Below are 72,089 nucleotides of genomic sequence, written 5' to 3'. Positions count from 1 at the left end.
CCGTACTGTACAAACACCACATGTCTGAGTAGCACTGCAGCTCCAACACCAGATTAGCCTCTCTGCAAACTGCTGGGCAGATAATGAAGACATCAGAATGGCTACTGATTATAAACCTTGTTAGATTAGTTTTATTCATACTGTGAATGTTAATGTCGGCTCAAATGGTTCAATAAATTATGAGTTATGCTGAGAGGGAACACTGATTCTGAATTATATCTCCATGCATAATTTGATTCACAAAAAACAGCTGCTCAAAGTAATGTAGATTTTATGAAGAGGTTTGATGGAGCTGGCTCTGCAGAACCAAACCAAAAGGGCAGTATCCAGAAGGTGGCCTCCATCGTCAGAGGAATTTCTTGGAAAATAGACAGAATTTATTATTTTGTATATTGTATTGAATTTGATCTGGGGTTTATATCAGGGTATTTTCTACAACCTTTAATATCTATCATTCTGTAAGAAGACTGTCAAAAATACTTAAAACCATTATAAACTTTCCTGGAGCAAATCAAGCAAGGTCAAATTGTCCAATTTGCTGAGAAATTGTCAAGAACCCAAGATCTTCATCTTATATGCCAAAGGCATCACTTCTAATGTTAGATAATGACAATAGAACTAGAAAAAAATACCAAAGAAGAAAGCAATGTTTGAGCTCCCAATAAAGACCCATTTGAATGGCAAACAACTGGAGTTTCTGTGTCCTCCATCTATCTTTTAAACATGTTAGAGTTTAGGTTAATAGCCAAAATCCTGCATTTTAATTTTGCATTGGGGGCATTAATCAACATAGAAATGAGCTAGACTTTTGCAGGCTTACGTCTGTATCAACTGGTTCAGTATTACTGGATTCAATTTGAAAAAAAAAAAAAAAAAAGATCCACAGAGGAAATTGTACTTTTGTGCCATAGGCCCATTTCCTCGTCCATGAAGGCAGGTGAAGTGAATACATATATTTTAAATCAGATTTATTCAATTTTTCTTGGGAAATAATAATACTGTGGTGCATGTGTCTCGGAGGGTTTGTGATGTTTCATGAAATTACATATAGATACAATATTGTGATATTATGAAATGATGGGAATATGTTGAAAACATTATAACGATGATGGCCAACTTACTCTGTAGGAATGGTTTAGTGGTACTGTACTGTAGTTCTGAGTAAAATTAAACAGAGAGATCATATTTCTCCTATGCTAGCTTCTCTTCATTGGCTTCCTGTTAAATCCAGAAAAGAATTTAAAATCTTCCTTCTCACATATAAAGCCTTAAATGGACAAGCTTATATCAGAGATCTTATTATTCCTTTTGTTCCTAACAGAGCACTTTGCTCTCAATCTACAGGTGTACTAGTAGTTCCTAGAAATTCTAAAAGTAGAATGGGAAGCAGATCTTTTAGTTATCAGGCTCCCTTTCCTGTGGAACCAACTACCAGTTTCAGACACCTTGTCTACTTTCAACAGTTAGCTTGAAACTTTCCTTTTTGATAAAGCTCATTGTTAGAGTGGCTTAGGTTATCCCAAGCTATCTCTATAGTTATGCTGCTATGGACTTATACTGCTGGAGGACCTAGGGATGCCTTTTCATCATGCTGCTTCAATCTATCTCTATTCTCCCGCTCAGCTGTATTTGTTAGGTTAACCCCTAACTTTGTGTTTTCTCTGCTTCTTCTCATCTTTGTATCTTTATCTGGTCTTTTTCCGTTTGGCAGTGAGACCATCCTGTAGGGAAATATCAGCTGTGCTGCAGCCATCACCATCTAATAAATGAGTTGGGTCTATTTTTACAGTGCTTAGTCCTGTTTCTCATAGATGTGGGCTCAGCTTTTAGTGTGACTGTTTATGCTCTCTTTTACTCCTTTTGGCATGAAAATCTGGTTCAGAGCTTGTCTGGTTAATAGCTTCTTACCTACACAGTGCATAAGGAATTGCATTACCATTAACTTTTCTAACTTAGAGTATTTGTTGGTAGGCCGCTCACACTGATTCTGGTTCTGGTGGAAGTTTCTTCCTGTTAAAAAGAATTTTCCTCTCCACTGTTGCAGCTAGCATGCTCGGTGTGAGAGATTCCTGTATAGTTTATGACTAAATCCTAGTGAATATCTGGTGTTACTGGTGCCACATGCTCATCCAGGAGTAAATTCAGATAAGTCACCCACCCTATGCAATCAACTGGATTTCTTTGGATAAAAAAAACATTTAACCAGTCTGTGAGATTTGATTTTATTCTGTTACTGTAAGTGCCTTGAGATGACATGTGTTGTGAATTGGTGCTGTATAAAACAAACTGAATTGAAACTTGATTGATTTGTTTAGCTAAAAAATATTGAATATTTACCGCTATGGCATGACATTTATATGACAATTATACAACAAATCTGTTACGTTAATTAAAAATTTGCTCTATATGCTATTAAATCATGGGTCGTGCATTAATTACCACAAATTTCTAGTTATCACCAACCTAAAAAATACTTTTCTCCAGCACTCTGGCTCCTGCTGCACTGCTTTGATTAATTTCTGCACCCTCACACTCTTTTATTTCTCAAACTCCATGAAGCCGCTTTCCTCATTACCTGCAAAGTATTTGCTGTGAGGCATGGTGGCCCTGAGATGCCAAAACAAAATATCTTGGAAGAATTTACTTCACAAAAATCTATGTGTTGCTTTATAGGCTGCAGTAAAGGAACTAAGAACCATACGTTAGATGGGTCAACAAGTTTAATAGACGATTATGGTCTTGCAGACCTTTAGATACTGGTTTTGTTTTCTATGTCATAAAATGGGATACTGTAGATGGACCCAGTATTCAAGGTGAGACAGCCAGTAGAAAAGTTCCAAGCGTTTATTAAATACAACCAAACAAAACTAAAGTGGAGCTGCGGCTCACGAATGCAGCAGAAGGGGGGGTCGGGACACAGCCCAATGTCTGGCACTCAAACACAGGTAAGTTACCACAATCATCTGACAGAAGATGATCTCAGTGAGTCACTTACCTGGTTCAACAGTCCAGTCCATCTCCCTGGAAAGGAACACGATCCAGCCACTGGACTGAAGGCTGACGTGGCATGCGTAACCCAGAATGCTCCGGAGGATTAGCAGGAAGCCAATCCTCTTCAGGGATGCAGAACAGGCAGGAACAGACAGAACAGGTAGGGTACAGGCTCCATGGCGTCCTAGGGCTCCCAGGCATGTTCAGAGTCCAACAGAGTCTGGAAGCGTGACCAAGCGGACACAAGCAGACACATGCAGGAGCAGACAGAATCAGGTGGAGAAGGGCAAGCTCAGTGGAAGAGGGCAGCCAAGACAGGACATGGAACCAGAACTTGAGCAGGACCTTTAAACTGGCCTCCACCTTGGAGCCAGGCTTACTGGAATGAAAACTGATCCTCCCAGCGTAAAGAGCCAAAAACCCAGGATACTCAGCAGGGGAGGAACAGTGGACGAGCAGCAGACGAGACAAACACACTGGCCGCCGGGATCCAGAACATGAACGTTGGAAATAAACAGAACTAAACAGAAAACAACATCTAATGAACTGGCCATGATACCTGGAACTGAGTCCAATATAAGGGAAACTGGTAGGTGGATGAGATGAATGATAATTAAGACCTGGAAAGAGTAAAGCAGGTGAAAGGCATGAGTAATTAATGCCAGCTACCACAGCAGATCTTGACATTCTATTTGAGCCTGGTGAGGTGAGCTTTATTGAATCATCCCTCCAGATATTGGAGCAGCATCGAATTCAACACTTTAAAGGGGTCTATATTGGTCCACATGAGATCACTTTAAAATATCCCTTTTAATAATGTTAAAGTTAAGAATGTAAAAAAGTCAGTATGGTCAGTCCATTGTAGTTTTGTTTTACTCAAGAAATAGTTTTAATAATTGGGCCTTTTTTTTTTTGGTCAGCCTGATTTTGTCCCATTTTAGTCCAATAATCGACGTTGAAAAGACATTGAAAACACAGTTTAAAACACATTAAATCATGTCATCTTTTCAATGTCTTTTAAACAAATTTTTGTTTGGTGGGTAATGTCAAAAACACACTGGTATTATTCATTAGCTCTTTTATGGAAGGGTAGGTCAGCCATATTGCACACTGAAAGGAGCAAGGCTGCTGTACTTGGGCACCACAAGCTCCCTGAACACCATTAGTAGGCGACGCAGTTGAAGTGCCTTGTCCAAGGACACACGATTAAGCTGGGAACCAGAGGGTTGCCGGACAAACCTTTGCATCCTATGCCACAACTCCAAAGTTTGTTATTATTGTCATTAACACATGCATTTTAAGAGGGTAGAGTTCACAGATTGGTTGGAATTTAAAATAAGACATTTACAAATCCATGTAGAGTTGTTTGGATAGGATTTTAATGCCATTTCCAAGTCTGTGAGTGAGTATTTAAACTTATTTCAGGATACTTCTAACCCTAACAAAATAGATTAGTAAACATCTGCTTTGCTAGTGACCTGAAGGAACAACCAAACAAAAATAAAAATCCTTCAATATGGGAGTACACTAAATAAACTTAGAATCTAGATTATAGCCTGGAATGAGGCATAAAGTAAGAGGTTGGAGGGCAAGCCAAGGCTGAACAGTATGAGAACTGTCTGGTGATTAAGAACATCACAAGCCTCAAGTAGAAGAGGTATCAAGTATATATAGAAGTCTAGACAGAGCCAATGAACCAAATGCATTCTTCAAAATTTTCAATTAAGGAACATGTTCTGTCCACAGCCAAATCAACTTCCCAACCTTATTGATTGAAAGTTTTTTTTTTCTTACACATCAAATATCCTACCCTCTACCTTGGTCATGGACCCCTCTGCTCATGCATGTTTGTCTTGTACAATACTCAAAATGTGGAATGTCAGGGCAACATGTCTATAGTCACCAAGGACTGATGGGTAACTTATATTTAGTTCCAGAACAAGGCACAATGTCTTCCCCAATACTGGACTGCTCTGGAGATGATTGTACAAAGAATAAATCTTTATAAAATGAGGGGGATCAGGGACACCTCTTCTCTTCATGAGACTATGATAAAACAGAAAGGTGTCTTTAGGTAGAGACAGTCAGATCTCCTGTGAAGTTGGCTGCTACAGAATATTCTTCCTGCCCAAAGCCATCAGCATCTATAACAAACCTTTGAAGAAACTTCTAAGATATGAGCTATAATAGCATTTAATTTCTCTTTGGGGTTTTTAAATGTGTTAACATCTAAATGTGATACAGTATTTTATTTGTGTATTTTTTTAACTCTTTTACTTATTGTGTTATTTCTATAAACTTTTTAAGTGTTCACATTTGTGTGACCACGTTTACTATTATCTTTTGCTGCCGTAACACCATAATTTCCCCATTGTGGAACAATAAATGCATTTTCTATTCTATTGTATTTACCACAAAGACAAAGTAGAAAAATATGCATGCAATAATTGTGCAGTGAAAAAAATGCAAAAACTGTACAAATAATAGGAAAGAAAGAACTAAATAATTGTGACTATTACTGGGAGAAAATATCTGCTGTAACACTTCTTAATGCTCCAAAGTTCTGGAAGATTTTATCTGTCTCCCTTTTAACTGCACTGGGTGCAGAATGCATCCCAGAACAAAACTGGCCTTCCTGATAAGATTCAGGTTAGTCAACTGTGACTTTTTTATTGCTCCTGATTTCATCCCCCTCCTCACATGGAAAAATGACCAGTATAACATTTTTCATAAACCGTGATTTAGATTTAAACCATATTAGTGCAAGGGGATGCTTAGATGTTGTCAATAGCTACATTGTATGAGCAAAACATACTTTACATTCAGTCAGAAAATTAGATACAATACAATTTATTTTGTGCAGGGAAATAACTTTATGAATTCACCCTGGTGAATGCAAGTAGTGCTATTCTTTAAGCTCAATGGGACATATATCTGTTTTGGTTATTCAGGGGCTTATTTAGGTTTAATATTAACAAGCATTATTTCCAATTTAAACACTTTAAAATAACATTTACAAAGCTGGCCTATGGATTAAAGTCACTTTTAAGGATAATGAGACATTATAGCTTTTTGAAAAGAGAATAAAAAGAAATAACACTTGGTTTAAGACATTTTCAAACCACTATCTGTAAATTCAGTAATCCTTTGTCTTTGTGCTCATCATAAAAAAATAAATAAATAACAAGCATTTATCACTGATTTTGACTTTTCCATTTTCACATTCAGATGTAAAACTTAATCAGAAAAAACAAAACAAAAAAAGTAAAGAAAAGACATCTCTTTTTTTTGTGTTTCCTAAAATAGAAATTCTTCAGGCAGTTTTGGGTGTTAATGATAGCAGCTATTTAAAACACATTTATGTCCTCAAAGCTAATGCATTCATTGGTTTTTCAAATGATCTCTGTGCATAAGGCTGTTACATTCACTTCTACTTCTCACCAAATCCATTTTTTTCATTGTTTTTGATAGCCCCAAATTGTGTGGAGAAGAGATATAATACATTTCAGACTATGTTGCATATCAGTACATCAGTTGTATCATTAATAGCATTGCAGATGTTATAAATTGAAAAAGGGAACACAGATGGGTTTTGGCACAGTTCATTACTTCGGCTGAAAAAATAGTTTGTTTACGTGTGCACACATTGATGAGTCTCGCTCTGAGTGGGTTAAACCTTCTGCTGTGTCTTTAGAGACGCAATAGAAGGTTGCTCCTGCAGATGGACTGCTGTGAGGAACACAGGCAGTGGTTTAATATCAGCAGAGACTCTGTCCCATGGTGTTCACTAATAAATGATGTGTGCTCTGTGAAGTCGTTGGATTGACTGGATGTCCTATTGGTTCTAACATTTCACAAAGAGAATTAATCAATAGAGACAGGGATTTGAAAATGTATTTGCTCCCTTGCAGATGTCTGCGGATTTAATTTTTTTTTTTTGTCACACTGAATGTTTCAAACCACAGAAATAGCAATATCAGACTAAGATTTCCTTAATGAATACAACAGTTTTAAATATGTGGAGAAGAAATGTATTCAAAGCATCCAGGCACTGTATAAAAAGATAATTACCTTTTTATACCTAATGTGGTTGTGCCACTAAGTTTAGGCACTATAATTTAGTCAGCATCATTACAGTGTGTTGTAAGTCATGTCACAGCCTTTAAATCAGAGTTTGACTAGGCCAATCCAAAACCTACATTTTGTCATATTGAAGTGGACTCACTGCCATGCTGTTCTGTGTCATTTTGCAAAATTGAGGTGAATTTAAGCATATATTTGTAAAAACATGACCTGGTATTTTGGGTTTCTGCTGGTGAAAAAAGTTAAATTACAACAAGTTCAGATCCTGAAATTCAAAGTGTTTAACTATCACAGCACGACCACAGTGTTTGACTGTTTTATCCTAAGTAAAATTAATCTAAAACTTTTCTCAGGTTTAATATACAGACTGTGCCATCCCCTTTTCTATTTCCACCCTAGGACTGCTCCCTTGACTCATATAAAAAACTGCAACTGAGTACATGGAGCAAATATTAAATAGGCCATTTGTATATGTCCTAAATTTCTCATATCGTTTGTGTTTAAAGACTCTATTTAAGTTCCATGTTTGGAATTTAATTTCTGATTTCTAATTCCAAATGTTAAAGACATCAATCAGATGTAGATTTAGCCTGGGAAAAGATGCTCAGCGTTTTCAGTTATTGCTTTAGAAACCTTGGCAGAGGATAGTTGTTCGACAGATACACAACAAGATGTGTAGCTTGTGCAACAGCACAACCAATACATCCAGGAGGGGAATTTCTCTTCTTTTTTTTTTTAATCTTAGAAAATGTTCATTAAACATGACTGTGGTGGATTTCAGGTAAGCTTAAAGTGCGGGATGATCATTTTTGTGTTATTTGGATGAGTGGTTTAAAATATCTTTCTGGCCTTAGAAGACAGAAGATCAGTCTTCTTGCAGTGATTTGTCATTTTGTTCTGTAATATGTGTGTATATATCATTACTCTGTTTGAAATAGTACATATATTCACCTGTCTTTTTCTCCTGCTATGTGTCTCTAGCCCTGAGTTAAAGTCTGTTTAACATTTATTCTCCCTCTGTGTTGCAGCTGAAAACGTCTTCCCTTTGTCTAAATTAGGATGAAGCAGCCTATAAGCACTAAACAGAAGGTTGGGGATTTAAATCTTACTGATCAAGGCATTCAGCCAGCTCAGATTTACGACTACATACAAGTGTCTGGTTCCATGTGGCAAACATTCATTTCAATTCCTGCTTTTAAGAAATTTATTGCATTGATTTTAAAGTAGCCATTCAATCGTTTTCCCCGTGTTGCCCAACGGTCATATGTTCGGTGCAACATGGTTCAAATCCCCTGATTTTTTTTCTGAAGAAAGCTTACTCTGTGTAGGTGGCACAAACTGCTTGTGCTCTTCGTCTTCTCCATTTCACTGGAGAGAGAGAGAAAAAAGAAAAACATGAAAAGAAAGCCTCCCCCTCAGTGTGCAGGAGATTTTTTTTCTCCACGGGAAAGATCAACCCATCAGCCAATATGACAGCTTTCATGTGTCACCTGTGGAAGACAACAACTGTCCAGAGATTTCTTGGTATAAATATGAAAAATATAACTTTGGAAGGTTGGTAAGGAGCTAATCTTTTTAATAACAACCCATTAGACATTCACACAATAATGCCTTGGAAAAAATATTGTATCTCTTCATCTTTTTAATACTTTGTACTGTGACAGCCAAAAGCATTTGTTAGGTAATTGGAAAATAAATAAACTTATGATAATTCCTTCCAGTTTATCCCCTATTGAGCAGTAGCCATTAAAAGTCACAAAACACGTGATTGGTCAAACTCCAAAGCAACCTCAGGCCCCCTGTGGAAGGTGTAAAAAAGGTCCAATGTTCCACAGCCAGGAGAAATACCGCACTGCTTCTCCTGAATCGGAGGTTCGACCATCAGCCAGACTCGTCTCTCTATTACCCTGGCATAGGCCTTCTTAGGTTAGTTGAGAAGTACAACCCCCCTATAGTTGGAAAACAGGATCCCCCCCCCCCCTTTCTTAAGGAGGGGAACCAACCAACCAGAGCGGGGTGCTCTGCCAGTCCAGGAGCACTGTTCCCGACCACCATGCGATGTTGAAACCCGTGTCAGCCAAGACAGTACTCAAGTGGGATCTTATCCACCCCCAAGCTTTGCCACCAAGGAGTTTTTGCTAACAACCTTGGTGACTTCAGCCTGTTTAATGAACATGTCGGTCTCTGAGCAGGCTTATATGAAAAATTAAATATGGTGAGTTAAAAAAAAAAATACTTTAGTGTTTTTCTCAGCTGTTAAAAAGAACCAACCGATTTCATAGAAACAAAGACTCAAATATATGAGCCTGTGCCTGTTTAATTTAGACAATATACACCGCTCAAAAAATAAAGGGGACACTCAAATAACACATCCTAGATCTGAATGAATGAAATATTCTCATTGAATATTTTGTTCTGTACAAAGATGAATGTGCTAACAACAAATCACAAAAAAATCATCAATAGAAATCAAATGTATTAAACAATAGAGGGCTGGATTTGAAATCACACTCAAAAATAAAATGAAAAAACACACTACAGGCTGCTCCAACCCGATTCGATGTAATGTCCTTACAACAGGTCAAAATCAGGCTCAATATTGAGTGTGGTCTCCATATGCCTCTACGACCTCCCCACAATGCCCGGGCATGCCCTTGATGAGGTGGCAAATCATGTTCTGAGGGATCTCCTTCCAGTCCTGGACAGTCTGTGGTGCAGCATAACGTTGGTGGATGGATCAAGACATCATGTCCCAGATGTGCTCATTCTGATTAAGGTCTGGGGAACAGAGAGGCCAGACCATAACTTCAATGCCTTTATCCTGCAGGAATTGCAGACTTAAAACGTACTTCTGTAGAACAATGGAAAAGGAAAAGTGAACTTTTTAAGTTAAAGGGCTCATAGAATGATTATATAGAGTATTTAGTGCTGTCCTTAAAGGGATAGTTCGTATTTTTGACATGAATCTGTATGGCATCCCCATCACCAGCGGCATGCAATCACACTGACTTACCCCTGGCAGCGTCCTGTGAGCAGAGTTATCGTCCAGTTTTGGTCAAGCCGAAAGTAGTCCGGCAGGTTTTTAGGAACAGCGAAATAAAACTTTTCTCTTCCCAAAACATTATGTGTTCAAAACAACAACAGCCATGTCTCCCTCCGCCCAGCTAGGCGGAGGGAGACATGGCTGTTGTCAGGTTCTCGCTGTCTGAATGACGGCGCGCACTGATACGAACAGAGAGAAAATAGGACCAATTGATAACGACGTGTGACTTTTTCCACTACAATGTTTTTGGGATGCAAAAATATCGCTCTTTTGAACACATAATGTTTTGGGAAGAGAAAAGTTTTATTTCGCTGTTCCTAAAAACCTGCCGGACTACTTTCGGCTTGACCAAAACTGGACGATAACTCTGCTCACAGGACGCTGCCAGGGGTAAGTCAGTGTGATTGCATGCAGCTGGTGATGGGGATGCCATACAGATTCATGTCAAAAATACCGAACTATCCCTTTAAGGTCTGTGAATGAGGTGTGTAATATTGGTTGGGCTTAAAATGGCATATTTGCTGTTCTATGAGCCCTAATGCAAGCCTGTCTAAAAGCCCTAGAATGAAGTGACAGGTTTTCTTCCTTTTATAGTATGCTCATGAATATTTAGATGAGCTGTGAGCTGATTTGTTGGTTTACAATGAGCGAAGCTGTTGAGCAAACATGTATCATAGAAACAAGCACTCACTTACTGAAACATCGAAATTGTTGATATGATAGGGTGACCAGACATCCTCTTTTTCCCCGGTTTGTCCTACTTTTAATACCTTAAAAAATGTCTGCCGGGATTTCAAAATTGTCCGGGATTTTGGTCGACAACAGTGCAGCATGTAGTCGAAACACACCGGGCATTCAAGCTGAGCATTTGAACCGAGCATATGACCACCACCCGGGTTCGGTCGCTCCATCTCCCGCTGCCTCCCTGCCCACGTCTGCCAGGGTTCCTAGACCACCCCCGAAGCTGACAGCTCGGTTCAAGTGCCTGAGTGCCCGCTTACAGCCTTCGGTTGTGTTGGCCTTACGGTCGGTAGATCACTTCGTTGCAATAAAAGAAGTTTAGCAAATCCTTCTTTGAACTGTCCAAGATTTTGAAATCTGCCTGGGTTAAATGCTTAGAGCAAATTAACAGCTGAGCATCAAACTTTGCAGGGATCCTCTGATAGACAAAAATAATCCATGCCTGTCAAGTCTTCGGATCCTAGGAAAGACTGTGAAAAATTTCCATTTTCTCCATGCAGCCTGGAACACTGCATTTACACCTGTGGCCCTGGCTTATTTTTAATAGAGAAACTGCTTGCTTTGTAATTCTTGTAAGTGTAAACCCAACTGTAGGCTAAACAGCTAAACTGGTGTCTTACATCTACCTAAGGAGTTCTTGATTGGGTTTAAACTTCTCTGTACGTCCATTTCACCCACTGAACTATCGTTATCCATCTATGACAATGTAAGCTTGGTTTTACATTCTATGACCCCTTTAAAACTCTGAGCTCTGTGAGCACTCCCATTGAAACTGTTGCATCCAAAATACTGGGACAGCTGTCGATAATATATAGGTCTGCTCTGATGCATGCTTGGTAAAGAGGGTAGGGCAAGAACAACATCAGGGGACTTGACTAATTTTCAGTCATGTGTTCTTTTCAATTGGAATGGTGCTTAGACTGAGGCTGAAAATGTTTCCCGAAGACATGAACACATGAGAAAGTACAAGTACGAATATTGAGAAACAGCCTGTATCACGTCTGTCACGTGCTCAGTGTGAACCTGCTTTCATTTCATTCATGAGGAGCACAGGGCCACAATGGTGAATTTGCCGATCCTTTTGTTCTCTGGGAATTGCCAAGCATCTTGCACAGTGTTGGGCTGTGAGAGCAGCCCGCATCTGTGGATTTCGGGCCCTCATACCATCCTCATGGAGTCTGTTTGTAACCGTTTGTGCAGACACATGCACATTTATGGTCTGCCGGAGGTCATTTTGCAGGGCTCCGGCAGTGCTCCTTCTCTTCTTCCTTGCACAAAGGTGGAGGTAGCAGTCCTGCTGCTGGGTCGTTGTCCTCCTACGGCCTTCTCCACGTCTCCTTGTGTAATGGCAGGTCTCCTGGTAGCTTGCATTGATGTGCCATCCTGGATGAGCTGCACTACCTGAGCCACATGAGTAGGTTGTATAGTAGCTACTGAGAAGTGGTCTGTGTTCTAACTATTATCTATTCCATTTGCACAGCACCATATGATATTGATTGTCAATCAGTGTTGCTTCCAAAGTGGACAGTTTGATTTCAAAGAAGTTTGATTTAATTGCATTTATATTGTGTTGTTTACATGCATGTTTCATTTATTTTTTTTTAGCAGTGTATATTTTACTATTTAACTGCATTCCTTAAATTACTAATCTTTTCAGTAATACTAAAATAAATCTTCATGGATCTATATGGTATTTTTACCCGTGAACCAAAATCTATTTTAAAATGCTTTCAAGCTTTTTAAAGATCAAAAGATCTCATTTAGATTTTTATATTTTTAGACTCACATACATTGGAAGTTTGTTACCACCAAAACTGTTTTTAATTAACATTTTTTTTGACAGGGACAGTGTACATTAAAAAGCATTCCTGCAAATGCACCAGAATTAGCCAAAAGGCTATTTTTCATCTGTTGTCCCTGGACAGATCTTAAAATTGTCTACCTAAAAAAAAAAAAAAAATTCATGATAATTTTTCAGATTTAAACTATTCTTTTAGCATTTCTGTCAGTTTGCCAGCCCTCGACATTTAGAGACAGCCAGAAATGTTTTTAGAAAGCCAAATTCTTAGTGAATGACACTTTACAAAGGAGGAAGGGATAAACAGATGTACTTTGTTCATCCATCTGACAGGTGTAGCAAGGAGCTCTCCTCTCTCTCTATGTGCTCTGAGAAGCAAAGCACGCTCTCCTGTTCTCTCTACACATCTCCCTTGAGCTGTACTCCCCCTCTACCCATCTTCTTTGCGATTCCCTCTGCCGCAGACCAGGCCCTGTTACCTGCAGGTTGGGACCTCACCTGAGACTCCAGCATTGTGTCTTGGCTCCTATTTGAAGAAAAAAAAACACACACACACACACAATATTGTGTGCCATCTTTTCTCAAGTGTAAAGCCTATTTCATACCCAGCCAAACAGCTTGCAGTGACTTGATGCTCTACTGGTTCGGTGCAGATGGAAAATAGAGCTGCAAAAGCTTGGGATTGTTTGTTAAGGTATTTGATTGTTATCGAGATACTGTTTGCGGCGTGTAAAGACTTGGCTGAGAGCCAGTAGTTTCAGCTGCTAATGGTAATTTAAAAATTTTGGATAATCTAATCAAATTGTAAGTGTAGTGTGAACTTTAGCTATATGATTTCTGAGGATTTAAAAGGTTTATATCTGACTGACTCTCAAAATCAGTTATCCTTAGAGTTTGTTTCTTTTTTTTTTTTTTTTTTTTTACACCTGGTTCTGAAATACCACATTTAATGCATTTAACAAGCATTTATTTAATGATGGAGATAATGCTAAACATTTCCAGTTTGTAAGTGTTTTACCTGAAATCTCCAATAAGATTTACACTGGGTTTGAGCAGAGTATTTTTGTGCTTTTCTCAAGTATCATAATCATTTTGTAATATTCTCTTGTGTTTTTTATTTCTTCAGGTTTAGAAAGAATCAAGTCAATTCTTAATGAAAGTATAAATATAAAATAGTATAAAAAAATATATAAAATATAACAGAGTGCATAAATTACAGCATGAAAATTGTAATTGAGTATTGCTTTAAACATCTTTTGATTTGGAAATTAACTGCTTTAAAATGTATTGATAAGACTTTAATAATAAGAGGAAATGTTTACACTAGCTGTAGTAATGACACTAATATTTCCTGATTGTGCACAAAAAAACAAGAAATGCAACACAACTAGGTGCTACAGTAACTAGTATGGTGAACTGTTTTAAACTCTTTGACATTCTCTGTTTTTGTAGCATTTTTTAACTACTTAAACCTATAGTTTTGTAGTGAGTTGCACCCTGTTTATTGTTATATCCTTTGTCTATCCAGGTGAAGCTCCCATTATGGTTTAAATGTCATTTTTTTATGCGAGACTAGTAACCAACCTAGTTAAGCATTCAGTCTAATAAGAAAATAATGCTTCAACTTAAATTAATTGCTTCACTTGGTAACAAGTCGGGAAGCAACTATGATCAGTTTGATAATCACTTAATCTGTCCATTATTTTTTTTATTAATAATCAGATAGCAAAAGCTTCCCTAAAGAAGAAAGTGAATGTTCCTAAAATAACTTAAAAAGGTGAAACTAAAACTTTTTCACTTTGGGAGTTATGGGTAGAGCATATTGACAGAAGAAAAAAGGTTTTTTAACTTAAATGCAAAATTTATTTAACAATTTTGGTATAATTACTGCTCTAAGTGGGTTGCTCTGTCAGCTAAAGGCATGGTTTAGAGTGTCTATACTCAAGTAAATGATTAATCGATTATTCATTTTTTATTATAGAATTTCCTTCCTTGTGTGGACATCTGCGGAATATTGCAAAAATTAGAAATATCCTGTCCAGGAGTGATGCTGAGAAACTAGTCCATGCATTCGTTACTTCAAGGCTGGACTTTTGTAATTCTTTACTATCAGGAAGTCCACAAACTGTAGTTAAAAGCCTTCAGCCGATCCAAAATGTTGCAGCCAGAGTTCTGATGAAAATTCAAAAGAGAGATCGTATCTCTCCTATTCTAGCTTCTCTTCATTGGCTTCATGTTAAATCCAGAATAGAATTTAAAATCCTCCTTCTCATAAAGCCTTAAATGGCAAAGCTCCACCTTATATCAGAGATCTGATTGTTCCTTATGTTCCTAACAGAGCACTTCGCTCTCAATCTGCAGGTTTACTAGTGGTTCCTAGAATTTCTAAAAATAGAATGGGAGGCAGATCTTTTAGTTATCAGGCTCCTCTCCTGTGGAACCAACTACCAGTTTTAGTCCGTGAGGCAGACACCCTGTCTACTTTTAAGGCTAGGCTTAAAACTTTCCTTTTTGATAAAGCTTATAGTTAGAGTGGTTTAGGTTATCCTGATTTCTATAGTTATGCTGCTATAGGGTTAGACTTCTGGAGGACATAGGGAACCCTGTTTCATTATTCTGTTTAATTCTATCTCTATTCTCCCACTCTGCAGAATCTGCTAGTTCAATCTCTAACCTTCTGCTCTCTCTGCTTTTTCTCATAGTAGCTTCATCTGGTCTGTTCCTGTTTGGCTGTGACACCATCCTGGAGAGAAATGTCAGCTGTGCTGCTGCCATCAACACCTTTGTTTATATATTTTCAAGATCAGCTGTTTTTCAATGTAGTCCTATTTCTCTCACTGTGACTGGCTGGATGTTCTCTCTTCATCCTCTGAAATGGGAGTTTGCTCTGAGCTCGTCTGCCTGGCTGTGTGTTTCCTGGACCGGGTTGCCTTTTACAGTTGCTTTTTGTATCTCTGCTTATGTCTCCTTGAACCCCAGTCGGCCTCTACAGATGGCCGCTCACACTGAGCCTGGTTCTGCTTGAGGTTTCTTCCTGTTAAAAGGGAGTTTTTCCTCTCCACTGTCGCCACAAGCAATGTTAGTGTGAGGGATTGCATTCGAGTCAATTAGTCGATGCAATCAACTGGTTTTCCTCAGATAGAACACTTTGAATCAATTTGACTGAATGATCTGGTTGAACTGTAAAGTGCCTTTTAATGACATGTGTTGTGAATTGCTGCGATATAAATAAACTGAATTGATTTAAAGTAGTTGACGATTATTAATAATTGATTGATCACAATTAATCGATTGATTTTTTCAGACTTAGTAACAAGTAATTTAATCAAGTTGATCTAACTTAATTTGTTATATTTATAAGTTCTCATAAGATTATGTTTTGTCATATCACATTTGTTAAGACATTTTAACAAGAAATGTAAGTATGCTAGAAAAATCACACTTGCTCTAAATTAGATTTATAATTTTCCTTGGTTTAAGGTGCTTTTTATGAACGTTCCCATGAATTAAATTCTAACTTTAAGCTACCTCGAAAAGAGAGTGAGACATCTCTCCATGAGTTAAAGAGGGAAACTTTAATCACAATTTAAATCTTGGCTATCTAACAAGTTGGCAAATGGCCTTTAAAGACATTAAAGGGAGATTAAAAGCCACTAAGTAGACTGGTGCATTTGGAGAGGAAAATAAATATTAATGAATTCCCTTTTTGGTGCACCATAATGAGGTTTTCTAGCTTTAATACATTTTACCATTCTCTATTAGTCATAACTGTAATATATGTCTGTCTTATGTTTTGACCTTTTAACGGTCAAAACTGTTTTATATTCAGAAAACGTTTAGCTATTTTAGTAGCTCATTGTTTGCTAAGACTAACTATCACCCGCTTTGCTTATGACATAATATAATATTTTTACATACATTTGATCATTAAGGGAAATGCTATATCTCTCTCTCATTGAATGTTATAACAAATTATTTATTTTCATAAGGTTCCTGATAAAAAATATGTCACAATATAAACACTGAAAAATAGAATATTTATTAGGGCCACAAGGAAAAGATTTAAAGGTTAAGCTGCATTTTCATTAACACTGACAAGATTCTGGCAAACAGTGATACCGCTGCCTCTTATATCATAACCGTTGTCAGTGATGAGCAAAACAGGATCATGTGGAAGCTGAGCAAGCCAGACAGACAAATAAGTCAGATGGCTAGAGAATACTGACAGATAACCAGCACCAAGAAAAGAAGGATGAGCTTAAGACTAATGGGAGGGTAAGGGAGAAAGGCTTGGAAAGGACCAGAAAGTCATGAGAAAAAAAGGACACCTGGGAAAGCGTTAGGCAACATGCAGGAGCGAGAGGGTGAGTAGGCGATTTGGGTATTAGTGGAACATATTGAGCTTTAGGCAGGTAGGATGATCTTCAGACCAATAAAGGGGAAAGGTAGAAGGGAGGTAATTCATGGTGCTGAAGTTCAGCGAATCTTCTGGTAATTTCAAGATATGATGCTTTGTTAAAGTTTTTTCCTAGCTTCTACAAGGATGCATTAAGGGAGGCTAACTTTATCTTAAAATACCACTGCAATTACTTGAACAGGAACTTTATGTTCTCTTTTCTTTTTCTCATTACTGTAGCTTCATCAGGTCTGTTCCTCTTTGACTGTGACACCAGTCTGGAGGGAAATATCAGCTGGGCTGCAGCCATCAACAACTTCTATTCTAGATTATAGTTGGGCCTGTTTTTCAGTGCTTAGTCCTGTTTCTCTCCTAGACATTAACCTGGCATAAGCCAGATGAACACTGTAAAGAATTGAAACTAAGTCACACATTTCGATCTGGAAATCCTCCTGTTAAAAGTGTTCACAAAAGGGAGGGACATTCAATGCAATTCTTCAAGCTGATTGTGCAAATCCAGTGTCAGGCTTTTCGCCAATCACAGCAGCAGTATTAGCTGTGTATCAAATTATTGATTTGATTTGCAACAAGCAGAGTTAATTTATAAATCAAATTCTTTCCAAATCTGCTTGGGAGGAATGTGTAAACATCTTTCCAAACCACAAAGAAAAAAAATACAACCTTCTCTTTTTTACAAAAAGAAATAGAGGGTATTCCAACTAAACCTGGTGCAGCCCTGTTTGTTTAGTTTCAGCTTTATGGCCCTGGTTGCAGCATTGGTTTCATTCAAATCACTGCATTTCATTTATATGCTCTCTTTCCTTACTATTGGCATGAGAAAAGGCTCAGAGCTCACCTGCTTAACTCTTTCATCTTTAGTCAAAGCCACATGGAGAGCAAGTTAACCTTTACCTTTTCTAAAATGAAAAGTATTTATGGATCAGAGTTTCTACGTTACTTTTGCATGTGTCAGGATCCGGGACTTTGCCCACCAGAGGGCGCCGTGGATCCAAGCCTGGGGAGTTTGGACGCAGCTTGATCAGGTGTTTCCAGTCTGCTGATTGCGGAAGTTTCCTATATAAGCTGTGTGTGAATATCTCTCTGTGCTGGATCGTGTGTCTTACCTGTGCCATCATGCCTGTCTGAGCTTTGAACCTGTAGATTCCTCCGTGTTCCAATAAATATTGGACTTTTATTCCTCCCTCCGTGTTTGTGAGTCTGCATATGGGCTAGTAAAACCAACGCATCATGACAGAACGATCCAGCCAACAGACTAGCCCCGCAGACTCCTTCTACGCGCTCTGTGCCGTCTGGAAAACCCTGAGTTCGCTCTGTGCCGTCTAGGAGACCCCTGAGCCCGCTCTGCGTCGTCTGGGAGACCCTTGAGCCCGCTCTGTGCCGTCTGAGAGACCCCTGAGCCTGTTCTGCGCCTTCCAGAGCCTTCGGAGGTGGAGCCACAATCGGTGGATCCCTCGGTTCCTTGAGGTGGAGCCACGGTCGGTGGATCCCTCGGTTCCTTGAGGTGGAGCCACATTCGGTGGATTCCTCTGTTCCTGAGGCGGAGCCGTGTTGGGCGGACCTGTTGCAGAGCTGCGGGAGCGGAGACGGCGTCCTTCCCGGGGCTTCATGCGGAAGCGGAGACAGAGTTTCTCCCGGTGCTTCCTGCTGAAGCGGAGTTGACGCCCTCTTCCAAGGCCCTGCAGCTTTTGAGACTCTGCTCTGCTGCCGGTTTCATGGCCGGCCACCTGAGACTTTTTCTGGCATCCCTGGTTCGCCCTTCGCCCTCCATGGGCGAGTTGTTTTTTTTGTTTTCTTTGGGGCGTCTGGAATCCGCCCTTGAGGGGGGGGTACTGTCAGGATCCGGGACTTTGCCCATTAGAGGGCGCCGTGGATCCAAGCCTGGGGAGTTTGGACGCAGCTTGATCAGCTGTTTCCAGTCTGCTGATTGCGGAAGTTTCCTATATATGCTGTGTGTGAATATCTCTCTGTGCTGGATCGTGTGTCTTACCTGTGCCATCATGCCTGTCTGAGCTTTGAACCTGTAGATTCCTCCGTGTTCCAATAAATATTGGACTTTTATTCCTCCCTCCGTGTTTGTGAGTCTGCATATGGGCTAGTAAAACCAATGCATCATGACAGCATGTCTGTTTCTGTCTCCCCCAGTTGACTTCAGTACCAGGCTGCTCACACTGAGCCTGGTTCTGGTTCTTCTGGAAGTTTCTTCCTGTTGAAAGGGATTTTTTTTCTTTCCACTGTCGATGCATGCATGCTCAGTGTGAGGGATTGCTGTTGAGTCAATGACACAATGGAAGCAAAAATATCTACTGTTGCCACTTGCTCATCCAAGTGGAGCTAATTCAGCAAAATTGATTTGATGTAATCAGCTTCTTTTCCTTAGATTAAACCAGTCTGACTGTATGATCTGATTCAATTGTCTATGTAAAGTGCCTTGAGATGATATGTACTGTGATTTTATGCTATACAAATAAACTTAATTGAATTATAGTATCAGCCATTCTAATCCCAAAAAAACATTTAAGCCCTCATGCCTACTAAATATTATACATTTCTTTTTATATAAAAAGAAAAAAAGACATCCTACAAAATCTGTTCATTTTAGGGATGAATTAACCACATTACTATTAATTTTATATTTTACTGAAAACGTATTGCAAAGGTAAAAGAACTTGTAGTTTGCCACCTATGGGCAAATAATATGAATGAAGCAAAAACTATGACTTGCACCATCTGTATCATTCTTTTGTGAAACTTCTAAGCACATATTGCACTAAAACACCTCAATAACTTTTAAAACCAGACTTTTAAAAACTGGTTTCATGTTTAAAATAATTTTAAAGTTAAATATTTTTAATATTTTTTATCATCTACAGTATGAAGGGTCTTAAGGAAATAATTTGCAGAATCTTGATCTGTGGGCTTATGGTGACAATCGGAAGCCAACCTGAGAAAGACTAACTCTTACTGGTTTATTTGTGGAAAAAAGTGAAGGAGATTGAAATTCAAAGAGTAGAAAAAGGGTAAAGCACGTATAAAAAAAAATTAAATAAAAAAAAACTGTTCAATAGGAACAATGCACTCAATGCATGATAACAACACCAAAGGTCATGTCACTTGCAAATACATAAAAATAGCATGTTATTTTTACTTGCAAAGAATTCATTTAATGGATTTCTGCATAGAAAACATAGAGAACCTTTACAATAAATGATTGCTATATTTATGCAACAGAGTTCTTATTATATTATGCAGGCAGGCATGATACAGTGATATGAAGGCATCGTCAGGTAGCTGATCTTCATTAGCATTAGCAATGCAGAATCTGTTCATAAAACCTTGTGTTGTTGGTGTCTTTTTTATGTTTGTGTTTACAACTTTGCTTTCCTTATCTCCTTTTTCCAGTTGAGCTAAAAAGCAGCTTCCTACTCTACGTGATCGTTTACTTCCAAATTGCTCGGGAAATTAACCTATTATTTTTCTAAAATGTTTTTTTTTTCTCAATATACCTGCTAAATACATTTGAATTTGACAGGACATGTTAGGCTAAACCAATTAAAACATATCTAAACAATATAACTGTAAGATTTTACAGTATATTTTTATTAAGTTACTACATCGTAAAAAAAAAGTTATAAACATTTGAAAATAAAGCTTGTATTTGTTGTGACACCCTCTGCATCTAAAAGGGCTGCGAAAAAGCTCATCTTCACAGCAGCCAACACCCATAAATGTGCTCTGTATGTTCCTCTCTCTGGCACAAACAGACACATTGATTCTCAGTTCCCTCACATGGAGGAGTGCAGATGCTGTAACCTTATGCTGTTGGTCCCATCAGAGTGAAAAACAGAGCTGAGTGGAGGGAGCGTCTCTCTGCAAATGTGCCTCCGGATTCTCATTGGAATTCAGAGAGCCAAACACTTGTTTCTTTCTCGATCTCTGTGCCCAAAACAAACACACAGGCCCACCTTTTAGCTCCTCACTCTGCATATTGATAGTTTTGCACAGCACCATCTTGTGGATTTTAATAACTCAGTTAGCCTTCAAAAGGGCTTTCTTTATCAGTTCTTGTTTTGAGTTTTTTTTGTTTTGTTTTTTTGCAGCTGTTATTATTCCCTAATGCAGCATTTTCTAAAAACCAGTAAATCACTGCTGCTGCCTGTGTACTAAGCTGTTTTTCTATAAATACTGCCTTTCTTAAATCTTATAGTCTAATAATGGTCTCTACATGTCCCATACATTATTTTATCAATACCATGCGCATTTGATAAAATTTTGTTTTTTTGTCTAAAACTGCATAAATGGTGCCCTCTTCAGGTTAAAAAGGCATTTAGGCATATGCTTTTTTTTTCTATCACCTTATCTTAGGACCAAATGTAGTTTAGGAGAACTGATCTCAGCAGCACCAAGCTGGGCAGCTGTGGTTCGCTTAGGGACTGATGATAAATTAAAGGATTTTTTTATAAAAGAAAAAGAAAATAAATAATGTTTTTTTTTTTTTTCAAAGGTTAATAGAAAATAGTGCATGCATTCCAATTGAATGAAAAACATGTCTGCATAATCTATTTAATCTAATTTGACAGTTTGTTTCAGTCAATCATTGGTAAAAAATAAAAATAAAAATAAAAAAAATGCTGTTAAAAAACATTAACTGTGAAAAGAAATAAAAAAATAATACAAAATGCATCACCTATTATTCCTTTTTACATATATTGATTTATGAGTGCTAAATTTCATTCATTCAGACTTCAGAGCTGCAAGGCTACAAAGTGAGAGGAGTTGTTTGGAAAAATAAATACTATCCCCATAAAAAGCCAGATTCTTACTCAACGTTATTCTTCAACATGTTAATGTTCAACCAAAGTGTCTGTAATCTGTTTTGACTGACAAATTTCACAGCTTTTCCACTATTGTCTGTAAGTGAGACAAACACCATCTAGATCAGAGAAGGGCAGAGCATCATGCTATGAGGGCTGTTATGAATTTCTTGTTCTCTTTTTGCTTTGCAAAGTAAAATAAAGTGCAGACTGAGTGAAATCCACCGATCTCCAATTATTTTACTGGAGTGAATAGTTGAATAATTTTTTTCACGACAGACTGTAGTGTGCTGAGTCTTTCTTGTCTCAAGTGAGTATTTTGCTTTCATTTTGTATCATTGGGTCGCAAGCCATGAATGTCATTAACTTTTGTTTATCAAGAGTGTTCAGTGCAGATATTTATTGACAGTCCCCAGAAGAAAGGTGGGACGGAGAAACACAAAATCTAGCTTGTTTCCGATTCCTCAGATTGTAGCTCCTACCACCTATTCCTAGCATAGGGACCTCAGTGTGTCCCTATGCTAGGAATAGGAGCCAGAGAGCATAATGTTTCCTAGTTGTACCTCCTTCCTGACAGCCAGCACTATTTGTATAGCACTTAGTATAGCAATCACTGACACATTTCCTCCATGGCTTAAGTATCCTTACTGATTTAAAGTATTCGGCTCGGTTGCAACTAATCTTTCGCAAAACAGTCATCACTGGAATTGCTCTGCTCACCATTATTGTGTCAATGTGTGTAAGTGTGTCACCATCAATCACAGCTGAGATCCTGCCCAGCCATCAACCCCCTGCACGTACCACTGTCCTCCAGGCACGGCTTTTTTAAGGGGACTCAAATATCATATGTGTCAGAAAGTGAGACTCTGGAGCGACATAACTTGTACTTTAAAGGTTGAAAGTGGGATCAAAGGAAGGAAAATATTTTAACCAGTTAAACTTTTGTTTTGTTTTTTGCAATACTTGGAGCAATAAGTGACTAAGCAACAATCATCGGGCATGACGAACACACCTTTATAGTCCAGTTAAATAAAAATTGAGCAACCCCCTTCCTTTTTGCTCATGTAGATTTAAAATCCAATCTGATGTGAGCGTGCTCTGGCATGAAACCTGCTTCCCTGGGGTCTGGAAGTGGTGCATGCCCTTTGTTTGTGTTCTGATGCAGCCATCTGGATCCTAATGGGAAGCATCGGCTTAAACAAGTCTCCAGATGACCCTATCGACAATCATTCCATTTTGGTGTTTTCTCTATATGTGCCAAATATTTCAGCCAAACTATTTCAAACCAAATATTGCAGCAATTTAATCTATCTCCTTAAATCCCATTAAATTCAGAGGTAAATTTCTCCAATGTGAGATCAATAAAGTTCTTTTTTTTTTATTAAAGCTATTGTATTAGTATTAAAAAATTGTGATACAGCAGGAAAATTCAGTTTAAATGTTCATTTAACTTAGCAGGACCACTCTTCAACCACACGTCTAATTATCTATCAGTCCAATCATACTGAGTCACCCAGAAGCATTGAAAGAGATGATTAGTCCACTAAGTTCATCCATCCTTCACAGTTGATGTATTTTTCAACAGAGTGCGCCTTGGTTTCTGTCAGTCCTAAAATCAGTTAATGTTTCTATTCATAATGGATTATGATCTTACTATTCAGCTCAGTCCCAACAATTTAGAGGATAACCTGCTCAGCTGTCTATTTTGAAACTTCCGTGATTTGGAGACAACTGTTCATATCTTTCTGCACTCTGTGAAAAACACATCTAACAGCCTCAATCAAAGGCTTTCCATCGTCCTTCATCAAGTTGCTAGATCTGTGTCCATCAATCTCTAGAAGGTGGAAGCTAAACCATCCAGCAGCATTGCCACTACACACCATCAACGCACCCATGCCAAAGCATCCTTAAATTCAAACATCCTCTGACATCACCTTTACTTTGCTGCACATTTACTGCAAATTCTCTAATGCTTTCAGACAAACCATACTAAGAAGGTGATTGACTACTATCTACAGAACAGATATCTTATAATGGTATCCTTTTTTTAATTAAGATTCATTCTAGCAACAAACTTTGCAGGTCACACTGTAACCATTCAGATTGTTTGTGTGTCGATATGTGGCTGTATTTGTGTGTGTTGGTTGTTGTGTGAATGAGTAGAGTTGTAAAACTGGGGTGAATGGTAGAAATCCTACAACACACAGCATCCAAGATCAGCAAAGGACAGGTGGCTACTAAGAGATGCCAAAGGTGACACTTCAATGAAGTACAGGAGCAGCAGCACCTAGGACAAGAATGTAAGGGAGGAGCCAAAGGGCCCTGAGCCCTGTTAGAATGGGGGAGTTAAATTCCAAACCTAAACTTTATTTCCACCTGGAATCTACTTTTAGGTCTAGGCTGCTTTTTAAAAAGTATGGAAAACCTGGAAAGACAGTTCAACTGAATATTAGGATAAAACCTAAATAGCCAATTTAACAAAAGGAAATTATATTATTTTTGTATCCAATTTTTTTACTTATGTAAATGTTATAATTGAAAGGATGTTGTTGGAAGATTGTTTTCCCTATACCTCAATGTGCTACCACTTATAAGCCACATATGCTGATTGAATGCATAGAAATTGCCATTCAACAAAGATGCAAGGTTTTACTTAAGTGTCTAGAGGTTTCCAGTTTGAATAGACTCAGCTTCTTAAAATGTTCAGTATCATAAATATAAATCAGTAACGAGGTTTGCATCATTACTTTTTAACTGATCAGAATGTATAAAAAAAAGAATGTTTTTGTCTTAAATTTTGCAATCTAATTCATTGCTTTACAGCCTATACCTTTTGCATAAGACTAATTCCAAATAAATTGACCAGCCGGACTCTGTCAGAGGTCGCCATGGAGACAAGCAATCAGCAGGACGTTCCTGCACAGATGACCTCAGATGTCAACTTACTCCAGAAGTATGCAGCAGCAGAATACTGATAGCAGCTCTGAGGCTCAGTGGTGGAGGTGAAAAAAAAATCTATGCTTCACCTTCAGATGCCCTCTTGGTGGAAACGATGGCATGAAATCCAGGAAACCCTTTTATTTATATATATATATATATATATATATATATATATATATATATATATATATATATATATATATATATATATATATATATATATATATATATACATAAATATTTGATATTAGCACATAAGAACGGGGGCAAGGACATGGTTAATTGAACAATGCTGTTCAGGTATAGAACAGAATATTACATATAAATTACAACTGGAATTGGGGGTTTTTTTCAGGGCTGTTTTTTCCATATTCTGTCATTTGTCAAAAACTACATCTAGTTTATTACAAATTACTTAAGATAAAACATCTGAAAGTAATACACTATTTTTAGGCAGAAGAAATTGAAAGATGGTGTTCACCTATAAGCTTTCATGTTTTAACCACAAGATATCTAAAAAGTTTGGTTTAGGCTACAATTACTTTTGGTGTCTAAAAAAGTTCATAATTTTTTACAGGAATTTGATTTATTATACTATCAGTAAAATCAGTATTCAGGTCTTGCTATAGATTCTCAGTTAGATTTATATTGTGTGTCCTTTTATTGAACTGTCCTGTTTAACAGTCTAATTGTAGCTCTGTTTTTTGCTTTGTTTAATTCTACTTTTGGAAGGTAAATTTCTCAGACTAGTCCTAAGCATTTAGCAGCTTTTAATAAGTCATTTCCTGCATTGAGCTCCCTACATCTTCCTATTGACTGATTGGATTTTCTTGTCCCTGCAGAAAAGCAACCTTGCTGTCATCTCATTGTTTCACTTCAGACATGATCTGTTCAGTTTGCATATAGGTCAAGATGCTTAACTTGTGTCCCCCATATAAAATTTGGGAAACTGCAAACATAATTTCTTAACTTTTTTTTTTTTTTTTTTTTTAACCTTAATCCTATCAAGGCCAGATTTGGAGATTACAAAACGTCCTTGTGAGCAGATAGATCTCTGCAAATACTTCAGAGTTACCGTTGGGATTCTCGCTTCAGTCCTGATTAACAGGCCTACTTTCCTTGTCTGGGTCTGCATAGTTTGGGATCATGGCCATTGGGATGAGCCATAAACAAAAGGACCTGGAGAAAAGTGAGCATAACAAGAACTCCAATAAAAACACGTTAAATAATAAAACAGGGAAGGTGCAGCTGCTCCAGAGGAAATTAAATTCCATCCTTGCTTTGTCCCATTTGAACTTTTAAAGTTGTATTAGTTATAAGCAAACATTTTAGTTCAGAAAATGTATTTGTTTTATCTTTTTTTTTTCTTTTCAGACAAATTTAACAAACTTGTGAGCGACTTCAGAACACATTTTCAAAAACATAACCCTGTGAAAATGACAAAAATAAATAAATGATGTATGTATCAGGACACTCATACTCATTATAGGGGCTACAGTGTCAGCAGGGACTCCCATACTTCCCCGTCCCGAGAAATCTCATTTGCTGAACCGCAACAAACCATTGGAACTTACATTTGAAAGCACGCATTTCCTCTAATATTAGGATACCGTTACATGTGCTGCCAAGTTCCAGGGAGCCTCCATTAATGCAGACTCACTATTTAAGGGCTGAATGGTCCACTCGCCCTACCCACTACGAGGTTTGGGACGGCTTCAATGAGGCAGACCCTCCACAGGAGCGTGCAAACAAAGGGCTAGTGCCCAGGGGAAGTGTTTAGGGGACGTATAGGATCGGGCCCCTCAGCTCCTCCTGGGGAGCCCCAAGAGGTCAGGGTCATCTGAGAGATATAAGTCCCTTATACCCTGAAAGCCTCAGGATTTTAAAGCCCCAGGATTTTTAGTACCCAAGTAATAGGAAAGTCAGGTCATTCATCACCGTGTTTGCCATTACACAACATACTCAGCTTGAGAAACTGTGTCCGTGTTACAAGCTAACACGTTACTCTAAGGATATTACTTTTTTGGGTAACGAAGTAGGGTAACGTGTTATTGGGAACAAAATCACTTTACCAGACCATAGTAACAACCTTTCCTGAATTAACTAAGCCGTTTGCCAGTGTATAAAGTACTGATACAGAGGTTGTGATCTGTGCGGCTGCATGCACTCAGGCTGCCTTGGTGATTTCCAGGACACGTTACCATAGAGACCAGGGTTTGTATTCAGGTGATGTCACTACATGTGTAACGTTGCATGGAGACAGTATGATAGGCTATGTTTATTATTTTTTGTCCACAATAATATAGGAAATGGTGAAGTAAAAATAATGATGCAAGTTTTCAAATACTCTGACAAGTAATTTCGCAATTACACACACATAGTGAACACATGCAGGTGCCTACTTTGCAGATTCTCATTTGGAAAAAATTAAGCATGCTGACCGCTAGGTGGTGGCAAAGCGATAAATATTGCAATACCCTGCATCAATGACAGTCTAATCTATAGTCATTTTTTGTATAGTTTTTTTGGTTTAAAAGCTTCACTAATTTTAAGACTTTGGTGTACTAATTTTAAAATAGTCTTGATGATCTGTAATCCTTTAAAGTCGAAGATATATCTAAAGATATATCTAAAAAATATTTTAAAATAATGGGTGCTAATATTTAAACAATTGTTTTGATCTTTATTGCAAACTACATTTAATTTGGTTCCTGGCAGAGATCTGGCATCTCTGTCATAACATTTTTATTTTAAAGTCTGTTTTCCTGGCAAGACACCTATTTTTTTTTTCAAATTGGATCAAATTTGGACCCGAAATTACCCCAATTACCATATTACCCTACAACAAATATCAATATTCATAAAAATATAAGAACATATCTTAAAAGATGTCTTCTTTAATAAAAGCAGGAAATATAAGGTTGTTTGATTTAAAAAAAAAATAACCGACCTTGTTTTTGCAGTTTATCGTTCAATTTTTATTCTGTGCAAAATGAAAAAATGAATCAAGAACAAATTAAGACAACAATCTTCCTCTATACTGAAAGTGTACAAACTTCATCAGCTACAGCCAAGATTTTAACATCTTTATACTAAAATAATTTCTGTAGTCCTTGTTTGGACATTTAATGATGAATTCGCCATCAGCACCAATCCATTAAAGCTGAGAGAAGAGCTGAGCAGCGCTGTCAACATTTGCCGGTTCCTTTGGTGGCTCTTTAGGAACCTAAAAAGGAACAAAACATATTTTGTTATCTGTGTCATAAGATTAAAAGTATCTACATCATTAAATGTCCACAGCTTCTCCCCTACCTGTGTTTGTTTCTTTGTTTGAGGAGCAACAGCCTTTGAAATGCTTTGCACATCCCTCTGGATCTCTGTAAATATCTGGTTTAGGTTCTCCACCTTCTCGTTTTTCACTGCATTGATCTGTCAAAACACAACAGATGCTGAATCAGGTGTAAAATATACACTTAATTCAATATAAAATATGTGGAGAGGGGTTTATATGTGTGGATAACTGAAGGAGGAAACAAAATAAGACCTCACGTTTTTCAGAGCCGTTGTGACAGGTTTCGCTTTCTTCTTCATCCTCAGATGCCTGTTTGCCACTTCGAAGACGTTCTGCTGTTTTTTTCCTTTCTGTTTGTTCTTCCCCATATTACCTAAGGGAGATGGAAAAATGTCACCAGAGAAATGTTAAAAAAAAAAAAAAAAAAGAAAAGAAAAAAAAACACATTTTGTCTCAACAAAAGTCTTTTTAGTGCTGATAGGAGTAAAAAAATAAAATACAAAAAGATTTTTCCCACTCTTAGATAGTAAGCATTAGGGATGCACAACTTAATCGGCATGTTATCTCAGTACCAGTCGGTACTAGCTTTAAAACTAAATATTTAACCTCACCAATATAAATAAAATGCACTGTTTTTGTGACAAACAAGTGTGAACTATATCTCCAGCCTCGGAGAGTACGGTAGGTAAAAAACCTCTCTGCATCTTTGCATTATTCTAGTAGTGTACTCCTGCAGCTAAACAGTGTTATTTTGTCCCCAATCCTTTCTGTGGTGAGATCTGCAAGGCTGGATTGTTCATTTAATCAGAATAACTAGCTGTAAATCTAAAACTGTTTATCTAGTCATAACCTCCCTGGTTTGTCCACTAAAAAGACTCAAAGAGCACAGTGACCAGCCACAAACCCGTACGTTAAGCACTGCAAATCTCCCTTGCTTTAGTTAAGATAGTGTTCATGGATCAACAGCATAAGGGGCTGGGGGAAAAAGAGCATAGTCTGACGACATGTAAAAACAATATAAAAACTTACCAGATATTATCACTATGCTGTATTTTCAGAATGTGATGTTGGTCACTTAACTGTAACTATTGCCATTCACAATATTTTGCAGCTTAACCGCCTCTTTGATCACTTATAATGCAACGTACCAAGCAAAAATAATACAATGTGAAATTGTTTTGTTGAACATAATTAATATTTCTTGCGCAGAGTAATGAAAAGGAAATAGTAAATGACAAGATGGCAGCTCTTCGGATAAATTATGTAATATATATCTTGTCTGAAATACTAGTATGTTTGCTGTCATATTCAATTGACATTTATTACTGAGTCAATATCTTATAAACAACAGATAAGCTTCTCAGTAGTTTGATAATTCAGACGATTCTTTAGAACGATTTTGTTTCCCTGCTTAGAGTGCTTGTTCATCTGGAAGATCCCATATTTTAATATGTTGAATGATGCTGCCACTTCTGTACTTTACAGTGGGCAGATTTTTTCAGGGTTGCAGGCTTCCCCTTTACCACCGAATGCTGAAATGGTTACGACCAATGAAAGCTCTGGATTTAGTTTCTGCAAACCCCTGGACACATTGGTAATTGAGCTTTAACACCTTCTCTGAAAGGACTTTAAGCCAATTGATGGGCAAGATCGGTTTCATTTGCAGACAGGAGATGCATTGGCTGGTCCACCTGGAGCTAAACCTGCTAAAAATGGATGATTTTCAGACATTCCTGTCCAGAACTGCCTCACCTCAGTATCCTGAACAAAACTGCTTTAACTGAACCCCTTCCTGTTCATACAGCAGTCATTCAAGAATAGCAACCTTCCACATATTTTACCCTGGCTTCATTCTGTCTGGGTTGAGCACATCTATCACAGTGTGGTTGAGCCATGAAACAGGACAGATTCAAACTATAAGAGTTAGGCCTGCAGAGAGACTGATCAAGGCTGACCTCCATCCATGACAGGCCAGAAAAGGGTCTTAATGCATCCTGGTCAGAAGCTGTCTGAACCTCTGCCCTTCAGGTTCACACAACACAGAACAAATAAACTTCTGACTTTAAAGAGAGTGTTAAAATATGCAAATAACTTAAAGCTTTGTTTAATTCAATCAGACTTATTAATGGGATACAAAAAATAAATAAATAAATCAGCTTCTCTAATATTTGGATTTAATAACCCAATACTCATTTTTTTTTCATTAGGTGTTGAAAAACATCCGCAGAATATTTCACTGTAGCCTGAAATTAGTGATTTAATGATAAAATAACATGATACAAATGTCTTAAAAGCTCTATTGAATTATGCTGAACCGCTTGTTTGTTGTTGATGTTTTATTTTGTGTTAAGCAGCATTGATAAAAGGACCAGCTCACATTCTTTAGGAAATATTGTTTCCTCCAATGTTGTTATTAAGGATAACTACATGCTCCTCCAGAATAAAAAAATCTAAAACTTTTAAACCGTACCCTTTAACAGATAAGGAACTCGTCAGCTGTCCGGTGTTAATCTGGTAAACAAACACGATATGACGACAGGCTCTATAGACAGAAGCTAACAGAACACGTAATAAACAGAAGCCTAAAGTAACGCTGTAAATAATCCAATAAACACATCAAATAAAAGCCCACTTACGTTATTTCTGGAGTGATGTTTGTGAATTCATGCGCTACAAACGTGCCATGCCTGTCACGTCAATTGCATGCGACGACTAGAAGATTTTACTTCCGGTGATAACAAAGCCCGTACAGGAGCCGCCATCTTTGTCAGGGCAAAACTTTTGTCTCCGACTTGACTCATACAGTGGTATACTGTATATATATATATATATATATATATAGTTTTGTGGTTTTTGTGCATCAAGAGCAGGTAGGGCAGTCAATGTTCTCCAGCAATGGAGCGTTAAGGCCGGTTTGGTATTGGTGCAACATAAAAAAAACTCTGTTGAAAACAGAATTGAGGTCAAAATTGACCTATGGTTTCAAATTTGTGATTCCAATTCAACATATCGTGCTGTTCCATTTTATTTCTATCTAAGACGTGGCTGTCTTGTTAAACTGACAGTGCTTGCAAGGAGACAATTAATCTCTCTTTATTTTATGCTTTTGTTTTCCTGTGAAATATTTGATTCTTATATATAGATTTTCTTTAGGTGAAGGTTCACCTTGCACATGGCAATTACCCCAAACTAACAGCTACTGATTGAATGAAATGGTTTAAATAAATGCATACATATGTTACAATGTACCAGGTTAATAACAGGTTATCATCTAATTTATAAAATATTTAAAATCAAGAGGGATGCTCTTAGATGAGTTTGATCTTTCTAAGTATGCTAAGTATGTAAAAAAAAAAATAATGATCTGCATATCCCCAGCAGGTATAAACACACAAAAGAAAATACTACAAGCTATAGATGCAGGTGGTTCCACTAAGAAAGAAATATAAATAGATTGATCTCACAATGGAGAAATTAACTCTCTGCATTTAAACCATTGCTTTGGAGAGCAGTGGACTGCCACTGTGCAGCACCCGGGGAGCAGTTTGGAGTTAAGGATGTTGCTCAGAAACCCAGAGTGGAGGCTGTGGGGATCAAACCGGATACTTGCAACCTTCTCAGAGCATTTAAATGCACTAAAAAAAGAAAATCCCACTCACTCTTAAGATTTTTAATTGTGTAAACTATTCCAAAAGCTATTTTGCGTCGAATTCAGAATGATAGAGTAGTTTGTTTTGGTCTATGACATCCAATGTCAATAAAATACATTTGATTTGGTGGCTATAGTTACCCAAACTAAAGACTGCATCTGCCATCTGCTGCACCACCAGTAGATAGAGCCATTATAACACAACGTTCATCCTCCCAGCAGCCTACAGAACCTTAACAAAACAAGGCGATTCTCTCCTCTGTATCTCATGCTGCACTGAGCGGTAGTTCCCACTGGGTTACAAATAATAATCCAGTCTGAGAAAATTTAAATGAAGCTGAATATTAAAAAGTAATTATCCATTAGAGAATTAATATTTTATCCAAAGTGTTTTTACTGTGTTGTCACTCTATTACGGGGCCAATAATAAAGTTTTAAAATGTATGGAATGAGATATATGATTTCTTTCAAAATGTATAATATATTACAACTGTATTATTTAATGATTTGAATGTTTAAAACATAAGATAATTGATTAAATTCAACGTGAACGCATAGTTCCCAATATGACATATTATTTATTTAACTGGTTTTGTTTGTCTTCTTTTTTTTTTTTTTAAGGTATAATTTAGGTCTGTGTGCACCACCATCCCGCGCTGCGTCACATAATGGCGTAATACCGCGCATAATCGGGTATAGATGAAGAACAAGATCAATCTGCATATATCTCTAACATTAATTGAGGAATTAGGGGCATTGCATTGACCCGTAGCGTCGCATCTGCGCATCTTAACTCCTCCCGTGGTCACTGTACGCGGACATTTGGCCAAAGGCAGCCTGAGACGCGCTGCGCACAGGCTGCTATATAAACCGTGCGGCTGTCAGGTGGGGGACACTGGCAGCTCTGCACTACTCTGCTCTGCTCTGCGCTGGGAGATTACAGCTCTGCAGATTACATTACAATGTCTCACGCCTGGGGATACGCAGCGAGTAACGGTGAGGCGCTCTTTGTCTAATGCATTAGTGAAAATAATATTAATCATTAAATTGCACTGAATAAATAAAAGCATTAAAGCGCATCCATAATATTCATAATAGGAGTATTTTTACGCGTTTGTAGATTTTTACGCACGATCACCAAAATGCAGATTATGTGTGCAAAAACTCGATCTTGAAATAAATCTGATGATTATATATATTTTTTTTATTATGCATGATATTCAGGACCCGACAAATGGGCCGACAGCTTCCCAATCGCGAACGGACCCCGTCAGTCTCCCATCGACATCGTTCCTGGCGAAGCATCCTACGACTCGAAGCTGAAGCCGCTCGTCCTGAAGTACGACCCGTCCACCTGCCAGGAGATCCTCAACAACGGCCATTCCTTCCAAGTGACCTTCGTAGACGACTCCGACAGCTCCAGTTAGTATCCAAAGAATAATGCATGACATTTCATTTATTCAGCGCGGCCCCAGTTAAGATCTGCATGTCTGGGCCTAATTTATATTCATTAAATCGGTTCAGTTTTGATGATTTATGCAGTTTCAATTCACAAGGTCGTCCCAAGATGCTTTCCAAAACAAGCTGGTGCATTTTAAATCCAGTAATATGAAATGATCCCAGATCAATCCGATCCAAAACAAAATTATAATACAAAAGATAAAGATGAGATAGATAGAAGGCACATAGCTCTTTGTTTGGTTCTATTTAGATTTTGGTCCTTCCAGCATTTTAATGCTTTTAATGCAGGATTTATAAAGACTGATTCCTTCACTGGGTTTTGTTTAACAATTCATAAACATTTTTAAGATTTTTGTTTTGTTTCTTTTATCAAAGCGATATATCTTACAGCACATAGATTTAAAATAATTTCTGATGCTATGAATCCATGGTTTTCTAATGAAAGCCAGTCTAAATTGATCCTATGCCACATGGCAGAAATTCAATAAAAGAAAAAAAAAACGGATCCATATTTGAATATCTATCATAACCCAACTTTATGCACACTTTCAAAATAGTTTTTCTATTTGATGTTTAATAATGTTGTATTTTGGTTTATTGGCTCATATGTTCTAGTTGTAAAGCTGCTTTTTAAACTTTTTTTTTTCTTTTTTTACCATTATTTCTTGAATTTGTAACAGCATTGAGGGTCCATGTAGCCACCCTGGACTTAAATTTAATTAAATACTGTAGCTATTCTTGTAAGTATCAAATGTGCAGAGGTCTTAGAAATATGAAAATTTCAAATTTAGAAGCTTGCAGTTTTTCTTTTGTGGTTTTAAACAAATGGATATGCTGATTATGTAAATTTTAATGTATCCAGGCCAGGGTTTTCATCCATGATAAACTGATCTTGCTGATTTTATTATTATTATTATTGTTATTTTGTCTTAAAACATGCCTTATTGTGAGATTTTGCTGTTATTGACATGCAGTTGAAAATAACGCAGAAAGGTTTTAACCCCCATCCACATTGGAAATGCAGCCCTTGGTAACCGTTTCCCACAGCAACTCTTCATGCAGGAGCGAGGTCAAACGCGCAAAAGTGAAAAAGAAGTGGGGGATGGGTGGGTGTTGTTCTGCACAAAGAACCTTTTCTAAGGTCGCTCTGTTCTCTTAAACTTTAACAGGCGTGCAACTTTATCCTATGGACTAATGCACGTATTTTAACATTACATTAGAAATGAATTCCTGTGTTGTTTAGCCTGAACGGTTTATCTCCTGTTATCTAATAGAGGAAGCCACTTGCTTATTTCTAACCCTTTCTTCTTTAAAAGAGGTATCCGCTTTTCTGCAGGATATGGTCATGCATCACATAGGATCTGTGGAAAGCATGAATGCATCTGCTTTATATATTCATTTGTTAAACAAATAGTCACTAATGTGAAATGTTTTTGTGTGTCTCAGTTATTTCCACCGCTTTGTATTGTCAGACTAAATATAGATTATGGAAGGAAGGTAGCAACAATCGGATTGTATTTTTGGGGTTTAGTTTGCTGTGTTCTTACACAACAGCCACTGAGGCTGTTTCATCAGGTTGGGTGTGTGTATCTTATCTTGTTGAAGTTTCTCTATTTATTCTTTGTTTGAGGATGTATGTCCTTTAGAATGTTCCTTTTGTCTCACGTCCCAAAAGAAGAAATATTCAAACCGTCAGTTTCTGACTCATGCTGAGCTGACTGAAGAGTGTTCCATTTTTTTTTTTTCCTTTTCACAGCTCTGAAAGATGGACCAATCTCAGGGACCTACAGGCTGAAGCAGTTTCATTTTCACTGGGGGGCTTCAGATGACAAGGGATCTGAACACACTGTGGCCGGGACCAAATACCCAGCTGAAGTAAGGATGCTTATTTTTAGGGATATGATCAATGAAAGATTGAAGCTAAAATAAGCCCCATTTACACTACCTTCTGAAAACTGATCTGTGCTGAGTTCGGACTGAGCTTGGATCCTTACAACCGTTTACACATTGCGCTAGCACGGTTCCTGCCTCCTAGTGGCGATCTACGGTACTACTGCTCTCTAGTAGGGAAACTTTGTGATTATGTTTTGTTCCATCCAAAATCGCCTGGATAGCGTCCTCCGCTCATATTGCAGTAAGAGCCCCAGTCTCAGAAGATTTTGATTGTTGTTTACAGTTCGTCTTCTGTTTTGTGGAGGTTAGCCAGCAACATATGATGTGCATTAACGCCATCTACTGGAGGCTGACTGTTAATAGGAGATGATGTGGTCTGCTCATGCACTCTTTGATATCAGCAACAACTGAACCACACCGAGCCATACTGTTGAACTAGTACTAGTTTAGCGTGGTTTAATTGTGCCTGACATGGTCCAGTTCATTTTGTGTTCCATTTGCACTCAAAGGTTATCTCGGTTACTGTGCTCGGATGGTTCTCGGCACGGTTACAAAGGCTAGTGTAAATGGGGCTATAGAGGGATAATTAAAGGTTTTGGAAGTTAGCCTCTTTTAAGGGTTCTCAGTAAATGTAAGCAAAAATATAAGCAATATCTTACTTACAGTTACAAAGTATTTGTTAGGTATAAATTCAGATTAGTTGTTCCTGGAGGCAAAGCTTAAAGCTAGTATAAAAGAGCCAAGAGCAAATATGACTTCTACTGTCTTTAAAAAGTTTTTAACTCAAGACATCAATTCAATTCAGTTTATTTATATAGCACCACATTCACAACACATGTCATCTCAAGGCACTTTACAGTTCAACCAGATCATACAGTCAACATCACACAGGCTGTTTTATACATCTTTAAAAAAAGCCAAGAAACAAATGAAAGGAAATGCTGTAACATCAGCAATCTTCCTGTGTGAAACTTGAAGTATGTTTATATCAGACACTGGGGAGAGTAACATGCTCTCTTTTAAGTTCATGTTCCGCACAGGAAGATCCTTAGACACCTCCAACCTCTGTTTCCTGTGTAATTAATAAACAGTATCTGCAATGAATAGTTTGCCTATGCAAGCCTGATGACAGTTTAAAGGTTCACGAAATAGTTTATTGTGTATTTGCATTAGGTTTTTTTGGATTGACATTTTAGATTGTTGCAATTAGTGCATGGAAACCGATTCTGGATGCCATCATTAGAATGCTACTTTTACAACAGTGAGATTTAATTGAAATGGAAATACTAATATTTCAGCAAAAAGCTCAGAAGAATTTCCAAAAAGACCAACATGATAAAAATAAGAAAACAATTTCATTACAATATGATCCAGTGGGAAATTGGTCCAATGTGGTCAAATTCATTTACCATCGAAGATAGCTCTATCCGGTCCTGTTAAGGTCTTTTTTTTCCTCCAAAAGAAATTGTTCATTTTTTTTTAATACAAGCAAACAGTCTAAACACAATTTCATTTATTCTTGGGTACAGAAATCAGATTAAAATTTGGTTTTTAGGATTTGTACATCAACCTTTATGATGTACCCTCTTATATTACTTCCAGCTCCACCTGGTGCACTGGAACACCAAATATCCAAGCTTTGGGGAAGCTGCAAGTCAGCCTGATGGGCTTGCTGTTGTTGGAGTCTTCTTAAAGGTGAGCAGTTGTCTGTTCGAGTCATTTAATATAACCTCAGCCCCTCAAATATATTTTCACTGGTAATATAAATAATTTTTGTTTTTCAGATTGGTGCTGAAAATGCAAATCTCCAGAAACTTATTGATGCATTTGACTCAATCAAGACCAAAGTATGTTTCTATAGAAATATTTTTGTGTATGTTCTGTGTCAATAAATAAAAAAATGTAAGACCCTGTCTTTCATGCACTTTTAGGGAAAGCAAAGTTCCTTTGCTAACTTCAACCCTGCAACATTGCTACCTGGCTGCCTAGACTACTGGACTTATGATGGCTCTCTAACCACGCCCCCTCTCCTGGAAAGCGTTACCTGGATAGTCTGCAAAGAGCCAATCAGCGTCAGCTCTGCACAGGTAGGTCTACTTAGAAAGCCCATTCATTGCAGGGAGATTGGCTGTGTTCCCACACTACAGCAGGCTTGTGTTCAAATTCTGTCCTTTTTTGTTTTGAATCAAGGACCCAATTGTTTGAGGTAAGAGCATGCCGTAATATAGAAGAAGAAACCTTTTGTAGAGAGAGGAAAGGCAATACAGTCCCACCATTTTACCTTCATATGAGAAAGAAGTGAAACTGCTAACAGAGAGAAAAAGGGCAACTGAGAGTTCATGCAGACTCTACTGGCTTACCACAATGTGTTATGAGTACACGGAGAGTTAGCAGGAAATATTCAACCCACACAGTACATCAAAGTCTGACACTGAGGTAACTTAGAGTCAGCAGAATTCTGTAGCTTTTAGCATAAATATATATTGCGTTTTTGTTTATGCATAGAAAAACCCAAAGCACTGCCGTTAGAGCCGTCATTTGACTCGGCTGGATTGGTTTGTCATTGTTGCCAAATTCTTTTGGGCATGTGAAAAATAACACTGCATACACAAATTCTCTGTCCTGCTTTTTAGTGGGTTTATCAAGAGTGAATACATCAAAGGTTAAGATAACCTTTAAACATAGTGCCCTTTCAGGCCTGGCTCATTAGTTACAGGCAAACAAGTAATTACCTATCATTTATCTATCAGCTAATTTACAAGCTATTTTGATCCATCATCCACATTATTTGTCCAAAGCTGTAAAACATGATTAGCTGACCATTTACACCCTCCTCAGTTTTTGGAGGCTTTCCTAAGGGCTGTAAATTATTAACTCATTATCCAGCTTTAATGGAAAATCCTCTAAATAGGTCATCTGACACAATCATGTGGCAACTGATTAGCTAGATTTTAGCTGCTTTGCTTGAACAAAAATCGCTCAATACCTTAGGAAACTGCAGTTTGTAAGATATATTGGCACTTCTTTACAGTAATAATAAAGATGCTGTAGCTAGCATCTAATTAAGCTAAATCTTCTAGATTTTTTTTGTGATGTTTGAAAGTTGATCTAACATTCACATTCTTGTTTGTTTTTGTTTTGTTTTTGTTGGGTTTGGTTTAATAAGTTAGCAAACATCATTTAACATTGATATTCTAATTAGGCTTAGAAAGCAAGGGGGCTAACCACTAACCTGAAGTTAGCATTCGAGGAGGAGGGGATTTAATTGAAAAGATTTAGTGTTATTATCATTATTGCACTTTGCTTTAATGTGAGTTCAGCTTTCTACTGACAGTAAACTACATTAGGAAAAAAAAATGAGGCCAACTGCATATCTAGTAAACAGCTCCGTATAGGGGTCGTTTCCAAATTATTTCCTACCCATATGGAAACATGGTTTGGCCAGCTAACAGTCTGCATTTGGCTCATTTGCCATTTGGCAAAATAGCCTGGTCTGACGCCCCGCTAGAAGCTGTCTGACCTCCACCCCCAACTTTGTGAGTCTTGTTGACGCCTTCGCTCTTTGTTTGCATCATTGATGTCATCAGTATGACAGAAATCAGGAAAGTAAACAATGGAGGGCAATAGGGAAGGGAGACAGGGCATAATCAGTGTGCTTTATTGTTTGTCTCTTTTGTTCATCCGAACCTCTTTCACCAGTGCAGTTCCATGTTTATCGAATGCAAGCAGAGTTTTGGCCTGTTAGATCAGACACGACGGACATGATGTTGTGACGCACATATGTTGCACCTGAGGGTATCACGTAAATTAGACAGTGGAAACAGGTCTGCTGTTCCCGCTAAAGACGTTTTAACCCTGGATTGCTCGCTGAGTCGTTTGATGCGGGTCAGTGAGTTGTTCCCAAAAGCTGAATGTTTGCAGGTTTAAACAGTTTTTTTTTTTTTTTGGACTGTGGGCAAGGGGTGTAATTTATATTCCTTTGTTTTTGTTTTCCTTTGATGATAATATAGAAGATTTGTTATTTGTGTGACTGGGTTTTAAGATAAACTTGCAAGCTAACGGTTAAACTCAACAGAGCATAAAAAGATGAAGAGTACTTCAATTTATCCACTTAAACCCGGCCTTTTCCCACATCACTTGTTGACTTAACTTCAAAACACTGCCCAAGTCAACAGTTTACAGTGTATCTGGATTATAATCAGTGAAGGTATGCTTTTGTTCTATCAAAACCACAGAAGGACTGCATTGACTACTTGCCTCTTCTCTCTGTTTCACAGATGGGCAAATTCCGCAGCCTTCTCTTCTCTGCTGAGGGTGAATCTGAATGCTGCATGGTGGACAACTACCGCCCTCCCCAGCCCCTCAAGGGTCGCCCTGTCCGTGCTTCCTTCAAGTAGTTGCCATCCCCCTCTTTTACCCTTTTACCCTACTTGCCCTTTATCCATCCTATCCCTGCTTTCATAAGTACCTATTTTGCAGTAAACCCTAGAAAGAACACATATCTTTTTCCGTCCAGTTTTAAAGCTTGAATTCCAGTAACACCATTGCATCCAGGAGGAAACACTGAATCCACAAATTTCTTGTATGTAAGGGATGTAAGGAAATGGGATTTACATTTATTTTATGTAATATACCAGCAAGCAAGGCCTGTTATATTTCATTTCTTACAAACAAACTCTTCATAGTGGCTGAAATAATTTCACCAGAATGGTGCTCTGGAACTATCAGGAGGCACAAGCTGTATAGCTCCAGTATGGGAGATGATAATGCCATATCACCATCTGTGAGGGGGGTGGGGGGTAAGGTGCCAAAGTGAACAAACCAACATGTAGGACAATCCGGCTGTCAATCTTGCTGTAATCTCTGACTGCCTTGCCGTCCTCCACAGCACAGCAGCTTACTGAAATGATGTAACCTCCTCCTTTGCAAGTGATTGACGTAGAAAATCCCCCTCTGGCTCACAGACACACACACCATCACACGTGCAGTCCCATGCAAACATGCTGCCTGAAGGCAATGACCTCCTTATTGACACAAATCGTACGGCAGTATACGGCATAAGGGCTGAAAGTTGCACGACAATAGCTAAAAACTTTTTACATCCTGTCTTTTTTATTTTTATGATGGATTGTCTCTTAGATCCTCCCAGTTCATGCATATTAGGCCTTAAGCAATTCCTAAATAATGCATTATGACAAAAAAAAGCTTTTTTCTCAAACCCATATATAGTTATAGCAGTAAAGATAAATCAAATATATTGTAGAGTCCTGAGGTGGTATAAGCGCACAGTAGACCTATGTTACATTGCCAATGAAGAAACCTTCCTGAGAGGCCAAGCAACTTGCCAAAAGAGAAGATTATCCTGTCAGCCTGGTGTCCTCTTGAGAGGAATGATCAACAAGAGGCCATTTAAGAACTCTGAGTGTAGCGTTTCTAAAGAGGGATGTTTCATCAGAAAGATTTGAATAAACTATATAATGATAATAAAATATCTAACTGGAAATCAGTAATGAGGCTGTCCCAGGTGTGTGATGTGACTTTTTTGGGTATGGTCCTTTCCTAGTTGAATAAATATATTTTATGATTAATTTGTGTCATTTCTCTTTTGTGTGTCTTTGATTTCTTTGTTCAATAATCTACAAAATGAATAGTCATATTTTAATAAAATATATATATTTATTGAATATACTAACTCCTTTTGTAGGGTGATGATGCAGACAGATTACATTTAAGAAAAAGCTAAAATATTATCCCATTGTCAAACTAATACAGACTCACCGAGACATTTGGAAGCATGTTAAAAGCCTGTGGGTCCAGGATTAAGGTGGCTGATTATACATAAAGTGGTTCCCCAAAAAATGGAAAATATCCAATTGTTTGAACTAAAATGTTTTTGTGATGCCAGAATCCAGATGAGAATGATCAAACTGGTTCAAGATAATGCAAAGGTAGCTCAAATAAACACTCATTAAAACCAAGTGTACTGAAAGCAATCTCTGAATTATTACATGTGAAATCTACAAAAAAAAAAGGTACAGAACTAGAAGAGCAAACCAGGTACCTTTGTCGCCAACATGAAACCTTGGCAACAGTTCAAACAATGCAAGATAAAAGAAATAAAGATGATGACTACATTGTAAAAACGCGGCCTGGTTAATTAAGTCAGAATTTCTGCTTCAATATTAATGTAATTAACATTTGATGTAAACATCATGAATGTTTGGGCATGGGTGGATCTAGACAGAGGCTAGTGTCCCTGTAGTATTAGTCCAGACCTGGCCCCTTTTGTGGCCTCTGTGCCAAAGCAAAATGCAAGATAAATGTATGATACATAAATAATGATATGTGCTGATTCATTTCATTTTTTATATTTAGAATTTATTTTTGTTGATTTAAAGCTGAATTTATTGTAGTTTTAGCATCAATCATTGAGATGGGATCGCAGTTTTCATTTGGTAGATCTGAGGTTTCCAGGTTAGAAAATGGCTCTTTGGTTTGCTTAATATATCAAACAGTGAACTCTTGCCCAGTTTTCTGTTTCATTATTTTTTTCTGTGCCCTCATGTAAAAATAATGGGCCCACCCTGGTCCCCTGGTAAATATGGTCAAGAACCACCATGGGGTTCAGGAGATTTTTGGATACCTACTAAAAACTACACCAGAATCTTTCAGAGTATTGTTACTGACCACGTCCATCTATTTATGACCACATATTATTGCTTTATATCATTATGAAGTGTTTTTGTTTTGGCAGTGAGTTCCTCTGCAATCAGCTGTCCTTAATCCAATAGAGCATATTTGGTTTATTGCAGAAGGAGAAATTTAGTAATGTTAAAATATTTAGTAAGATTTTAACATTACTCGATCTATTTATTGGGTAATAGTGAATTCAAAAAGATTATTATTTATTAAAGAATGTGCTTGATTTTTTTTTTTGTGTGTGTGTGTGTTGCAACTTAAAAAAATTGTATCTGATAACCAAAATCTATCACACAAAGAAGACTCACCCAAACTTTGGGAGGTTTAATTGGAGTTCATATATATAATATTGTCTCTACAATATTTCAGTAACATTACTGGCCACATAGCGCCCCCAAAAAGAAAAAACATCAGACAACAGTTGTCGATTATATTGACTTTATATCGAGACTTCAAAAACACAGATTGGTGGAGCTCTTGTACAATACCCTATTTAAACTGACCCAAATAAGGTTTAAGGCTTCCTTGGGAAAATAATACCTAAAAGGGAACCTAATAATGAATTGCAGAAACAGGATTTTGGTGAACTATTTTTTATCCATTCCAACAGTTTTTATAGACTATAGGCTAATTTTAGTCATCTATGTATACATATGAACTATGAACTCATGGTGACTGTAAGGTTAGACTAACTAGCTAACATTTTTTTATTTTTCTGTTATAAACATTAATATCACTTTATGATTGTCCCAGTAAGTATGCAGGGGAATACTTAAGAAAAAAGAAAATAGATATTGTTAAATGTTAATATGTGACGCTCTTATTTTTCACAGGGAATGTTGTGTAGGTTCAGCCAATCAATCACTTGTATGTGATAAGACGTGTGATGTAAGCACGCAAGACGTGCAGTTCGGCTCAGGCAATGATAGAGAGATGCCATGTTTAAGTTCAACTCCGTGATATGAATAAAAGAAGAAAACTGTGAAACTCCGCTCCGCTCATCTTTGTCACGTAGATTAAATCTGCTGCTACCGGATAAAAACCCTCAACAGGTTATGGGCCCAGGGCCGAAGACAGCGGGCGTGAGTAGTCTTAGTTAAACGCGACGTATTACGCGGTAACGTTCAGTTTTTAGAGCTGAGGAAAAGTTTTGGCGGACTCGTGGTGACGATGGCCAGCCGAGCCACTGGAGATCCAGCACCACAGTTGCTGTTCGACGGGTCAGAAGAAAAATACGACCTGTGGGAAACAAGGTTTTTGAGCTGCCTTCACATCCTGAAGCTAAAAGGGACAATTTTAGGAGATGAACCAGAACAACCGAGCGACGACGACCGTCGAAAGAATGCCGACTGCTACGCCGAGCTGGTAAGGCTAATCGACGACAAGAGCCTGTCGCTAATCAGGCATGAGGCGGCTGATGATGGCAGAAAGGCACTGAAGATACTGCGGGAACATTACGCCGGTAAAAGCAAGCCTAGAATTATAAACATGTATACGTCGCTGACAAGATTGCAAATGAATGGAAAAGAGACTGTTACTGATTATCTGATAAGGGCAGAGAGCATTATCACATCGTTAAGTGAAGCAGGGGAAACTCTCAGTGATGGACTGATCGTGGCCATGGTGCTAGGCGGGCTACCAGAGACGTTCAAGCCGTTAGCGGTGCATGTGACACAGAATGAGAACAATGTCACGTTCGCCGACTTCAAGCGAAGGCTGCGCGTTTACGAAGAGTCTGAGAAAATGAAAATGACAGAACAAAATACAGACAATGTGATGAAGACCCATGCGAGATCGGGCAAAGGGCAAAGCAGAACAGAAAATAGCAGAAAAAGTGACGATGGAGACATGACGTGCTACAAGTGTGGAATAAAGGGACACAGAGCGCGAAAATGCTACAAGCGAGTCTGGTGCGGCCATTGCAGAAACGCCACGCACGCGGAGTCCATCTGCAAAAAGAAGCAGGAACGAGATGGCGCCAGAAAATTCACGGAGAAGCAAGATGGAGCTGACGATTCCCTCTTCATGGCCAACAACGTTCAGCGAGAGAGACCACCGGGTAACGTGAACAGGAAGGGGATCATGGTGGACGCGGGGGCGACTTCCCACATCATCAACGATATTAGCAAGTTCGAGAGCTTCGACCATTCATTCCAGCCTAGTACCCATTCGGTGGAATTGGCGGATGGAAGCAAGTGCAACGGGATGGCGCAACGCAGAGGAACGGCGGTGATCCATCTGCTGGACAGCAGAGGACAACAAAGCAGAGCGCAGCTACGGGATGCGCTCTACATGCCAACATATCCACAAGACATCTTTTCGGTGTCGAGAGCAGTCAACGGAGGTGCGACGGTGGTCTTCGAAAAGGGGGACAGTCGAATAATCGACAGTGACGGTAAAAGTTTCGACATACATGAGAACGGTAACCTGTATTACTTACCTACTGTTGAAAAGGATGCTGACCAGCTAAAAGTGTGTCATGATGTGCAAACCTGGCATCAGATACTGGGTCACTGTAATTATGAAGATGTGAAAAATTTACAAGGTGTGGTGAAAGGCATGGAGATTAAGGGAGGTTCTTCTGGGGTGGATGTGTCATGTGAGGTGTGCACACAGGGAAAATTTACACAGACAAGAAACAGGGAACCAGATAGAAAAGCAAAAAGGCCCCTAGAGCTAGTACACACTGATTTGGCAGGCCCCATGCGTACTCCGAGCATAGAAGAACATTGTTACGTGCAGTCATTTACAGATGATTATTCAGGCATTATGTTTGTGTATTTTCTCAAGTCTAAGAGTGACACAGTTACGGCCACAGAAAAATTCTTGGCGGACATAGCCCCCTACGGGCATGTCAAGTGTATCCGTTCAGATAACGGTACTGAATTTACAGGTCATGAGTTCCAGACACTGTTAAGGAGAAACAGGATTAGACACGAGACGTCTGCGCCTTACTCGCCCCACCAAAACGGCACTGCAGAAAGAGGTTGGAGGACACTCTATGAGATGAGCAGATGCCTACTGATCGAAAGCGGGTTACCTAATAACTTATGGAACTATGCTGTTCAGACCTCAGCTTATGTAAGGAACAGGTGTTACAATAGGCGCACAAAGAAGACAGCATACGAGCTGTTCACAGGCAATGTACCTAACCTGTCCAAATTGCAAAAGTTTGGATCTGCATGTTTTGCTTACAAGCAAGAGAAGGGCAAAATGGAATCGCGCTGTGATGAAGGCGTTTTCCTAGGCTATGACAAAAACAGCCCAGCATATCTAGTATATTACCCAGACACAGAGAGGGTGCAGAAACATAGGTTGGTGAAATTCACAACTAGGACGACAAACGAAAAAGGTATACAAACAGAGCAGTCACATACAGGTTATGGGGACATACATACCATGGTTGACAACACTGATGATGAGAGGGTTGATGAGAAACCGAAAAATGCAGGTCAGAGTGTTGAAAGTGGTGGTGTTCGTGCTTCACCTGAAAAGACTGATCGTACCCAGCCAGGTGAAGTCACACAGACTGTTCACAGAAAGAACCCACCAAGAGCTAAGAGGAGGCCGGTTCATCTGCAGGACTATGAAACAGGTGACACAGAGGACAATCTTAACACTTGCATGGACTGTTGTTACAGGGCAGTGTGTGATATACCTCATACTTACCAGGACGCCATTACCTCATCTAAAGCAAGGCAGTGGAAAGCTGCAATGAAAGAAAAGATGCAATCTCTCGAGGAGAACAAAGCGTTCACCCTGACCCAGCTGCCACCGGGCAAACAGACAGTGGGGGGTAGATGGGTCTATGCGTTGAAAAACGAAATTGATGGGTCTGAAAAGTACAAAGCAAGGTACGTAGCAAAAGGCTATAATCAGAAACCAGGTACAGATTACGACGAAACCTTCTCACCCACTGCTGACATGACTAGTGTAAGGGTTGTGATGCAAAAAGTGGTGCAGGAAAATTTAGTCTTACATCAGATGGATGTTAAGACAGCTTATTTACATGCACCAATTGATTGCGAAATCTACATGGAGCAACCTGAGGGGTTTGAGATGAAATCAGACAGAGGTGAGAAGTTAGTGTGCAAGCTACAGAAATCCATTTACGGGTTAAAACAATCGGGAAGAAATTGGAATGCAATGCTACACAGATGCCTAGTTGAAAATGGTTTCGTCCAAAATGCTGCAGATACATGTGTTTACACATTAGAGAGAAACAACGAGAAGGTGATCATTATAGCTTGGGTTGATGATCTCATCATTGCTGCAAACAATGAGAATGTGGTGAAAAAGGTGAAACGGATGCTCACTGAAAGGTTCAAAATGAAAGATATGGGTGAACTGAAACATTTCCTGGGGATAGATTTTGAACAGGCAGATGGCGTAGTAACAATGTCACAGGAGAAGTTTGTGAATAAAGTTTTAGACAGATTTGGCATGCAGGACTGCAAGCCCAGAGAAACACCATGTGAACCCAAATTAGAATATACAGAGGATGCAGAGAAAATGCAAGAACCGAGAAAGTACAGGGAGGCCGTAGGAAGTTTGATTTACCTATCCACATGCACTAGGCCTGACATTAGCTTTGTGGTTAGTAAACTCTCCCAGCACTTTACTGAACCAACTCTGGAGCACTGGAACAAAGCTAAACACGTGTTCAGATACCTCAAAGGTACAAAAGAGAAGAAATTGTACTTCAGGAGAAGTGAGGCAGAAAAACTAGGCCTAAGAGTCTACAGTGATGCTGACTGGGCATCAGATTCGGTTGATAGGCGAAGTACATCAGGGTATTGTACTAGTTTAAATGAGGGAAGCGCTCTGATTTCATGGAAAACAAGAAAACAACCAACAGTGGCTTTATCGTCGTGTGAGGCAGAGTATATGGCCTTAGCATCAGCCATACAGGAAGGCCTTTACTTAGAGCAACTGTTAAGTGGTGTTGACAATCATCAATATGCACAGACAAAGGTGTACGAAGATAACCAAGGTGCCATAGCATTGGCCAAGAATCCAGTGAATAGACAGAGAAGTAAGCATATTGACATTAAGTACCACTTCATCAGGGAAAATGTAAACAATGGAAGGTTTATTTTGGAGTATTGTCCTACAGAGCAAATGATTGCTGATGTTATGACCAAGCCAGCTACTAAGCTGAAGTTGAGAAACTTTGCAACATACATGTTTGGTAATGGCATGTAATGAGTTCTATTTTCAGATCTAATGAGTTGTTTTATATGTAATTTTGTTTTCTATGTTATGCAATGGAATAAGAGCGAGTGAGGGTGTTAAATGTTAATATGTGACGCTCTTATTTTGACAGGGAATGTTGTGTAGGTTCAGCCAATCAATCACTTGTATGTGATAAGACGTGTGATGTAAGCACGCAAGACGTGCAGTTCGGCTCAGGCAATGATAGAGAGATGCCATGTTTAAGTTCAACTCCGTGATATGAATTAGTATATTAAACAAACCTTCAAAGTGCAGTATTAAAGGACTTACCAAGAAGTGAATAGAAAGCAGGTTGATTTTAAGATTATGAGGTCAATTGATGCAGTTTTGTTTTGATAATTTTTGATATATTACATTACATCATATCATAAATGATACGACAAGGATCAAAATGTTGTGGATTTTACTACCTCTTCTAAATACCTGGTTAACTGATCTGATAGTACTGAATAATTAAAATTTAACATTTATTTTCTCAATTCTTTAGTTATCTTGTTTACTAAATCTAACACGTTTAGATTGAGAGACAGTAAAAAGAATGAAACATGTCTGTTAAGATGATTCTGCTTTAGCACCGATCTAACATTTGATTTATCAGTGATACTTACTCTGTCTGCTGGTGTTTGGTAACACCTCTGTGTCGAATTACGGAAGATGCAATCAGCAAATACTCCTTAGATTCTTTTAGCTGATGAGTTATCATTTTTCTTGCAACTATAGGAAGTTGAGCTCAGACCTGTTTTTTCTTTTTCCCCTTATACCTTGTGTGCATTAACTGAAAATATTGGGCTTGCTGCACCAAGCTCAAAATAGAATTGAACTTTGTACTCACTAGGACACAAAACATGTGTCCTCCTGAAACATCATTATAAATAGCTGCTATCGAGTGGTGAAGCCTCAGTCTCATTAACACAGTCTAGTCAATATGGAGCTCTAGAATGACAGAAAACAGAGAGGGAAGTTTGCTTGGGGCCACACGGCATTAGTAGTGGTGCAATGCATGAAGTTCAATATATTTTCAGACATGCAGTGACCCAAAACAGTGAGGATTCACTCATTGATTTCTGAGAAAAATCAGTTCAGCTAGACACAATGGGGATTTTGGAATGAGGATCATCGTATATTAGTCACCTTTTAAGACAAACGTTTGTCAAAGTTTCCAGGAACCAACCGGTTCAACTTTGCTCCGTTTTGTCTTAATAATCCTACAGTGGTATTTTGTCTGATGACTAAACAGGAATTATTGCAAAAGTAAAAGAGAACATGCAATTGGTTTTCCCACATTATGCAAACAACGATCTGAAAAGTGTGGAATATATTTCTATTCGGCACCACTGAGCCCGTCATGATTCTGCCCTATGGGAACTTCGGTTTAGGTTTATTTTGAAGTTTTCCATTGCACTTTGATCTATGTCATTCTGTGTCATTGATTTATTTTCCATTGTGTGTTACAGTTTAGCAGTTTTGCATTTGTTCAGTTACTCTCTGGTCCCCCCTTGTGTCAGCCTTTCTTTAGCTCCTTCTAGTTACTTATATTTACACCTGCTCCCTATCAGCTAATCTGCTTTTGGATCCACAGCTACATCCACCAACCCTGACGGAGCCCATACATTGCAGAGGCTTCTTTTTTTTTGTAATGATGGATACAAAATCTCTACCAGTTTAGCAACTTTAAAGAGGAAAACGTCTCAGAAGGACATATACTTGCATATCAATCTGAGCAAGATTCTGAGTCTTATTCTGGTCTAGATTTGGCAACATCTAAAACATCAACATTCTTGGATCCTAACCCTTTGGCATAACCATATGGCTGTCAGTTTCAGGTCATTGCCCAAATGGAGGGTGAACCTCTGTCCCAATCTTTACTCTTATATATTTCAAGGGAAATTTAGAACAATGAAGGCCAATGGAATTATGTCATTTTAACGCTGCCTGGTTACCACCAGACCTACCGGTAATCACATGTGTCTTTCAGATCAGAATGATTGTGTAAGGCAACTACGATAACTGTGTAAGGATGGGACTTCCCATGCTAATGGCTTGGATTCGTTAGCAGACATTGTCCCCGGTTGTTCTTGTATGTTACTATCACAAGTTGTTGAGGACTGCCCAGAAACATTGTTGGTTCTGATTATAATCCCGGCCTTTATTCGAGTCCGGTCACTATTTACCTCCGCCGACAGCGAGACCGCCCATTGTTAAAGTCCCGGCCGTCAATGGAATACAGGCCAATATTAGAGGATTTACGGTATATATCGTAAACTATAGGAAACAGAATATGTCGTAACCCCGACAAGTGTATAGACCCTATTTGAAGAGGTGAAATGTCGAGTGACCAGCATTAGGCAAACCATGAGCACAATTCACCGCTTTCATGTTCAGTGTAATGTATCTTTATAAAGGCGTTTTATCCTGTTGAATGCCAGAAATTTAGTTTGGTGCTACTCACTGTTGAAGTAAGACTAAACATCATTAGGATTTTAGTAGCTTATGAGGCCGGTAAGTTATTTGAAAAGGCCTAAGAGGAGTTTAAAATTATTTATTTGCTACTTGTCTTGTATTAAAATAACTGCCAAAAAGATCAGGTCTGGACATCTGCAAAAATGCCTGAATGTTGTCAAAGGTTTTAGCTGCAATCAATGGGAAACTCAGACACAGACTACACAAGTCTTAGCCTGGGTGCCATTCCGAACTTAGTCCCGCCCACAAAGTTTGAGGTCGGGGAAGTTTGGTCTGGCTCTGCTCCATAGTAGTGCGAGTATTATCGCCCACTGTCAGGCGATCCAATCAAATTGTCAGGGCGGGCTTTTTACGATGATGGACAGATGACCAACAGTAACGTAATCAACCACGTGACCAAAGCGCGCTTGGGCGACAACAACAATGGCTGCCGCTGGAGAGTTTAGGTGAGTAGATTCTGCTATTAGGTCTGTTCTAGAAGATATCGACAGCAAATTAATTTTAAAAGAGGAACAGAGAAACGCGATCAAGGCTAATCTTCTTATTCTAGGCGTGCAACTGCACGCTTTGATTTTTGTGGACAACAACTATGCCTCGCTTAACATACGTCACGCACTCCGTTGCTCTTATTGGTTGTAGGTCTATCCAATTGAGTGCAGAGGCATTTTTTTCCCTGGTTCGTTCGAAACACGCCCCATAATCACAGCTCTATGGAGCAGTATCAGACTCATATTCTGCCTAGAATTGAGTCGGACTACGTCAGGCTACACAAGTCTAACTTCCAAGAACAAATCCTTGTCTCGCTAATAAAACATTATCTATAGTCTTTCGTGCCAGAGTAATATAGATAACAGATAGGGCTTTAAAAAGGCTTCACCAGGTAGTGTCTTTCCTTCTTTTGTCTTGTCATTTTTTGTGATGATATATTTGTTTTGATTTTCATGAAGGAAAAGGATTACTTTAAACAAATCTTTTCTTTAAAAGGGATTTTTTTTTCAGTTATGTTAGCAAAATAAACAAAAGCATATTTTTCTTTATTTCCCTCAGTGTTTGAATCATCTTAGTAACTAGCATTGCTCATAATTAACCCTTGTTGCTACTTTGGTGCCGTTTCCTGCCTCTTTGTTGGTTCACTTGGTCTGCCCTCCGTGATGCCTCTTTTAATCTCCTTTGTTGTTGTGACAGCTGGGTGAGAGGAAAAGGTCCCACTGGATCCCATCATGTTGCACAGATGTGCATATTATACCTTCCCCTGGAAAAGGCTTAACATACAAATGAAAAATAATAACCAGTCAGGTTTTTTGGTCTACAAGCAATGGGAGAAAAGGTTTTATAAAAGGGATTAAAAAAAGAAAACACAAGAAATGATGGATGCACGTTGGTTATACATTTATTTAATATACTATAGTGAAGGCAAATAAACCAGAGTCAAGTCTGTCTGTCCAACACATGCCTTAGATTTGACACTTGCCATTTCTCCACAGGCTTCTGTCCAGCAGCTCACCATGAAGGAAGGGACTGTTTATTCATCTAATTACTGAAAGAAGAGAAGGCGAGAATAAAACACAGACGTTTGGTGAGAAAATAGTCATTTACATCCACAAAGGCTGTAAATTACTCTTTGAGACACCTTTTAAGATAAATGTTCACAAGAGAGTCATTTACCTGACATTAAAAACTTTTAAGAACAAAAATAATCTGCATTAAATTTCTCCCCTTCTGTCTTTCTGACTCATCTTCTGAGCTTCATGGTCTTCATGGTGGTCTTTGTTCACTAAGCTTCTCTCAGAAACCTAAAGGGGCCTCAAAGAATGCTGGATATATTCTGACATTAAATACCAACCTCTGGGCTTGATTCCCTGATTGAATGACTTCCAAATGTGCCTTGTGTATTAGATTTTATTTTAGGGTCAAAAAGGTTTAAACTATTAAATACATGTATACTTCTCCAAATCTACAGAAAGCCATAATTTATTTCCCTTTCTTACAACTACAAAATAATCAATTAATGTTCATCTATCAAGTAAACCTCATTCAAAATGGCCAGATGTTTTTGGCCCAATATGATCAAATGTGAAAAAGTTTGGGGGATTAAAAGATTTAAAAAACACAATTTATCATAAATTCATCAATATACTTTGAAACAGCAGCAGTACATGGTATTGCCTGAAGCGTCAGATCATACAGTCAATTAATCTGGATGTTATGGCTATGTTTAAAGTTAAACATAGGCAAACTTGACTGACCAGCAGTGAGTGCTGAATTGAAGGGGGATCAATGTCATAAGTTCGTATACGTAGGACCCAGAATTCAGGCGAGACAGACAGTGATTACTTAAAGGTGTTTATTGAGACAACAGACGCTGAGCTGAGGATCAGCAGCGGCTGCAAACCGCCCATTGCCCATAGGAGAAAAATACAGATAAGTGACCACCATAATCTCACAGAGGATGCTTATCCATGTGAGTCACTTACTTGGTTTGACAGTTCAGTCCATATCAAAAGAGAATCCAGCCAGAGGGCTGCCATTTAGATGCGGCAGGTGCCAGATATTGCACTCCGAGAAGCCAAGTATGAGTCTGAGCACGGTCAAGGAAACAGATCAGAACAGGAAGGCTCAGAGATCCAGAAGTCCGTAGCCAGGTCAGGGATTCTGATCAGAACTAAAAGTGCTGGTTCAGGGTTCCATAAGTACAACAGAGAGTTCAGGCTGAAGGTATTGATGGGAACAGGCAAGCTCAGTGGTTGAGAGGTAGAACAAGGCAGGATATCAGGAACAGTACAGTACGCTAAAATCTCTCTCCACTGAGACAAGACAGGAACAGGGCACGCTCAGTGGATAAGTGACAGAACATGATAAGGAAAACAGGAACACTACGAAACACTAAAAAACCTTCTCACCACTCGACACCAAGAAACAGCATCAACAATGATCTCCAATTCAAACTCAATTATCTGTCCCCTATAGCCGGGACAGAGCCGTGACTAAAGAAGCAGAAGCAGGTGGATTAGATGAATGGTAATTGGAAAGCGGGCAGAGTTAGGCAGGTGAATGAAATGAGGAATAAGGTCAGCTCTAAGACTCATGATCATGATAATCAGTTACTATTGCTGGGAATAGGAATTCAAACTGGACCTCATAGACTAAGGTTAGGGTGTCGTCTGGGCTTACTTACATGAAAAAACAGAAAAACACTTTAGGCAGTGTAGAGTACCTTCCTGGATCATTTGTCTTTGTCACGGCTCAGAACAGAGGACCCACTATTTGAGGCAAGACAGACAGTGCGATTACTCAAAAAACGTTCTGTGAATAAAACACAGCAAGTTTTAATTAAAGGTTGTTTCCTTGTTTTTACTCTTGCAGCTTTGTTGCTTAATAAATGGGAAAGTCATTTCATTTCCATGTCTACATGTGAGGCCTTGGGCTTCCAGCAGTCCGAGATAGAGACCAGGAAGCTCCCAATGCTTCACAAAGTACTTGGAAACTGAAAAAGAATGGCACAGTGTAAATATTTCAGTGGCACATTTCCTCTGTAATTTCCTTCCCTCAGTCTTAAACACAGCCTAAAGTAAATACACATTTTAAAATTTGTGTTTTTCCAGTAAGTTTTTATGTATCTTGTTTTGATTGCGTCCCTAGTGTAATTTTTCTTTTAACAATTTGCTTAAATCAAGAAGTGTCTCTCCTCAGGCAATACAATGAGTGAGACTTATTTGAACAGCAATGTGACTTTTTAAGATTTGAACATGTGTATGTCTTTGATCACCAAAACCACACTGCTGATGGAGAACTATCCATCAACAGCAGAGGTGTCCAAACTGTTTGCCACTAGGGAAAAAATCAATTTACCTAGAAAGTAGTCACGGCCTCAAAGGTCAATTTTTTGTTTAATAAAAATAAAAATAAAATGTTTTAAAGTCACATTTCTTTATTTATTTCTGCTTCATAAGTTAAATAATCAACATTTTAAGAAAACAAATAAAGAAGTTTAAATTCTATGAAAGTGGGATCTGTGAATTACCAAAATGTTTTAGCTTATATTATCTTAACATATTTTTAAAAAAGCAGAACAAAAATATCAGTTTATCTCCATTCTTTTTCTTCATCTGTATTATTATTGGTTTATTTTCAGTAACCAGTGGAGAATATGGTTCACATTTCTTTATAACTCTTGTTTTATTAAGCCAAGTTTAATGTGTGTGTGTGTGCTGGAATCTATGAAGTAAAAGTCTGTAAAAGTAAAAATAGCCTGCTTTCCATTTTGGGAAGATTTTTATTGTCTGCATCCTTTTTCTTAAAATGCCTGACCTCACTGAAAATGTCAATGTATCTTTTTTATTTTTCATTTGCATCTACTGCCTAGGTTGTTGAACCAAACTTCTGTACTTCTCAAAATGAGGTCTAGAGGGTTTCAAAAGATATTATGCAGATGGGTTCTAGATTATCATATCTCCCTAATTATTTTTCTTATATTATATAAATAATTGATATGACTAACCAACAAAAAATTGTTTGCCATAATGTCAGCCAATTGGCAATTTTCCATGCTAGCAAAGCACAAGCATTAGATACATTTCCAAATTGTATGTAAAAGCCAAAAATATGGAGTTCACAAATTATAAACATAATCTTACACTTTGAATTTGACACCTGAGCTTTGGGTATCTGCAGAACCTCCATCTTGCCTCTTTTATGTTTTTTTTTTGTTGTTGTTGTATTTCCTATGAAGCATTGTGGGGCTCTTGTATTTAAATGTGCTATGTTAATAGTATTTACTAACTTTACCCATTCAGTACTGAAGCAGAGAAAGAGACACTAAGAGACACTAAATTTGAGATTGCCTCCCATCTCAAATGTTTACAACACCAGTGTCGAACACAGTGCAGCTTGCATCATAAGCCTCTCCACCCTTTTCAACTGTTTTGCTGTTGTCGACTAGCGTCTTCCCCATTGAAGTCAGATTAATAAATAGCTTGAAAATGCCACACTAAAACCTTTATTATGCAATTTACTGGGGTGGTGCCTATCTTTAGCAGTAATAAGGCAGGACTGACGTTTACCTCAGAAAGCTCACCAGTACCTTAGAAGGAACACAGAGACAACTAGCCATGCAGACACATGCTCATAGCAAAGCACTATCAAGAGTAACCCTGTTCACCTTACATTCCATGTTTAAATGTGGTAGGAAGTACTGTTAGAGAACCCAGTGATGCATATGCAGAACATGCAGAATTTCCATGCAGTACCGTAATTACCCAGACTGAGTTTCAAACCTTGGATCATGATGGTAGAAGGCACCTACTGCTCCAACCACTTTTTTCCCCTTTTGTACTTATTTCCTATCTATTTTTCACTCTGCATGCTAAATCCTGGAATATAACATTTTATTGATTGCTGGAGAAGATATCTGTGAATACCAAAATTCTTTTTAAAAGAAAAAATTGTAATTGTCTGTCAGAGGTACACAAGCTCACATCTTTATCAAGTTTAGAGAATGTACTGATAAAAGTACATTTAGCATCATAAAATGATTTAGGAAATGTCCTTGCAGATGTCATTGTGGGTCTCTGGTGTATTTGGTGTAAGGGAAGGCAAATAAACACCTATAATATATTTTCAAATTTTGCCCATTCACTGATCAAACTGAAGGCTAATAACACATACCACGCTTATTTCCAATAAGTATTTGTTACAAGCATGGAAATAAAACCAAATTCGTACTCCAATAGCATGAACAGTCACTGGAGTGTTTGGGAACATCCATTGTTTTTTTTTTCATTATTTACACAATCACATAGTTAGAAGGAAATTATAATCATTTTTTCCAGGTTGAGTACTCACTGTCTGAGCTCCATTTTTGCAATCAATCAAGAGCTAGAAAGGGTGACCCTTTTTTAGCTTTCTATATATATTCTTATATATAATCGGAATGTGTATGTTTCCCTAATAAAAATTAATAACTTTGATAAAAACTTTATATTCCAGAGTTCCAAACGCATGCCAACATTTCTCTATCCACATTTTCCATAGCAGACAAAGGCTGAAGGATTAGGACAAAACTTTGATATAAGCTGTTTAACCTTCTTGTTATCCAGTAAAATTCTTGCTCTCTCTTATTCACCTGAAACCTGATTAAATTTCAAACTTTTTATGTTTTAGAAAGAACAGCTCCTTCTTACACAGGTTCTTATAGCTGATGTGCATCTCCTAGCCTCAATGCAAACAACTTGCAGTCACTATAAATAGCAACACATGACCTATTCCAAATTTCTCTCTTATGCAACATGCAAACTCCTCACAGCGAGGCATCCATTGCAAAGACATAATAGAATTTATTCTTGCTCTGCAGAGACGAAGCTAAAAACTGAATTATTGCAACTGGCTAAATAATTTTTTCACCTTTTTCTTAACCTAACCTGAATGTTTTTATTTCCCCTTATATTCCAGGTTAATGATTTAAATGACAGCAGTTTCAAATGTTAAATCTCCAAACTGATGGAGACAGGTGAACACAGAGGAGCTCTAAATTTAATGAGATCATGGGATAATCTCTACAGGCTTAGAACTGTAGACCTGCGACACCCCGCAATGTTGTGAATCTGTGAACAATCCACCAACACTGAGTTCAGCAGCTGTTTATCAACCAATCATTCTTGTCAGACCAGAGGGAATGACTTTGCACTTCAAGTGAGGGCGTATTACAGTTCTCTATCTGCTGTAACTCTCACTACCCCTTGTCATTTGAACGTCAACTTATTTCCATGTCTTAAACTTTCATGGCATTATCTTTATGCAGTGCAAAGCTTAGTGCATAGAACTGCTGTGTTGCATGTCAATAATAACTGAAAAAAGATCAAATCTAAATTATATATTAATTGCAGTCCCAAGTAAAAGTATACATACTCCCAGAACCTTACATATTTGCTTCTAGTTACAGTCACGAACATCAGTACATTCTATGGCCAAGTTATTTTATGTCTTGTAAAGATGATTTTTTTTCTAATCTGCATGCCTTACAGCAAAGTACAAACATCAATTCTCATGGCTTTCTTTCCCACATGTTCTTGCATCTAAGCTGTAGATCTGAGCATCTCTGTCAAAGTAAACATGATGTATCTTAAGGCGCTTTTCTGCTTTATGTTCATCTGTTAGTTTAAGAAAACGGATATGTCTTGGTAGGTTTGTCATTGCTCTATCCCTTCTTTGTTTCTGAATGATTGATTGAACAGAGCTCTTCAATATGCTGAAAGCTTTAGATATTGTTTTAAAGCCTAAACCCTCTTAAATCCTCTTTTTAGCTTCATCTATAACCTGTTTGCTGGGTTTCTCTGTCTTTATTATGCTACTTTCTCTCAAATGGTCTCTAAAATCCCACTGATGCCCTTACAGGAGAAACAATAACGTGCAAATAAAATATACTTACATTTATTGTAAGTTGTAAAAAATGCGTAAAGCGTAAAAAAGTAAAAATACTGTTAAAAGGACAGTATTCTGCTACTCAACATAGACCCTAGTTGCTCTTATAATGGCTAAACTTGATCAAAGTATCAATTTTTTTCATTATAAGCCAAATAAATTATTATACTACTAAAAGTTTTCCCTTCTAAATTGATTTCTCACATAACCTATAAAGTGAACCTAATAGTTTAGTCCTATCCCAGGCTAAATTAAGAAAAAAAAAAAATAAATACATAACCAGAAGGTCCATTAGGCATGACTCCCTGGAGGATCGACCCTGGAATGGAGTTTCTTCTGCCGCAAAAAAGATCAACAAAGCAGATTAGAGGTTATATTATTTATTTACAGAACTCAAGATTAACACATTCCTGCACAGCTCGTAAGGAAGAGATTAAATGGCATGAAAATAAACTGAATTGAACCCAAAACTTTAAAATCTCAAATTTAGATTTCAAACACCAAGATGAGGACTAAATAGTTTAAACCAAAGGTTTTTTGGGACGATTTGTTGTGATTTATGTTAGCGTATATTGCTTACCATGTGTTTAAACAGAGCTGACATAAATTTATCTTGTTCTTGATTTTTTTTTTTTTTTTTTTGCCTAAAGTTAGAAAACGGGGATATTGTTGATATTTGGTGTTTGCTGCTAACAATCCAAGATGAAGTCATGGCAGTTCACCATTGTTGCTTAAAAGGTCAGACTCATAAAACTCAAAAACTTAAATCAGTTCACTAAAAAAGAAAGTTTTGAAACATTAAGTTTTGATGCAAAATGACCTGAATTAAGTCAGTTTATTTCAACAAGAAAGAAAAGGTAATATTGTGTAACTGAGAGTGCAATCTAAATGACTTTTCCACTAGGGAACAGAAAAAAAATCTTAGAATAGTTGCTTATTTAAGGCAGAAAACACCACACAGGAGCCCTGTTCAGGTAAAAGCATGCTTTCACTCCTTCATATATCTGATTTTAGGTGTCCCAATCACTTCATCATCCAACAGTTGAGGAATCAGGCATGCAGACTACTGCCTCGCACAGGTTTTATTCTCAGCTCAGTGACGTCCAGCATTTTGGCACCTGTGCATTAACTCCACTGGTTATATTTCCTTTCTGCTAAATATTCCAGAGTAAACTCTTAAATAGTATTATTATAATCTCAAAGACAGTTGAGCCAAGAAGGGGCAGGCCAAATAAAATCACATAAAGGGATTAAGAGTCAGTAGCTACAACCATGATACCCTGAGATCAGCTCAAAAGGCTGTGTGGAGAACTTTATGACATTTTCTTCCGTGTCCAAGCTTCATCTCTGCTCCCTCCAAGTCAGAATCTGAGCTTGTTTCTTTTTATTCAGTTTGCCAGGATATAATTTGGCTCAGTCCATAAGTCCTGAACATCTTTGGTGTTTAAGTCAAGCTTATATATTAGTGTTATTCATAGATAACTCACAGACGAACACAGATAACTGAGGGGTGGGTAAGCGTCAACACAGGGCCCTGTTGCCCGATAGTGCTCTGGAGTAAGGTTATCTAGTTCCTCTGCACAGAACCTCACCCCTCCCTTGTCTGCTCTGCAAGTCGTGTTGATAAGACCAACAAGAACCAATTTAGTGAGAATACTTTACTGTAAGAGGCTGCTTCCGCCCACATAACAAAATATGTCTGGCCCAGCTTTGACTGCTAGAATACGCCTACATTCAGTTCACATAGTGCAGAGAACAACAGCGTTTTTGTAGACCAGGTCTGATTTGTCAAAGGTGGTCCAAACAAGGGCGGGCTGTGGACTCATTTGTGGGAAATGTATTAGGACTGGTACCCAGTATCAGCCGGATTACCACTTTAATAAAGCAATTAGTAAAGAGGCTACCATGGCAAAGCATTATAAAATGCTCTTAGACTTGACAGAGTTTTACACCACATGGCAGGAACCTCTGTGGTTGGAAACAGCCGGTTTGTGACCACGTCTCTCTGGAAGCAACTGATCACATACCTGTATATGCGAATCACTAACCTGGTCTTATAGTTCAGTCCAAATCCAGAGATAGAGGATGGTTCTAGCCAGCTGGCTGCCAATGTGGCAGGGTAGGTGCCGCACAGAGTCCCAGACCCTGATGTATCTGTGGTTGGATGACAGGCAGGAGATCAGAACCGAGCAGATAATCGAGAGGGCAAAGCCGATGTCGGTGATGTGATTGGTTGTCTGAGCCAGGAGGTCAGAGATCCGGTGAGGATAATCCAGGACGAAGTCGGGTCAGAGTTCCATGTACAGATCACAGTGTGGCTGACAGGCTGGATGAGGGTAGGCCGGCTCAGTGGTCATGAAACGGTTCCGATCTGTAGGAGTCAGAAGACAGGTCAGGCAAACAGATCAGACAGGAACAGGCAGGTTCAGAGGTCGAGAGGCAGAACAGATCAGGATTGGGTAGTCAGAAAACAGGAACGTCAGAATAAGTCTCACCAAGGACTTAAAATAATCTGGCACTGATGACTGGTCGGAAGGCTGGTTAAATAGAGCCTAATATAGGTGGATAAAATTAGCGGGTAATGAGAAATGCGTGGAGCTAAGCAGGTGTGTGAAATCAGTAATCAGACCACGCATCAGTGCTGAGATCATGACAAAGATTGGAAGTTGGTCATGTTAGTGTATGAAGTTATTATCGTAATTATTGTCTAGAAAGTATGTACTGATATTTACAGTAGACCAGGACAAGCAAAACAAAGGGAATTTGTGGTTATTTTGCTGTTCAGAAATCCTCTGCTTGTTCCATTTCGCTGATGTCCGTCCATGACTCAGTTGCTCTGTTAATTCATGAGGATGGGTCCACATTTTTTGTGACCCACTCTCCCTGTTCTTCTGTCAAATTACAAAATTACTCCAATTCTCTTTCCAGTTTGTCTGGCTCGTTAATAATTTGCTTAACTAGATGAAGAATCATAAAACTGATAAGTTATGGAACTCAAAGGTGATTTACTATTGATTTGTATGACTTCACTTTGACATTACAATAATCCTGATATATCTGATCAAGCAAATCAGTAACTGATATCCAACAAAGATATCATTTAAATTTAAAACTTCAAGTTTTTATATAGGATTTGACTGTTGTTGTTTTTTTTTTATAATCTACCTAACACAAAGTTCAGCTTATTCAGCTATGAGGATTAGGATAAAAAAAGAAATAAAGACAAAAAGAATCACGACAGACAGAGGAAGTTTATTGACAACAACCTAAAACCAAGTGAATCATTTTGAGTCATATTCATACAGAAAAAGTGCATCCGCAAAATGTGGAATTTATTTATTGTTTTAAAAAAAAATCTTATTTGACTATTGGTCTTAGAGGAAAAAACACAAACAAATGGGACAGAGGATAGGTTTGTTGGTGACGGGACCAGTGAGGTCATCAGGTAGGAATATTAAACTAGTGAGGCTGTAGAAAGTTAAATGCCAAGTATGGTTTAAAGTTCTCCTTAGCACCTGTTCACTGAGTGCTTTTGGGAAAATTAGTGCAGGCAGATGGCAAGTCAGTCACCACAGAGGAGAATGTAGAGCAGCAGATTATATGAGGGGGACAAACACAGAGTGGGTGTGCACAGAAAGGCTGTAATAAAAGCCCTGAATATGTAAGACTTATAGATGTAAATATGTGCCTGTAATGTTTCTGCATACCCCTAAGAAAGTAGCTGGCCCCCTGTCTGCTATGTGGGAGTACCTAATGCTCTTGTTTTCCTGTTGGATTAGACAATCTCTCAAGGTTGAGTAATTATACATGAAAATTTAAAAACAACCAGATATTTGATATCCTTTAGTTCTTTTCTTTCCCTCATTCAACCTTTCTCTACTAATTACTGTTATCCACCATTTTTTTTCCTTCAATACTCCTTTGCTCAGTCAAATTAATACAAGAATGGGACGGATTTCTGTTCACAGTTCTCTGCTCATTCAATGGTAACTGGTTAGCATTACCCAAAGGAATAAGGTTTCCTGTTGGGGCGACAGTAGGTCATGACTCTCACATTACAGCCTGATAACCACTGCTTGGGAAGACGAAGAAGTGCTGTGGTTGTTGTTAGGAAGTTTAATGGGTTAGAATGCTGGTCAGCACCTTTTTGCCGTGAAAACTTAAATCCAAAAAGCAGTTTTGGACTTCTTCTTTTTTCCAGTTTCACAACTGTTTTTCAGTTTCAACATACCTTTTTAGTTTAAATTTTTTCTTTTGGACAAACTTTTTTTATTTCACCATTTAGCTTTTTACCCTTTCACAATAAATGAATTTAAAAAAGCATATAATATATAGATATACATATGTTTCTCTTACAAATGTACAGAGATAACCGAAACAAGAGGCGCCAGGGTTTATCTTCAGAATACCAAAAACTACCATTTTAAAGCAGCCACAGATGAAATATAGTACATCGTACTTAAAACAGACATATGATTAATAAAACGGATAAAAATATAACATGAGACCTGAAAAATAAACACTATGAAACTAATTAAAACAAGGCTAAAGAAGTTATGCTTATCTTAAAAGCCAAAGTATAAAACAGGTTTAAAAATTGTGTAAGGGCAGAGAAGAATTTAAACAAATCTGTTGGCACACCAGCGTTGTGACACATTGTCAACTTTACATAAGAGTCGTCTGAATTTTAAAGTCCCGCTGGCACTATTTAAAGGAAGTCCCCTCTAACTACAGGGGCACAGACCAAAACTTTGATAGCTGTACACAGCTTTTAAAACCCTCAGTGAGGAAATGAAGAGTGGAGCAGGGGGCGATGAGGAGATAAAGTGTAACAGCAGTGAAACTCAGCCTTCAAACAGGCTTGAGATGACGGGAGTAGGGGGGTAATATTAGCTGACGCCAGTGAGGTAACCTTTATTATCAAAGTCCTTGTGAGCTCATTGAATGTAATATTAACAAGAGTTGTTTATTTAGAGAAGGATAAACACAAGACAGTATTTTTTTATGAAAAAATCACAAGCTTCAGTTGTAATGGGATGTTAGACTTTTGACTCTTAAAGTTGTTTACTTTGCAGCAATCCTTTATCCTGAGCAAGCATGTGGCAACAGTGGAAAGGAATGACTTTATTTTAAGTAGCATCCAGTGAAACCAGACTCAAATTCTAATCTCATGCAACTGACAGGATATGTAAAAGGAGGCGGTGGAAACAAACAAAAACACAGATGCAGTTTCCTAGGAGTACTCTATAAATTTTAAATAAACTGAGTGAAGGGCAAGATTTGCTTTTATATTGGCCTTCTTTATCAGAATCAGAAAGATCTTTATAGCCTAACAGTGTTTTACATCTACGAGTAATTTGTTTTGGTGATAAAGTGCTACTTTGTTGCGATCTGCAAAAAAACACTTTAAAATTTTAGTGTACAAAGTTAGTATGGTAGCTTTTGTAGTGTATGGTAAAATTTTTCTTTAGATTTAGGGCTAAGAGTTAGGGTGAGGTATGGGTTATTGGTAAGTTTTTACTTTACAGGTTATGAACATTTTTCACAAGTTCCTGCTAAAACCATCTCATGCACCTCGCAGGTCAATAAGTGAAGAGATAGGATTCCCCAGCCGCGTCAGCATTGGACGTGCAAGGGACTTGACCAATAGGACGAGTTGGGAGTGAGAGTGTATTGTACAGACAATTAAACATAAAGCTGACATAAATAAACATGTGTACATTTATTTTGGAATCAACTAAAGCAAGAAATTTTATAGGAACAGAGATTAAAAGTGGCAGAGGAAGAGCCTAATGGCAGATAATAAAAATATAACACATGTGAAGTTAGATTGTGTTTACATGAGCTGAGATGTTTGTTGTTTGGGTTTGTATTGAGCCAGTAGTGCAACCTATGGGATGGAAAATAAAGCATATATGGTGTTCATAAAAGGAGCAATGGTAATGGCTTTGAAAAAAGTGTCTGGTGCAGAATTACAAGGCTAAGTGTTTTATCTATAGAAAGGGAAGTTGTGTGCAGAAATAGCGAACCTGGTGAAAGAGATGTATTTGATTGATTGCTGCTCCCTACCATTATTATTAGCCACAGCAACAACGTTTATGTTGCATTGAATCTATTTCTATTGTAGTGGTGTAACTGTGCTGCACAACTGGTATGTGAGAACTGTGATGTCCATGAGGCCATTTTAACGTGTTAAAAAAAATGCTATTGTGTTAAAAGCACAGAAAAGCAATGTAGAACTGTATTATTCTTAGAGCATTTTTTCTCCCACATTAGTGTGACCGGAGTATAAAGGAGTATAAAGATTTACTAAAAAATAAAAGTTCTGAGTTGATGGGACAATTCATAGATTAGAAATGGTCAGTGCTGATAGGCTGGTGAGGAAGTTCTGTTATTTGTTTGCAGTGTGAACTTTCTTCGGTGAGTGAATTGAAAATAAGATTATTCAAAAAGAAAAGTTTTTTTGTTTTTTTTTATTCATTTAAAAAAAATGTGTTAGATTTACTTACTGCAGATAAGCATTAAACCACAAGAGTGCAGGTTTTACACAACCTTTATTCTCATAAGAAATACCCTACATTGTTGAGGTCACCAAGCTAAGGAAGATATGTGTAAAACTCTCAAATGAGTGCAAACAAATGAGTGGAAAGGCATAGGCATTCTATTTGTAGAACAAAGATGGGATCAATATTTTTTCTCAAATATGTAGAGGAACATCATATAAAGGTTTTAAAGAACCGTAACATCAGTTCAGGCACTGTGTTAAAAGATGTATAACAAGACATTTGAGGAAGTTAGGTGGCTGCCCTCAGACATGTGGTTAAAGTGGGTTTGACACAGACAGAGTGTCTGACAAATTCCCACGCACTGCAAAGAGGATGGAAGAACAAAATGTGCAACTCTCATGGGAATTTCATTTTCACTTGTTTGAATAATCAACAAAACACCCATGTGTAAACATACCTGGACATACAGGACACTACTTTAGTTCTTTGAATTATTTATATTTCTAAATGAAAACCCTGCTTTTTTAAAGAGGGAAGCACTAGAAACAACTAGAACAGCTAAACTGACCAATTATGGGTTAATCAAATCATGGCAGAACATTCTCAGCAGGCAACTGCTTCACCTTTCGTTAATGTTTCACCTGCTTATCCTCACCAAACCCTGTTATACCGGTAATAACTCAAAATATAACTTTTTACAACCCACACTTTGATCTGTTGTACAAATCGAAACCTTGATGAATGAGAGACAGTAAATTTTGAAATAACAGATGTAATCAATGAATTATAGCACTCATAGTGGCAGGTGAAGAAAATGTAGTTGGTTGCATTCACTCACTTTAATGTTTTTCAATGACTGATTTAGCCTTGAGTAGCCATTCTTTGACTATAGTGTAGTACAGATTTGTTGTGCTGCATAGGAAGTTACAGATTCTACCTTTAGATCTACTTCCTGCTTTATCTAGAAGTAGATCTGAATGTGTTTTCAGTTGTTCTAATGTTATATTAAATTCTTAAACATTGTCCTTTAAATAACTGCATGAATTATTCCACAAACAGACAAGCTAATGGTATTTTGTGTTGTTCTGACTGCTTAACCTTTGTGTTTTATTGCATGCCTTCTATCGTCTTAATGTTTAGATTAAAATGAAAACTTTTTTTTTTTTTTATCTTTGAATGCAGATTTTCCCTGACTTACCAGATATCCCAGTTAGAAGCACAACTACAGCTTTAAAGATTTGGTGCTTACAACATTTTGCATACTGGTTGGTTTCCAAATGTACCCTTACCCTATCTTCATAAAATCAACACTTGCTCTGCCTGAGCAACAATTTGATGTTGCAAAGAACTAGAGCTGGTAGCACCAATTTAGCAGTGCAATGGATGTGGTTAGAGAAAAAACAAAACTTCATGATGTTTTTAAGCCATCAAGGTAAGGAAACTATAAATAGCCTAGTTAGCAAAGATGTTTTGTGTTGTTTTGTTTTTACCATATTTGGATATATAAAGAGTTTATCAGTTTTAACAACACTAAATTATAATATTTATATTGAAAACAACAAAAATGTTCTATAAAATACAATAAAAACTCATTTCTGCCAAGAATAATTCAAGCTAACCCAAATCCATTTCTATTAAATGTCTAAAACAGCAAACAGGAGTATGACATCAGGGAGGAAATACTAACTCAGCATTTTTAAGTGGTTCAGCCTGTTTAGAACATAAATATTTAGAACGCCTGTAATGTTTAAACCAGAATGTGATCATTCTGCAAAAAATAGAATATATTTAAAGCTCAGTTTGAGATTATCAAAACATTTTTTAATGAAAAGATAAGAATTTTAAATGTTTTAAATATCAAACCATTTTAGAATTACAATATATGTCAAAAATCTGTTATTTCAAATTAAGCTCCTTTGACTTGAAATATCTTGTGTTTAGTTTTTCAAACATGTGTGAAATAAAATCCTTTTAAAAATTCAATGTGTAATTTTGCTGTTATTTTAAGCTAAGAAGTCAAAGAACATCTGCTGCTGTGTCTCTTCAATTCAAAAAAGAAAGAAAAAAAACACTGTTAATTGCTGATCCTATCTACTATATCAGTTGTATGTTTCCCAAACTAAAAATAAACATTCCACAGTTTTCATATCACTGTTCTCATCAAACCCTGATTTTTGTTTGGTTTTCCACACAATTAAACTACAGAGCATAATGTTTTGTCATGTGATTGGGTTAGTGGATGCCAGAGAAACATACACCGAAGCAGGACATGGGATGGAGAGAGAAAATGCTGTTTAGTTCAGTTATGTAAGAGCAGATCTGTCAGCTTCATACAGCTTTGATTATCTGCTCGGATCTCTTAGCTGATAACAGTGACTGTGGTTAATTGGAGGGCTGGAGTGCACTTACACATCAGGAAGCTGTTTGGGCTGCAACTTGTTTTCTGTTATGGCTCCGCATGTGAGAATCTGTAATCACTGTTTAACTGACCTTTACTGACCTGTATGATTTTATCTCTAATGAATTCTACACAAACTGAGAATATAGTATCTATCTATCTATCTATCTATCTATCTATCTATCTATCTATCTATCTATCTATCATTGGTATCTTTTAAAGTAGATTCCTTTTGCATGACTTTTCTCTGACCCGCACCACTGTTTTGAGACCAAACATCTTATCCATTTGCTCTAAATACAGATATGGGTCAGGTTTGTGTTATTAAACCAAACAGAAATACTTCAGTCATTTGAAGTTAAAACAGAAAAAGTATTAGGATAAACAGTCACCTTCATAGTACTGCCGCACAATGACAGGGGCAAGCAGGACTAGTTTTTTATTTATTTATGTATTTATTTTTTATTTATTTGAATTAGGACAATGCACATTCATCAACATGTCAGCATAAAGCATCAATGTAAATATGCCAGAATTAGCACAACTGCTAATTTGCATCGACTGTCCTAAGGCAGGTAAAAACAGTGAACATTAAACAAGACGCTACAGGAGAGAACAGAGTGGACACAAACAGATAAGATGCCAATAACATAAAATCACAATAAAATTAGGTTAACAATAAAATGAAGTTAACAGGCCCATGGAAACAGATCAATTTACCTGTGAACACATGTCTGGTTAGTTTGGTTATCCAACCATATCCCTGTATCTGAATGAGAGGTCTAGACATGCTGTTTGAATGCCAACTTTTTTGCATGAATGCGTTTAGTAAATTTTATATATTCAATTTTTTCCCCCCAGCATTTTATTATCATTACACTCACAAGTCCAGAGCAAAGAAATTAACTCTCTGCATTTAACCCATCCCCTTGGGGAACAGTGGGCTGCCATTGTGCAGCACTCGTGGAGCAGTGTGGGGCTAAGGGTTTTGCTTAGGGACCCAGAGTGGCAGTCTGTGGGAGTGGGGCTCAAACTCAGAACCTCAGGATTCCAATTCCCTAACCACTAGGCCGCCACTCCCCAAAGAAGGCATAAGCTTAAAGGGTCTTGCCTAAGGACGCACACTGGCAGTTCATAATATTATGTGTAGCACAAACCTGTTTGATGAAGAATTTAGGTCAGTGACCTGAGAGGGCAGTGGAAGAAAATGTATTGAATGCCTGGTTAAACATTTATAATTATTGATTTGGCTGAAAACGATTTGGCTGAACACATCTCCTTAAATTAAATGGGGTAATTGTTTTTTTGCTTTTTTTGTCTTTCACATGTTCTACAGTGGCTAATAACTGAACCCCTGTACCATTTAATATAGTAGGTAGCATTTTCACAAGCAGGCCAACAGCTGAGGAATTGATTGATTGATTAATTGATTTTTCAATTGCAATACAATAGAGACTGTATGGAAAAAAAATGTTATTCGCCTTTAATGAGTCACATTTTCTTTTTACAATATGAAACTATATAGCTCATTGTTTCTTTGCGTTTTCCGAATGTCCCTTTTTTTTTCTTTACTGCATTTTTACACATATGCAAAATATATATTTCATGTTATCAATTGTAATGCTGAGGGCAAGAACTGGATACAAGAAGATATTTAAAAACAAGCAACAAACACCAAACCTTTAAACTGAAAACTCTACATAAACATCATTTAAACAGTTAGGAAAGCCTTCCTGCTTAAAAGCAAGATAAATAGAATCAGTTTATAAACATGTTCCAGTGTTTCTTGTGGAAAGGGCAGAAGCTTCTTGATATTTACATTCTAGCTTTTTTTGTAAGGAATTTGTAAATAGTGAGTGTGTGTGTACGATTCGTTTTTTGTCAGTAATTGTGCATAAACGCAGCTTACTTTTAATAAATAGGGGACAGCTTACCCCTGCCAGCCAACAAGCTTAATGAGTGTTTTGGACACTAATATTTTGGGTCACAACAGCGCTCTTCAGGTTTGCAGAGGTCATGTGGATACTCTGTCCTGCTCAAGCCTGCAAGATTTGAAAGAAAGAATGAATGAAAAAGGGTCTGTTTAAATCAAATATTTCAGAAGCTTGAATCGTGTTAATTCGAAGGCGATTAAAGGATTTGTAAAAGGCTAGATCCAAAACGGAAACTGCTTCCGCACAGAACCTCATACAGCAGCTGCAGAGGGCCAGGTCTCTCCCCCACATTGCTCCTGTCTCTTATGGTCGTTCCACTTATCTATCCTTGGAAGACAGATCTCATTATCTTAATGCTGTTACCCACAGCACTAATCCGAAGCTTTAATGTAAACAGCATCACGGACAATCAGATTATAACTGAACTGATTGGTAAATGTATCTACAGGAAACAAATTTGACGAGATTCTCTTCAAAGTGATGATTTAATTCTTGCTGAACCTTGTCCTAATAAAACAGATTTGCACATCTTAATCTGTTAAAAGACCTCTATGCCATGTCTATACTAAACAACTCAGATTACAGATCAGCTCATGTAAAATTGAGTGTTAACTGTAATGAAAGGATATGCCAGGTGGGAGACCGGTTCATTATGCCAGGTGGGAGACCATTAGGAGAAATTATCTACAAACATAAAAATCTGCAGTTGTATTTGTATTTCATGTATAGGTCTCCAAGACTCCTTACATATATTTGCATCACTAGGAAGTGATATTTTCTTTAATAAGAAATGTGTGATGTGCAGGATATTAGGTTATTCCATTGTTTTTTTGTGCTTGCAACAGCTGGTTGCTTAATTTTAATCTTTGAACCATCTATTCTTTCTTTATCTCTGCTTCTGTCTCCTTGAACTCTAGTGGGCCTCGGCAGATGGCCGCTCACACTGAGCCTGGTTCGGATGGAGGTTTCTTCACGTTAAAACTGAGTTTTTCCTCTCCACTGTCGCTGTAATTTGACTGTATGATTTGGTTGAATTGTTTCTGTAATGTGCCTTGAGATAAAATGTGTTGTGAATTGGCACTATATAAATAAGCTGAATTGAATTGGATCTAAAGGGGGATTTAGTGACTCTGAGTAATGTCAAATTTTATGTGTGCATATCGTTTAGATCAGGCGTGCAGCAACTTTCTCAGCAAGAGTCCCATAAGTAGCCTACACACCAACCAATTTCCGTTGCCACAGACAAACACAAAAAACACCCTTAAGAACGCAGCCCTTGTGGGTGTGACATTTATACGTCTCAAAGCAATACTAAAGAAATGGAGAAGGAGAGTATGGAAACAGTTGTGGCAGAGGAAAACAGACTAAGCTTGGATGAGACATGTATCTATCACTCATCTATTAACAGTTAACGTCCATAATGTCTGCACCAGTTACTGTTATGTTTTCTCAATTCATATCTGCTTAAAATAAAGAGAATGAAAAAATAAATAAACACACAAACACCCATTTAATTAACACTATGTACAAAATTTGTAAAAAAAAAAAAAAAAGATTTCTACTGGGCAATTGGCAAACACATTCTGATATTCATCTCAGGTTCAAGAGTCAGATCAGTCAGTTTAAAAGTCAGAGGTACAGTAATACCTCTGACTATCAGATGTGGTTTAAGAACACGGACTCTCAAAGCAGACTAGGTGCTGAGAACAGATTCTGCACTTAATCATTTAAAACGTTTCTACATATTTATATATAATTATAAAGATTAGGTAAAATTACACAGAAACTGATTTGACAAGTTTTTTTCTTCTTAATTTATATGATTTTTACAGCACTTTTTCTGCTGTCACCCTTTTGGGTCCCATTAGTTTACAGTGTGCGTTTTTCTGAGAGGAAAACATTCAAGTGTCATATTTCTGCAGCAGTGTTACCAGTTAGCCTACATGTGGTGTTATAAACATCCCTAGTAGAGTTTGAGTAAACACACAGACCTAAAGACAGACTGCATTTTTCACCGGTTTTGTTTGACAACACACAGGAATCAGCATTATTTGAAAGATAGCCCTGTCAGCACATAATGACCCAATCAGATTTGACCAATTAGCTGTGCTTATACTACAGCCATAAGCCATTCTCAGCTTTCTTTTTCCATAAATGTGATATGATCATTACCAAGCAGATCAAGTTTTCATTTCATCAATCATTATTTGAGTTGTAGCATGTGTTAAAGCAACAATATTACTGCTAGCATGCTACATCAGCCTTAGCGTACTTGGTAAACTTAGACTGCTTTGCATTTTGGTCTTTAGGTAAAAGTACAAACATTACAAGTACAACAATTGATGTTATATATCATTGAACATTTTTTTTTGCTGGTAAATGTGCTAACTGTAGTAAGATCAGTCATTGACAGTCAGTAAATCTCTCCAACTTGCATCTAGGCTGCAATTTCTTTCCAAGATCCAACGCACAATTTAAATCAAACACAAAATTGATTCATGTTGATATAAAAGTTGGTAAAATGTCTGCATCTTCTGGCCACAAGTACATGTGTAGATATATTTAATCGTGTAATGGTTGTGTTTTCAGGTTATTCCAAACTCTTAAAAAACAGCAGATTCATGGCAGATGATTTAAGGCAGGTCTAATTTTTTTCAGCATTTTAATCTGGGTGCAAAAAAGGTTTGGGCCCTAAAAAAACGAATTATTCGAGTTGAAAAACAGGACAATTCTTCAAATGCATCTAAATGATACACTGCTTTCAATTACTGAAAAAAAATCGAATGAAGAAAAATTACTTATTTCTCCATCGTCTAAGTTGTTAATACATTTCGATAACCTGATCATCAGAAACAAAGGTATTTAACTCTGTGAATCTTTTCACCAGATAGCTGAACACGTCAAAAGAAATTAACCTAGATGTTATATTACTGTGTACACATTGTCTCCTAGGTATGCAATATATTTTGTTATATATTTTTAAATGATATTGCGATTGTTAGGAGATAAAAAGAGACATCAATCCATCTCTTCTGAAAACTGAAAACAAGATGAACCATTTAATTTAGCAGAGGCTGAGGCTTAAAGTTCTGCTCCACCCTTTCAGATTGTTGTTTTTTTTTTTATTTCTCCTATTAAAACGTGTCACAAAGCTCAAGGTAATAGGACAAGCACTCTTTAACATATTCCCTTTCCTATTAGATGTGAATAAACTGTTGTTAAATTGATGTAAATTGTTACAGAGAAATGACAGAGGTTCCCACTGGCTTCTTTTTACAGGTCAGATTAACACACTATATATCATATACTGACAAAAATGCTTCACACAGGATGAATGTTACCTGAGAACTAAAGCATGGAAATTTTTTGTGTTTCATGCCACACAGTGTTGTTATTCTTATGCAAACAAAAATCTGCTACTACTGAATGAGTAACTTCCAGAATTGGTGAAGTATTAACTATGTGAAGATAAGACTGACTTTTATATCATCTAAATGTTCAGATCCTTCAGTAGTAAAAGTTTAGTATTTGGAAAAGAAAAAAAAAAAACAGAAAGCTACAGCATGTAAATGAAAACTTTCCATGTGATGGAACTCAAGAAACATGTACTTTAATGATAGATAAAGTCATTTATTATATCCCAAAAAAGGTTATGCAGTTTATCTGTCCATTGGTGTTTAAAATAGGAGAACCCCCAAACACACTTATTTTCCATTTTAATACCCACCAGTTAGAGGTCACTTTGAGTTATTTTGATTTTATATGAGGCAGTAATGTTTATAAGTGTTAAGCTGTCCAACAGGGAATCCTAAACAAAAAAAATAGATAAGCTTATCGGAAACTATGCAATTGAATTAAATCGAACATTCAATTTTAGAATTTGATGAATATTCATCCCAGCCCTCCCAAAAAGCCTTTAACTTCAAACAAAAATAACTTAAGTGCAATGTAGGTAACGCAGTTTTCATTAACAAACCAATTCAATACATCAAATTTAAACACAGGGATTTAAAGTGGAAATTAAACTATTAACCAAACTGACTTCATTTAGGAGATTGAATCCTTCTATTATGAATGATTATATTACAAAGGTAAAAAATATATAAAAAAAGAAAAAACATAGCGTCGTTTTATAATGGTTGTATGTTGCAGTACTCTAAGCAGTGACATCACGGGGTTAGTTGGTCCTTTATCTGCTAGGTAAAAAAATGTGTTGCTGTTTCAGTGGAGGTTTTTGAAAATGGACTGTTCTTTCCTCAGCCTGGACTACGTAAAACACGTTTTGCAACCAAGAGCAATACAGTAATGCCCCCCCGCCTTGT

At 37.7% G+C, this 72,089-nt stretch overlaps 2 protein-coding genes across 3 annotated transcripts; one reads left to right on the top strand and one right to left on the bottom strand.

Moving 5' to 3' along the window:
- Window positions 1-27,778: 27,778 nt before the first annotated feature.
- On the bottom strand, window positions 27,779-30,866 carry rbis (ribosomal biogenesis factor). 2 transcript variants are annotated; one of them, XM_038307899.1, is made up of 4 exons: window positions 30,753-30,866; window positions 28,374-28,489; window positions 28,137-28,253; window positions 27,779-28,050 (listed from the first exon to the last, which is right to left on the bottom strand). In XM_038307899.1, exons 2-4 carry the CDS (start codon window positions 28,482-28,484, stop codon window positions 27,982-27,984), a joined length of 297 nt encoding a protein of 98 aa, XP_038163827.1. In that variant the 5' UTR covers window positions 28,485-28,489; window positions 30,753-30,866; the 3' UTR covers window positions 27,779-27,981. The 2 variants fall into 2 exon arrangements, with proteins under 2 accessions (XP_038163827.1, XP_038163828.1); XM_038307900.1 differs by lacking the exon at window positions 30,753-30,866 and adding an exon at window positions 30,587-30,664.
- A 1,733-nt stretch (window positions 30,867-32,599) lies between these two features.
- Window positions 32,600-40,707, top strand: LOC119798431 (carbonic anhydrase 1). The gene is made up of 7 exons (XM_038307911.1): window positions 32,600-32,761; window positions 32,990-33,187; window positions 34,983-35,101; window positions 36,722-36,814; window positions 36,904-36,966; window positions 37,051-37,206; window positions 39,397-40,707. Exons 1-7 carry the CDS (start codon window positions 32,728-32,730, stop codon window positions 39,514-39,516), a joined length of 783 nt encoding a protein of 260 aa, XP_038163839.1. The 5' UTR covers window positions 32,600-32,727; the 3' UTR covers window positions 39,517-40,707.
- The last annotated feature ends 31,382 nt before the right edge of the window (window positions 40,708-72,089 follow it).

The sequence above is a fragment of the Cyprinodon tularosa genome, unplaced genomic scaffold, assembly GCF_016077235.1.
Source record: "Cyprinodon tularosa strain WSP-4 unplaced genomic scaffold, ASM1607723v1 ctg623, whole genome shotgun sequence".
NCBI lineage: Eukaryota > Metazoa > Chordata > Actinopteri > Cyprinodontiformes > Cyprinodontidae > Cyprinodon > Cyprinodon tularosa.
This window is presented reverse-complemented; position numbering and strand designations above follow the sequence as displayed.

Coding starts and splice junctions, on each gene's coding strand:
- LOC119798431 (XM_038307911.1), top strand. CDS start 32,728: ATGTCTCACGCCTGGGGATACGCAGCGAGTAACG. Junction 33,188..34,982: donor AGACGACTCCGACAGCTCCA/GTTAGTATCCAA, acceptor TCCTTTTCACAG/CTCTGAAAGATGGACCAATC. Junction 36,967..37,050: donor TTGACTCAATCAAGACCAAA/GTATGTTTCTAT, acceptor ATGCACTTTTAG/GGAAAGCAAAGTTCCTTTGC.
- rbis (XM_038307899.1), bottom strand. CDS start 28,484: ATGGGGAAGAACAAACAGAAAGGAAAAAAACAGCAGAACGTCTTCGAA. Junction 28,254..28,373: donor TCACAACGGCTCTGAAAAAC/GTGAGGTCTTAT, acceptor GTGTTTTGACAG/ATCAATGCAGTGAAAAACGA. Junction 28,051..28,136: donor AAACAAAGAAACAAACACAG/GTAGGGGAGAAG, acceptor GTTCCTTTTTAG/GTTCCTAAAGAGCCACCAAA.